Source organism: Zea mays, chromosome 2 (genome assembly GCF_902167145.1).
Source record: "Zea mays cultivar B73 chromosome 2, Zm-B73-REFERENCE-NAM-5.0, whole genome shotgun sequence".
Lineage (NCBI taxonomy): Eukaryota > Viridiplantae > Streptophyta > Magnoliopsida > Poales > Poaceae > Zea > Zea mays.
This window is the reverse complement of record NC_050097.1, coordinates 171,685,415-171,757,503: the sequence shown is the minus strand read 5'-3', so window position 1 is coordinate 171,757,503 and position 72,089 is coordinate 171,685,415. Positions and strand designations below refer to the sequence as shown.

Below are 72,089 nucleotides of genomic sequence, written 5' to 3'. Positions count from 1 at the left end.
CCCCCTACTGCAAGCGCACCCGACCTGGGCGCAGGACAACACAAAGGTCGCGGGTTTCCCCTTTACGCCTGTCTCCTTTTTCCCCCCTTTGTGCTCCGTCTCGCGCCGACCCATCTGGGCTGGGACACGCGGCGACAATTTACTCGTCGGTCCAGGGACCCCCCGGGGTCGAAACGCCGACAATAATTTTATACGAAGTTGTACTCTAGTCCGTCACTATAAATAAGGGTACAATATTATACATATGAAAGGTCTCCTCTGGATGAGAATTGGATTGCTCTGTCTACGATGATGTATTATCTTCTTGCCTTCGAGTTGTTTTTCTTTACTTCCGAAGGTATAGTTGTAATCGTTATTGATAAGAAAAGATGATTAGATGAAGGAGAATAACTTATCTAAGATGAGTTATTTGGAATATCCTTATGCTTTAATTTATTTATCTATTATTTGTCTCTCAAGCCTTATCCCTTTAATTAATATTTTTAAAAAGTTAATTAAAGGACGAAAGAATGATTAATTTATTTATTTTTAATGCATTTTTCTTTACCATAGTGAGCCTCAAATTCAGTCTCTTGATGTGGGACCCTTGAGTGTGTCTTGGTGGCAACAAGAGTATGACCTTCCCCTAGTGTTGACACTATGTTTGATGCATATACAACGATGGAGTATGTGTTCGAGGAGGTTGAGCAACAAGAGTTTTGTGGCAAGTGCCATTTGACCATGTTCTTTACCTAATCAAATGAAATTTAATTCATATGCATATGTCTAATTTTGCAAACCATAAAAATTACCTAGCTAGACTTGTTTATCATTCATTATACCTTGGTTTCATATGGGTAGTTGTAGTTTGCTTAGCTTCTTTAACCCACAAACCATACATGATTCATGACCTCTAATGTTGACTAATGGCTTGTCCACTTGCAATTAAAATGTTGGCCTTTAGCAACATGGATTATGTTAATGGAGGTGAGCACTTGGGCTCTTCCGTTTGTGGTACTCATGTCTACCCTCCTTATGGAATGGTTCATGGAGGGATTAGGGGTGAAAATAGGATGGATATAGGCGGATAATGTCGGCGTTTCGAGACCGGGGGGTCCCTCGGGCCGACGAGTGAGTGTCGCCGTGTGCCGCAGCCTAGATGGGTCGAGCGAGAGGGCGAGCGCGAAGGGGGGAGAAGCGAGGCGGCCGGAGACCGGCGTGAGAGAGGTGGGAATCCCGCGGCCTTCGTGTTTGTCCCGCGCCCAGGTCGGGTGCGCTTGCAGTAGGGGGTTACAAGCGTCCACGCGGGAGAGGGAAGCGAGCGGCCCCCAAGAGAGCGCCTGTCTCGTCCTCGTCCCCGCGCGGCCAACCCTCTCTAAGAGGGCCCTGGTCCTTCCTTTTATAGGCGTAAGGAGAGGATCCAGGTGTACAATGGGGGGTGTAGCAGAGTGCTACGTGTCTAGCGGAGGAGAGCTAGCGCCCTAAGTACATGCCGTCGTGGCAGCCGGAGAGATTTTGGCACCCAGCTGGTGTGATGTCGTGGCCGTCGGAGGAGCGATGGAGCCTGGCGGAGGGACATCTGTCGAAGCGGTTGAGTCCTTGCTGACGTCCTCTTGCTTCCGTAAGGGGGCTGGTAGCCGCCGTCGTCACAGAGTATGCGGGGCGCCATCATTGCCTATCTGGCGGTGCTAGCCAGATGGGACGCCGGTCTTGTTCCCTGCGGCCCGAGTCAGCTCGGGGTAGGGTGATGATGGTGCCTCCTTGTTGACGTAGCTGGCCCGCGCCCTAGGTTGGGCGATGTGGAGGCTCCTCTGAAGCCGAGGTCGAGTCTGTCTTCCATGGCCGAGGCCGAGTCCAAGCCCCTGGGTCGGGCGAGGCGGAGGTCGTCGGCAGAGGCCAGGGCGGAGTCCGAGCCCTGGGGTCGGGCGAAGCGGAGTTCGTCGTCTTCTGGGGCTGAGCCCGAGTCCGAGCCCTGGGTCGGGCGGAGCGGAGTTCGCCGTCTTCCGGGACTTAGCCCGAGTCCGAGCCCTGGGTCGGGCGGAGCGGAGTTCGCCGTCTTCCGGGACTTAGCCCGAGTCCGAGCCCTAGGTCGGGCGGAGCGGAGTTCGCCGTCTTCCGGGACTTAGCCCGAGTCCGAGCCCTGGGTCGGGCGGAGCGGAGTTCGCCATCTTCCAGGACTTAGCCCGAGTCCGAGCCCTGGGTCGGGCAAAGCGGAGCTTCCTATGGTGCCTTTGGCAGGGCCTGACTGCCTGTCAGTTTCACTCTGTCAAGTGGCACTGCAGTCGGAGTGGCACAGGCGGCGCTGTCCTTCTGTCAGGCCGGTCAGTGGAGCGGCAAAGTGACGGCGGTCACTTCGGCTCTGCCGGGGGGGGGGCGCGTTAGGATAAAGGTGTCAGGCCACCTTTGCGTTAAATGCTCCTGCGACTTGGTCGGTCGGTGCGGCGATTTAGTCAGGGTTGCTTCTTAGCGAAGGCAGGGCCTCGGGCGAGCCGGAAATATGTCCGCCGTTGGAGGGGGGCCTCGGGCGAGACGGAAACCCTCCGGGGTCGGCTGCCCTTGTCCGAGGCTAGGCTCGGGCGAGGCGCGATCGAGTCGCTCGAATGGACTGATCCCTGACTTAATCGCACCCATCAGGCCTTTGCAGCTTTGTGCTGATGGGGGTTACCAGCTGAGAATTAGGAGTCTTGAGGGTACCCCTAATTATGGTCCCCGACAGTAGCCCCCGAGCCTCGAAGGGAGTGTTAGCACTCGCTTGGAGGCTTTCGTCGCACTTTTTTGCAAGGGGACCAACCTTTCTCAGTTGCATTTTGTTCCGGTGGGTGCGCGCGAGCGCACCCGCCGGGTGTAGTCCCTGAGGCCTCGGAGGAGTGGTTTCACTCCTTCGAGGTCTTAATGCCTCGCGTAATGCTTCGGCTGGTCTGGTTGTTCCCTCTTGCGAGCTGGCCGTAGCCCGGGTGTACGGTCGGGTCCCAAGTTCTCGGGCTGGTATGTTGACGCTGTCAACGGTTCGGCCAGAGCCGGGTTTGCGAGAGCAGCCCCCGAGCCTCCGCACAGGGCGAGAGGGCGATCAGGGACAGACTCGGCTTTTTTATATACGCCCCTGTGTCGCCTTTCCGCAAGGAGGAGGGGGGGAAAGCGCCATGTTGCCCTCGATGGGCGCCGAACATGGTGTCTCCGGTGAGCTGCAAGCGGGTAATCCGAGTGGACGTCCGTGCCCCATTCGTTAGGGGTCGGCTAGGGGCCCAGAGGCACGCCCAAAAGTACCTGCGGGTGATCTGCCGGACCCGGTCCCCTGGCGACGGGGTCCGAGGGCTTGATGCCTCCCTCTGATGGGATTCCGTTACAAGATCGCTCCCGCTGGTCTCGGAAATGTCCTAGGGTACCTCGGGAGCGCAGCCCGAGCCTTGGTTATGTATCGAACGTACCCATGGTCATCCCTCGCTCGGCGTCTGAGGCGGCTGTGAACCCTTCGGGGGCCAGCCTTCGAACCCCTGATCAGTAATGGGCGTGGAGCCCGAGTAGCCTGAGGCGGCCGTGGAACCCTTCGGGGGACCGGCCTTCGAACCTCTGACCAGTAGTGGGTGTAGGGCCCACGCGATCTGAGGCGGCTGTCGAACCCTTCGGGGGGCCAGCCTTCGAACCTCTGATCAGTAGGGAGGCTCAGAGCCTAGTTCCTTCCTGGGGAAGGATCCTTTTCGGGGTATCCCCCTTTCCCGGTCCCTGTTGCAAGAGAGAGAGAAAGAGGAAAAAAGGAAAAGGATACGAAATCGAACGACGCGGCGTACCTTTACTGACGCGGTCATTATGGCGAAGGCGAAGCGTCGCCCGCTTCTCCTGCCAGAGGCGCCGCCTGTCTCACCGCGGAGTTAATGCGACGGGGCGAGTAGTTGGCGGGGCGGCCGTTGCGCGTGCGCGAGCCGTTCGAGGAACGGATCACGGGCGCGTTGTCTTCACGCCGTGAGAGGGGGTTCTCTTGCTGCCCCCGGATGGGACGTGAGCTTGGCCGACGACGTGACCGCTGCTCCCGCCCGCCTGCCACCGTCATTACTACCGGCCCATTTTTGGCCGCATTGACCGCCGCGCCATGCTGGCGCTGCTGGGTCGTGCGCTGGGTCGCCTCGAGTCGTGGTATTGGTTCCGCAATCGAGGAGGCGCGGTGGTGCAGTTGTATGCACGAAGCAGTCGACACGCCGGTTGCATGACGCGTGGGCCTGGGCCTCCAGGCTGGGCGTGTCGGGAGTCGAAGAAGCGCGCCCACTTGGCGCGGTTGCATGCCGCCTGCATGGCTGCCCGCCCCTTTCGCCCGTTGGTCTGGTCAAAAGTGGAGGGTCACTTGTAACCGCTGGGCGGTCGTGTGCACCGCGCGCGGCGGTTTGGCTTCTTCTGCTCTGAGCCGGCTTGCATGACATGCGGGACCCAGCCCCCGCGCCGCAGGGGAGGGCCTTGGAGCGTGTTGGAGAAGACTCAGCCCGTGACGGCTGGGGGCGCAAGTAGGGAGAGTTGCCTTTAAAAGGAGGGTGACCCCCTTCGGAAGGCGACCATGTCTTCGCGCTCCCTTATGCATCGTGTCTTTCCACCTTCCAAGCCCCCGGATGGGGGATACCCGCCGTCTTTTTGCCTCATCGCTGGAGGAACACAACTCCGTGGGAGTTGGTACCTTTCAGCCATCGTTCGGCTTCAAGGATTTTCATCACACAGCCCAGTTGCACCCCTCCGCCGGTGGTCACCCAAGACGGTGACCTCCAGCTCCTGGATGGGGAGAGGCAAGCCGGGCTGTGATCTCGATCCCGCCCTCAGCGTCGAGGGTGTTCGTCATCCTCGCTGTGGCGGGGAGCGAGGCGAGCTGGGGCTCTACCTCCTATGCGGGTCGGCGGGCCACCTCTTCTTCCAGCTTCTGGTGGTGGCAATCGCCCTCCAGCCCTGCGGCGGAGACATCCTCCAACCATGCCGGGGAAGGTGAACTGTTGCTGCCCAGCTAGGATGCAACATTCCGCCCTCTTCCTCGCATTCGCGGCGAGGTCGGCAGCGAGGACCTGCCGGTGCGTTTGGGAGCGGCCCGCTCTTTGGCTTTAATAGCTGGTTCGCGTCCCTTGAACGGGAACGCGAACGAGAGCCCTCCGGCGGCCGCGTCCACCCGGGACCATGGCTGCTGCTGCAGAGGTCGCTGGCGGGTCTCCCGATGTTCGTCGCCCCGCAGGCTCGAGGTTGCTCATACCCGCGGGGACGGAACCAGAGTTCCGTTTGTAATGGCACCTTGAATGCCAGTGTTTTTGTTCATTATGGCTGTCGAGGCCTGAACATGTATGTAATTTTGGCACGGAGCCATGTCTTTTCCTCATTTTCGAGCACTAAGACTCGCCTGTTGGTTGTCTGAACCGCTTCACCAAGCGTGAGTCGCCCCGTGTCAAGGTGACGAGTGAGGTATCCGTATCCCGGAGGCATAGGAATCCCTCGGCTCGGTCGGCCTTGTCGTCTGAGGCTTCTCTAGCTTAGTTAAAGGGACCCCTTGGCCGCTCTTCGATGAACCGAGGCCAGGGGTAGCGATATCAGCATGAACAGGGACAGAGTTGGCTCAAAAATGAAACCTAGTTGGCCGGAGCCTAGCCGGGTCGTCCGCTGGCGGGACCGATGCTGGAGTTGACCAGCCGAAGCCTCGGGTCGGGTTGGCGCCCTCTGAGGACGGCTGGCCGAGGCCCTGGGGCGACCGGCCGAGCTGCCTGCTCGGGCCGGATTCCCGGAGAAGACCCTGGCAGCGATTGCCCGGGCGTGGCGATGACGTCGTCCTTCGGAGTGGAAAGCCTCGGACCGCGTCGCCGTCCGAGGCTAGGTCGGACCTCGCCGAAGGTGTCATCGATGCCGAGGGTGCTGCTACCCCCTTCCAGCGTCAAGACCCGAGCCTGCAGGATCAGATTGTCTTGTAGCGTGTGCCTTCTGCGGCCGCCGAGGCCAGAACACACACCCTCGCTGTGTTGTAAAGCTGCGTCTCTTTTCCTCTTGTTTCAAGTATCTGGACTTTTTTGTCGGTAACAGGGATGTTTGTGCGAGCAAGAGTTGCTTCTCGCGGAAGGTGATGAGTGAGGTATCCGTATCCCGGAGGCGTAGGAGTCCCTCGACTCGGTCGGCCTTGCCGCTTACGCGCACTTTTACCCGTCCATGAGGCTCCGTCACCGACTCAGTCGAGAAGGCTCGAAGGATCACTTCGGCAGAAGAACTTCCGAACGTGAAGACTTGTCCGGTCCGCGGAATCACTTATCCGAACGTGAGTTACTTATCGCAGAAGGTGATGAGTGAGGTATCCGTATCCCGGAGGCGTAGGAGTCCCTCGGCTCGGTCAGCCTTGGCTGCTTACGTGTACTCCGTCGTTTTCAGGATCCACTTTTCGAAGTAGTCCAAAAGCACGAAAGATATTCTGGCAGAAGAGATCTTTTTTCGAGGAAAATTTCGACGCAGAGGGGGTTGCCCCCCTTTTAGCCCCCGAGGGAGGGTCGGGCTTTGCCGAGGCGAGGCCGACCCTTCCTTGATGACTAAACTTTGCGTGGGTGCGAGGTATATGAACAACTTGAAAACATCTTAAGGGTAGAAGCGACGTAGCTGTTGGATGTTCCAAGCGTTGCCGTAGATCTCGCCTTGACTGTTGGCCAGCTTGTACGTTCCGGGCTTCAGAACTTTGGCGATGACGAATGGTCCCTCCCAGGGGGGCGTGAGCTTGTGCCTCCCTCGGGCGTCTTGTCGTAGCCGAAGCACCAGGTCGCCCACCTGGAGGTCTCAGGACCGGACCCCTCGGGCGTGGTAGCGTCGCAGGGACTGCTGGTACCGCGCCGAGTGTAGTAAGGCCTTGTCCCGAGCCTCTTCCAGCTGGTCCAGCGAGTCTTCTCGGCTAGCTTGGTTGCTTTGATCGTTGTAGGCCCTCGTCCTCGGGGAGCCGTATTCCAGGTCTGTGGGCAAGACGGCCTCGGCCCCGTAGACTAGGAAGAACGGCGTGAAACCCATGGCTCGGCTCGACGTTGTCCTCAGGCTCCAGACCACCGAGGGGAGTTCCTTCATCCATCGCTTGCCGAACTTGTTGAGGTCGTTGTAAATCCGAGGCTTGAGCCCTTGTAGAATCATGCCGTTGGCACGCTCTTCTTGCCCATTTGACATGGGATGAGCCACGGCGGCCCAGTCCACCCGGATGTGGTGATCCTCGCAGAAGTCCAAGAACTTTCTGCCGGTGAACTGGGTGCCGTTGTCGGTGATGATGGAGTTCGGGACCCCGAAGCGATGGATGATGTTGGTGAAGAATGGCACCGCCTGCTCGGACCTGATGCTGTTCAGAGGTCGGACCTCGATCCACTTGGAGAATTTGTCGATGGCGACCAGCAGGTGCGTGTAGCCTCCGGGTGCCTTCTGCAAGGGGTCGACGAGGTCCAGACCCCACATAGCAAAGGGCCAGGTGATGGGTATCGTCTGCAGAGCCTGGGCAGGCAGGTGGGTCTGCTTCGCATAGAATTGGCACCCTTCGCAGGTGCGGACAATTCTAGTGGCGTCGGCCACCGCCGTTGGCCAGTAGAAGCCCTGTTGGAAGGCATTCCCGACAAGGGCTCGAGGCGCTGCGTGGTGGCCGCAAGCCCCCGAGTGTATCTCCCGCAGGAGTTCCTGACCTTCGGTGACGGAGATGCATCGCTGGAGGATTCCTGAGGGGCTGCAGTGGTAGAGCTCCTTCTCATCGCCCAGCAAGACGAACGACTTGGCACGCCGCGCCACCCGCTGAGCCTCGGCTCGGTCGAGGGGTAGCTCTCCTTGGTGGAGATATTGCAGGTACGGGGTCTGCCAGTTTCGATCAGGCGTGGCCCCGCTTCGCTCCTCCTCGAGGCGCAGTGCCTCACCCTCGGATGCCGAGGATACCTCGGGCTGAGCCGAGGGCGCCTCGGGCCGAGCTGAGGGTGCCTCGGGCTGTGCCGAGGGTACCTCGGGCTGGACCGAGGGTACCTCGGACTGGGCCGAGGGCGCCTCAGACTCGGGCGTGTCGTCGATCTTGACGGAGGGTTGATGAAGATCCCGGGAGAAGACGTCCTAGGGAACCGTTGTTCGCCCCGAGGCTATTTTAGCCAGCTCGTCCGCAGTCTCGTTGTAGCGCCGAGCGATGTGGTTAAGCTCGAGCCCATAGAACTTGTCTTCCAGGCGCCGAACTTCATCGCAGTAGGCCTCCATCTTCGGGTCGCGGCAGTGGGAGTTCTTCATGACTTGGTCGATGACGAGCTGCGAGTCACCGCGGGCGTCGAGGCGCCGGACCCCTAACTCGATGGTGATCCACAACCCGTTGACCAGAGCCTCATACTCAGCCACATTGTTGGACGCTGGGAAATGGAGGCGCAGCACATGGCGTAGGTGTTTCCCGAGGGGCGAGATGAAAAGTAGGCCTGCGCTGGCTCCCGTCTTCATCAGCGACCCGTCGAAAAACATGGTCCAGAGCTCCGGTTGGATCGGAGCCGTCGGTAGCTGGGTATCGACCCATTCGGCCACGAAGTCCGCCAAGACCTGGGACTTGATGGCCTTCCGAGGGGCGAACGAGATTGTCTCGCCCATGATTTCCACCGTCCACTTTGCAATCCTACCCGAGGCCTCTCGGCACTGGATGATCTCCCCTAGGGGGAAAGATGACACCACAGTTACCGGATGAGACTCGAAGTAGTGTCGCAGCTTCCGCCGCGTCAGGATCACTGCGTACAGCAGCTTCTGAACTTGTGGGTAGCGGATCTTGGTTTCGGACAGTACTTCGCTGACGAAGTAAACTGGCCTCTGAACGGGCAATGCATGCCCCTCTTCTTGCCTCTCGACCACAATCGCGGCGCTGACCACCTGAGTGGTCGCGGCGACGTAGACCAAGAGGGCTTCTCCAGCAGCTGGAGGCACCAAGATAGGCGCCTTTGTGAGGAGCGCCTTCAGGTTCCCGAGAGCTTCCTCGGCCTCAGGGGTCCAAGTGAAGCACTCGGCCTTCCTTAAGAGGCGGTACAGAGGCAGACCTCTTTCGCCGAGGCGTGAGATGAAGCGGCTCAGAGCCACGAGACATCCCATGACCCTTTGTATGCCTTTCAAGTCCTTGATGGGCCCCACGCTGGTGATGGCTGCGATCTTCTCCGGGTTGGCTTCGATGCCCCGCTCGGAGACGATGAACCCCAAGAGCATGCCTCGGGGCACCCCGAAGACACACTTCTCGGGATTGAGCTTGACGCCTTTCGCCTTGAGACATCGGAATGTCACTTCAAGGTCGGAAAGGAGGTCGGAAGCTTTCCTCGTCTTGACTATGATGTCATCGACGTAGGCCTCGACCGTGCGACCGATGTGTTCGCCGAACACATGGTTCATGCACCGCTGGTACGTCGTGCCCGCATTCCTCAATTCGAACGGCATGGTGACATAGCAGTACATGCCGAAGGGCGTGATGAAAGAAGTCGCGAGCTGGTCGGACTCTTTCATCCTGATTTGATGATACCCTGAGTAGGCATCGAGGAAAGACAGGGTTTCGCACCCAGCAGTGGAATCCACGATTTGATCGATGCGAGGCAGAGGGTAGGGAACCTTTGGACATGCTTTGTTGAGACCAGTGTAGTCTACACACATCCGCCATTTCCCCCCTTTCTTTCTCACAAGCACAGGGTTGGCAAGCCATTCGGGATGGAATACCTCTTTGATGTACCCTGCCGCCATTAGCTTGTGGATCTCCTCGCCTATGGCTCTGCGCTTCTCCTCGTCGAATCGACGCAGAGGCTGCTTGACGGGTCGGGCTCCGGCCCGAATATCCAGCGAGTGCTCGGCGACATCCCTCGGTATGTCGGGCATGTCCAAGGGACTCCACGCGAAAACGTCGGCGTTTGCGTGGAGAAAGTCGACGAGCACTGCTTCCTATTTGGGATCGAGCCTGGAGCCGATCCGGACTTGCTTGGAGACATCGCCACTGGGGTCGAGGGGGACGACCTTAGCCGTCTCCACTGGCTCGAAGTTGCCGGCATGACGCTTCACGTCTGGCACCTCTTTGGAGAGGCTTTCCAGGTCGGCGATGAGGGCCTCGGACTCGGCGAGGGCCTCGGCATACTCCACGCACTCCACGTCGCATTCGAACGCGTGTTTGTACGTGGGGCCAACGGTGATGACCCCGTTGGGGCCCGGCATCTTGAGCTTCAGGTAGGTGTAGTTGGGGACGGCCATGAACTTCGCGTAGCATGGCCTTCCCAGTACCGCGTGGTAGGTTCCTCGGAACCCGACCACCTCGAACGTCAGAGTCTCCCTTCGGAAGTTGGAGGGCGTTCCGAAGCAGACGGGAAGGTCGAGTCGTCCGAGGGGCTGGACGCGCTTCCCGGGAATGATCCCGTGGAAGGGCGCAACGCCTGCTCGGACGGAGGACGGATCGACGCGCAGGAGCCTGAGGGTCTCGGCGCAGATGATGTTGAGGCTGCTGCCCCCGTCCATAAGGACCTTGGTGAGCCTGACGTCGCCGATGACGGGGTCGACGACGAGCGGGTATTTCCCCGGGCTCGGCACGTGGTCGGGGTGGTCAGCTTGGTCGAAGGTGATGGGCTTGTCGGACCAGTCTAGGTAGACTGGCGCTGCCACCTTTACCGAGCAGACCTCCCGGCGCTCTTGCTTACGATGCCGAGCCGAGGCATTCGCCGCATGCCCACCGTAGATCATGAAGCAGTCGCGGACCTCGGGGAACTCTCCTGCTTGGTGATCTTCCTTCTTGTCGTCGTCGCGGGCCCTGCCACCCTCCGCGGGGTGGCCCGACCCTGTGGAAGTGGAGCCGAAGCATGACGCACTCCTCAAGGGTGTGCTTGACGGGCCCCTGGTGATAGGGGCACGGCTCCTTGAGCATCTTGTCGAAGAGGTTGGCACCTCCGGGGGGCTTCCGAGGGTTCTTGTACTCAGCGGCGGCGACAAGGTCCGCGTCGGCGGCGTCGCGTTTTGCTTGCGACTTCTTCTTGCCTTTCTTCTTGGCGCCGCGCTGAGTCGACGCCTCGGGAGCATCTTCCGATGGGCGGCCCTGGGGCTGCTTGTCCTTTCGGAAGATAGCCTCTACCGCCTCCTGGCCGGAGGCGAACTTGGTAGCGATGTCCATCAGCTCGCTCGCCCTGGTGGGGGTCTTGCGACCCAACTTGCTCACCAGGTCGCGGCAGGTGGTGCCGGCGAGGAACGCGCCGATGACATCCGAGTCGGTGATGTTGGGCAGCTCGGTGCGCTGCTTCGAGAATCGCCGAATGTAGTCCCGGAGAGACTCTCCCGGCTGCTGCCGGCAGCTTCGGAGGTCCCAGGAATTCCCGGGGCGCACGTATGTGCCCTGGAAATTGCCGGCGAAAGCTTGGACCAGGTCGTCCCAGTTGGAGATCTGCCCCGGAGGCAGGTGCTCCAACCAGGCGCGAGCGGTGTCGGAGAGGAACAGGGGGAGGTTGCGGATGATGAGGTTGTCGTCGTCCGTTCCACCCAGTTGGTAGGCCAGACAGTAGTCCGCGAGCCACAGTTCCGGTCTCGTCTCCCCCGAGTACTTTGTGATAGTAGTCGGGGGTCGGAACCGGGTCGGGAATGGTGCCCGTCGAATGGCCCGGCTGAAGGCCTGCGGTCCGGGTGGCTCGGGCGAGGGACTCTGATCTTCCCCGCTGTCATAGCATCCCCCACGCCTGGGGTGATAGCCTCGGCGCACCCTCTCGTCGAGGTGGGCCCGACGGTCGCGATGATGGTGCTCGTCGCCGAGGCGGCCCGGGGCCGCAGGCGCGGTGTTGCGCGTGCGCCCGGTGTAGACCGAGGCTTCCCGCATGAATCGGGAAGTCGCGACATGAGGTTCCGAGGGGTATCCCTGCCTTCGGGAGGCAGAGCTCTCGGCCCGTCGGACCGCGGCGCCTTCCAGGAGATTCTTGAGCTCCCCCTGGATTCGCCGACCCTCGGTGGTTGATGGCTCCGGCATCGCACGGAGAAGCATCGCTGCTGCAGCCAGTTTCTGGCCGACCCCACTAGATGCGGGTGGCGGCCTGATCCTGACGTCGTCGGCGACGCGGTGCTGGAAACCCTGGGGCAGGTGACGTATTTCTCCGGCCGGGGGTTGGCCCGCCCATGCCTGCCCGACGTCCCGGCGGATCGGCTCAAGCGCTCCTGTTCCCTCATCGAGCCTGGCCTGCACCCCGCGGCTTTGCTCGAGCTGTGGGTCACGGCCCCCCGCCTGCACGGGGACCACAGCTAGCTCCCGTGGGATGTCAACGCGAGGCACCGGCCTAGGGAGATCACCGTCCTCCGGCATGCCGAGATGATTGCCTTCGGAGGGGCCCCCTAGATCGACGTGGAAACATTCGCGGCTTGGGCCGCAGTCCTCGTCGTCGAGGCTGCGGCTATCGTCGGAACAGTCGGAGAGGCAGTAGTCACATGCGGTCATGAAGTCCCGCATGGCACTAGGGTTGCCAAGTCCAGAGAAATCCCAACAGATGCTGGGCTCGTCGCCTTCCTCGGACCCAGAGGGCCCGTAGGTCGAGACGTCTGTCAGCCGGTCCCAAGGCGACCGCATGCGAAACCCCAGAGGGTTTGGACTCGCCTCTACGAGAGCGTCCGCCAGAGCGAGGTCGCTAGGCGGGTTGAGGCTGAATCCAAATGACGTAGGATGGGAATCGGTCGGTACCTCTTGGTCGACGAGCGGCGATGAAGTCACGTCGGGGACTGACTGCACCGTCGTCTCAGGTACGAGGGTGACGTCCAGCAAGCTCTCCGCGAGCGCGCTGGCGTCGTCCGCTTGCTCGGGATCGGCGTGTCGCGGGGAGACGGCGCTCGCCTTCGTCTCAAACGCGAGGTCGATGCCCGACGCTCCCCCCGTTGGGGCGCTGGGGCCGTCGACTCGCTCGACAGCCAACGAGGCGCTGCCTCCCGCTTGGCCTTGGTTGCCCCGCCTCCTCCTCCGTTGGCGGGGGAGAGGACGGGGCGAGCTCGAATGTTGTTCTTCCACCACGCGGGGAAGACGTCGTCGATTCCGCCGCCGGCGGGCGTGCTGTCGGCCGCCATTGTCGTTGTCGCGCGGCGGTGGAAGGAGTATCATGTCGTAGCTGCCGTCGAAGGACATGAACTCAAGACTCCCAAAACGGAGCACCGTCCCGGGCCGGAGAGGTCGCTGGAGACTGCCCATCTGGAGCTTGACGGGAAGCTGTTCGTCAACACGCAGCAGGCCCCTACCTGGCGCGCCAACTGTCGGCGTTTCGAGACCGGGGGGTCCCTCGGGCTGACGAGTGAGTGTCGCCGCGTGCCCCAGCCCAGATGGGTCAAGCGCGAGGGCGAGCGCGAAGGGGGGAGAAGCGAGGCGGCCGGAGACCGGCGTGAGAGAGGTGGGAATCCCGCGGCCTTCGTGTTCGTCCCGCGCCCAGGTCGGGTGCGCTTGCAGTAGGGGGTTACAAGCGTCCACGCGGGAGAGGGAAGCGAGCGGCCCCCAAGAGAGCGCCTGTCTCGTCCTCGTCCCCGCGCAGCCAACCCTCTCTAAGAGGGCCCTGGTCCTTCCTTTTATAGGCGTAAGGAGAGGATCCAGGTGTACAATGGGGGGTGTAGCAGAGTGCTACGTGTCTAACGGAGGAGAGCTAGCGCCCTAAGTACATGCCGTCGTGGCAGCCAGAGAGATTTTGGCACCCAGCTGGTGTGATGTCGTGGCCGTCGGAGGAGCGATGGAGCCTGGCAGAGGGACAGCTGTCGGAGCGGTTGAGTCCTTGCTGACATCCTCTTGCTTCCGTAAGGGGGCTGGTAGCCGCCGTCGTCACAGAGTATGCAGGGCGCCATCATTGCCTATCTGGCGGTGCTAGCCAGATGGGACGCCGGTCTTGTTCCCTGCGGCCCGAGTCAGCTCGGGGTAGGGTGATGATGGTGCCTCCTTGTTGACGTAGCTGGCCCGCGCCCTAGGTTGGGCGATGTGGAGGCTCCTCCGAAGCCGAGGACGAGTCTGTCTTCTATGGCCGAGGCCGAGTCTGAGCCCCTGGGTCGGGCGAGGCGGAGGTCGTCGGCAGAGGCCAGGGCGGAGTCCGAGCCCTGGGGTCGGGCGAAGCGGAGTTCGTCGTCTTCTGGGGCTGAGCCCGAGTCCGAGCCCTGGGTTGGGCGGAGCGGAGTTCGCCGTCTTCCGGGACTTAGCCCGAGTCCGAGCCCTGGGTCGGGCGGAGCGGAGTTCGCCGTCTTCCGGGACTTAGCCCGAGTCCGAGCCCTGGGTCGGGCGGAGCGGAGTTCGCCGTCTTCCGAGACTTAGCCCGAGTCCGAGCCCTGGGTCGGGCGAAGCGGAGCTTCCTATGGTGCCTTTGGCAGGGCCTGACTGCCTGTCAGTTTCACTCTGTCAAGTGGCACTGCAGTCGGAGTGGCGCAGGCGGCGCTGTCCTTCTGTCAGGCCGGTCAGTGGAGCGGCGAAGTGACGACGGTCACTTCGACTCTGCCGGGGGGCGCGCGTCAGGATAAAGGTGTCAGGCCACCTTTGCGTTAAATGCTCCTGCGACTTGGTCGGTCGGTGCGGCGATTTAGTCAGGGTTGCTTCTTAGCGAAGGCAGGGCCTCGGGCGAGCCGGAAATATGTCCGCCGTTGGAGGGGGGCCTCGGGCGAGACGGAAACCCTCCGGGGTCGGCTGCCCTTGTCCGAGGCTAGGCTCGGGCGAGGCGCGATCGAGTCGCTCGAATGGACTGATCCCTGACTTAATCGCACCCATCAGGCCTTTGCAGCTTTGTGTTGATGGGGGTTACCAGCTGAGAATTAGGAGTCTTGAGGGTACCCCTAATTATGGTCCCCGACAGATACATGATCATTTCGTATCCTACCCTAATATATCTCTCTCTGATACAGGACTGTGTACGAGTAGTTCGGGACGGATATAGGATGACACCGGGTAATAACTCGGGCGGGTAAGAAATGGATAACAAATATTACTCGGGTAGATGACGGATATTTGTCGGATAGTTTGTCCTGATAATAATAGTTATCGAATCGTCCAACAAACAAATAAAATAAAGAAAATAAACCGGTAAAATTGACATCATACAATTCAAAGTTACTAATCACAAGGATATTATAGAACCAACAACACAATTTTTTTTAAAAAATAGCAGCATATCCTTTTTTAGGCATAATCTTAAAATTCACAAGTATATAACATATAGTAGATATATAGTTGACACGTACGGTTTTTAAATTTTTATAATAGTTGACATTACTTTTTAATAACTCCCCGTCTATGTCGACGAGCACTTACAGTAGGTGCTACATTGTTCGTCTTTCGTTAACTTCTCTAGTAATTTTGATCTTGTCAGCGTGGTCGGATTCACGGCTTCAGCTTCACTATTTCATTTTTTTCAGTTTTGCTTTATCGTGTCGTATATACCAGGGAGGAAACGAAACCCTAGAACCTAATATTTTTGGCCTTTTGCAGTTTTGCTTTGGGTTGGCCACTTGGAGCCTTGGACACGTATCGGTAATGGGCCATTGCGCCAGCAGGGAGCATCGGAGCAGGCTAAGCCGCAAGGCAGACAGACACGACTGCACTGCACTGCTAGCACGAGTACCCATATCCGACCAAGGTATCCGGATAGTTATGGAGTAACACTGATTTCGTATTTTACTTGTATCCACGAGTTTAATATCGTATGGTACTCGTATTCGCCCCGATAAAAAAATACTTGTGTCCGTATCCAAAAATTCAAATAATTTTAATATCTGTTTCGGATATCTGTCTATTTTCATCCCTAGGAGAGATTACCTGCAACCTCAAGCTACATGGCTCTGGTTTGTCATAGAAGCAAATCTTTTGTTAGTAGCACTGTTCATTTAAATGGTCGTTTAGCTTGTTTAAACATCATGTAAACGCTACACTACAGTGTGTTGTTTCCATTTAATGTATTTTATCCCTTTTTATTTGGCGGTGTAGCCCATTTAATGATATGTTTAGTTCGAATAACGACTAAACCGATAGGTGACTGACTGTTTACCGTTTAGCATTTAAGAAAATATTTGTTAGTAGTGCGGTAGCTTACTAGGTAGGCGTAAAAGGGAGGCTAGGTTATGAAGTGTCGTAATTTGGGTCTCGTTAGGGAGGTTTTGGGTCTATTGTTTGTGCTATATAAGGGGCATTTACCTTGCACCTAGATTGAAGCATAGCGCCCTAAAGTGTTGTTGCCTAGTAGCAATTGTGAAAAGTGATGAACCCTGCCCTAGGAAGGTGTACACCTTTTCAGAGTTTGATTAAGCTGTTATCACAGGTGTGCACCCTCACATGATCAGAATGGATCTCATTTGAAGATGATTTATGAGGTTGATGTTAACCTGCTCATGAAATTTATTTAATGGTTTAAGATCTTTTACTTAGTATAGTAAACATGTTATTCTAAAAAAACCTTGGCAACTAAAAATGCTAACTGCATTAGCCCTATGTTAGTTATTACCTCTTGTTATCAACCTTGCATATTAAATTACTTATGCACTTGTTGAGTATGACATATACACATAACCCTTGTAATCTCTAAATAAAAAAAGGGTTGGATGCTAGTTAGATGTTGTGTCGTGTCGTAGACCTTCCTATGGCTTGGTGGAATCGCTCTATCGTTTTCATCTGACGCCCGTTTGGATCTTGGAATTGAATTTCATTCTAATAATAGTAATTTATGCATATATCAATTAAGCTAATTCAGTTTTATACAAAATATATTTGTATACTATTATTAACAAGATATCGGAGATATTTATGTGCTGTATTTTTATTATAGAGAAGTGATCCGAAAAGTGTCCTATAAGTTGTAGATTAGAAATAAATTCTACTGATACATAAAATAATTTCACATCCTCCATCTCATGAATTTGAGATAGTCCTATATCTGAACTTTGAAAGTAGTGGAATGTTAAATTCCAAGCTAAATAGTTTACTTTATTAAGTAAATTCTAATTCCTGCAAAATGAATGGATTCAAACGCCCCGTGATAGTAATGTCGAACACTACATTTTATGTTTCCAATGAACGTTGAGGCTTCTAATAATATATTGTCACTTATTTATTTCATATATTGTATTACCTCTGTTCTTAAATATATTGACATTATTATTATTTTTTTTAAAAAAATTTGACCACTCGTCTTATTCAACAAAAAAATGTGAAATGTTATTTATTTTATTATAATTTGTTTTATCACTTATGGTAGTCTGAGTGTGATTTAAATTTTGGATTTTCGAATAAGACAAGAATAAGACGAATGGTCAAAGTTTTTTTTAAAAAGTCAACGACGTCGTATATTTAAAAACGGAGGGAGTATTTGGTTTATAGTAAACATGTTTTTTTGGGCATCACAAGTTTGAACTGGTGTGTCTCTGCTAGTTTTGTCAGCACTGCTGCTGCTGGGAAGGTAGGGTCGATCGAGGTGCAGCAGCACTTGACTTGTCCGTCCCCTCTCCAATCACAGTTCTGTACGTATATCCATCTCAGCACCACTCGTTTATATATGCACCTGGATCAATAATCATTTGTCTCTTCCATAAGCGTAGACCTACCACAGGGCTGGGCCAACCAGTCCCGATCGATCAGCCAGCATGGCGTCCTCCTCCAAAGGGTCGCTGCCATGCGTGCTCCTCCTCCTCGCTGTCTTCCACCACGGCTGCTCGTCGGCGAGGGCCCACAGACGTGCCGGCGACATGGAGAGGAGCATGAGCACCGACGACAGCTCGATGATAGAGCGGTTCCAGCGGTGGAAGGCGGCGTACAACAAGTCCTACGCCACGGTCGCCGAGGAGCGGCGGCGGTTCCGGGTGTGCGCGCGCAACATGGCGTACATCGAGGCCACCAACGCCGAGGCCGAGGCGGCGGGGCTCACGTACGAGCTCGGCGAGACGGCCTACACCGACCTCACCAACCAGGAGTTCATGGCCATGTACACGGCGCCCGCGCCGGCGCAGCTGCCCGCGGACGAGTCGGTGATCACCACGCGCGCGGGGCCGGTTGACGCCGTCGGGGGCGCGCCGGGCCAGCTGCCGGTGTACGTGAACCTGTCCACCTCCGCGCCGGCGAGCGTGGACTGGCGAGCCAGCGGCGCCGTGACGCCGGTGAAGAACCAAGGCCGATGTGGTACGCACAATCCGTTACCGACACCATCATCATTCCGCGCGTCCTTCCTGGCACCTGTCATTTGCCACCAGCTGTTGCTCTTGCCTGTCCCACATGCATGCATGCTTGTCACTGCGCAAAACGCACATGCTTTTGTCCTGGATGGACGGGTGACGGGATCGGATCGTGCACGCAGGGTCATGCTGGGCCTTCTCGACGGTGGCGGTGGTCGAAGGCATCTACCAGATCCGGACGGGGAAGCTGGTGTCCCTGTCGGAGCAGGAGCTGGTGGACTGCGACACGCTGGACGACGGCTGCGACGGCGGCATCAGCTACCGCGCTCTGCGGTGGATCGCCTCCAACGGCGGCATCACCACGGAGACCGACTACCCGTACACGGGCACCACGGACGCTTGCAACAGGGCCAAGCTCTCCCACAACGCGGTCAGCATCGCCGGGCTCCGGCGCGTTGCCACCCGGAGCGAGGCGTCGCTGGCCAACGCCGTGGCGGGGCAGCCCGTGGCCGTGTCCATCGAGGCCGGCGGCGACAACTTCCAGCACTACAAGAAGGGAGTGTACAACGGGCCCTGCGGGACCAACCTCAACCACGGCGTCACCGTCGTCGGCTACGGCCAGGAGGCGGCCGGCGGCGACAGGTACTGGATCGTCAAGAACTCGTGGGGGCAGGGGTGGGGCGACGACGGATACATCAGGATGAAGAAAGACGTCGCCGGCAAGCCGGAGGGGCTCTGCGGCATCGCCATCCGCCCGTCCTATCCACTAATGTGACATGGTGTGGTGTACATCTGTTTTCGTTTTAATTATCATTTTATTTTATTAAACAATAAATAAGTAGTCAACATATGGATCGACTCAAACTTTTGCAGTTACGTGTACCAGTACACTTGTTGTAAATAATAATCCATGGCATCTCGCGTGTAAACTTTATTCTGGTGCGAAAACGACTTCTTCAAATGAAGGTTTGTACGTGTAAAATTTTGTGGTCACTATCAAGCAAAACAATCGTCATTTACTCACCTCACTCCGTCTCAAATTAAAATTTATTTTACCTTTTTACTGAATTCATGCAATAATATATATATATATATATATATATATATATATATATATATATATATATATATATATATATATATATATATATATATATATATATATATTCATAATCATCGTATGAATATAGACATGAGCTAAAACGACTACTATTTTGAAACGGAGGGAGTAAAAGTCATCCTCGGGCTGGCATTGCAGACCTAGGAACCCTCCGCGCGGTCGTCCGCACGTTGGCGACACATGTGCAACGGCGGGCACATTAGGATTATGTTTGAGATTGGAAAGGAAAATAAATAATGGGAAGGAAAATAAATAATGATATTAAAAATAGTAGGATTCTTATTCACATTAGGATTATGTTTGAGATTGGGAATCTGAAATTCAAAACTGAAATTTGAATTTACTTTGAATTATGAAAATTGGAAGAAGGAAACAAATAAAATAAAAAAGAAAGGAGCAAGGCAGCCTCAGCTAGGCCGAATTTCCTCCCCTCGGCCCACTACCTCGCGCTCTCAGCCCTGACTCCCCCGTGCCCCCACTCACTGGCGGACGGGACCCGCTCGTCAGCCAACCACACCGCTCGCGCGCTCGGGGGGTGCTTTCACCGTCACGTGGGTCCCACCCACCAGACTCTCATGCACTTAGACTGTCTCCAACAACGTCCTCTATATTCATCCTCTATATCTGTCCTTTACAGTCTCCTCTAAAAGATTTTATCCTCTATATCTCATTTCTCTCCAACAACGTCCTCTAAATCACGTCCTCTATACTCAAATACCAATATTAAAGACATTTTTTAATTTTATTTTTTGTACATACGTATTTATCATACTCTCAAATGTATTGTACATATTTTAGTTTTGCTAAACCGGTTATTTAAAGTAGTCAAATGGATAGAGGACCGTTTAGAGAAACTCTATATATAGAGAATCCAGCAGCGTCCTCTAAATTTAAAGAACCGTTTAGAGGATGTTGCTGGAGAGCGTAGAGGACCGTTTGGTCCTCTATATTTAGGGTAGAGAACCCTTTAGAGGGCCTTGTTGGAGCCAGCCTTACGCAATAACCCGCGCTCGCTGCTTGGTGGGGCCACCCTATCGGATCTTCCTTCACCAAGGACGGATGCAACAGAACACCGGTCGCCGTCGTGGTCCTGCACCTGCACCACTGATTGGTGGGTGTCGTGCGGTCGGGGACAAACTACAGAGCGCAAGGGATCTATCACAGTGTCGCTGCGGGCCATATCAACTTCGTCGCAGGTGAATTGCTCACCGGAGGGACTACGTCCGCCCATATTGTGGCCGAGATATTTCCGTACTTCCCTTGGGTAAGTGCACTCCTTCGCACGTCTCTCCTTCAGCTCGATACCAGTACAATATTGGGCTCAGGTCACCCAGGGCGTCTGGGGAGTGGGCGGCGGCAATGGCGCCGCCGTGGGCGGTATCTGCCGGCGTGGGGCACGGTCGGGCGAGGGAGACGTGTCCCTAGCCGTCCATCAGACCGTCAACGGCCGAGATTAGAAGATTGTGTACCGTTTCATCCAGGTGATCGTGGACCATTAGATCGAGATCGTATGGTCTAAGGCGTGTGCAGATTGGGTGGAGTCGGCTTCTGATCTGAAACATGGATCAGTGATCCGGTGGTCGGTGTGTACCGGTTCACATATGGTTAAAATCTAATCTGGACCGTTAGATTTAGATCGAATAGCTTAGTATCGCCCGTAACCCTTCGCCAGGTTTGTTTTCCTAAAGAGACCCCAACAAATTAGCAAATCAACCCGCAGTCCACACCAACAGGATGAGTACCACAACTAGGTCCTGTTTTTAGCACTTTAGTCCCTGGTTTCTTCGGAAATTGTATTAGTAGTCTGAGTTCTCGATTTATTTATAAACTAAATACAGAAAATGAATTTTCAGCATAAAAATAAATCCAGAAACTTGGATAATTCATAACTTTGTTGTTTTAACTCCAGATTGACTCATTCCAGTTGCATTAAACTCATATTAATATTGTTTATCATCTAGTAACCTTATTTTTTTATGAAACAAATATTACAATTATGCACTTAATTTGTTTTATATCTAACACTTAATTCTTCAGAAAATCATAACTCTTTAACCGTAACTCCGAATTTAGTGTTTCTCGAACCTAGGATCTCGTTATGATGCGGGAATCATCATTATGCAATATGTTCTCATGATTGGTGTGATGTTAATTTTACCATACCATGTTTGTTTGTATTGCTACAAGTAGCAGCGAGGTTACGAGTCACTTGAAGACCAAGTTGTTGGTACCTAGGAATCTTGAGCCTAAGGCAAGTTGTGCCCTTGATCACTTTTCTTTACCTAATAATGTTCCTGTTAATCATGGTGACATGCTTAGGTTAATTTGATGGGACCCAATATGTTTCCCTAGTATTATTTATCCCACACCTTGCAAACAAAAGAACTATTGGGTAGATTTGCTACTTCTCTACCTGGTTTTGGGAAATTAATGTTATATTATGATCATGTTCCAATTTTGTTGATGTTTTAATTACTGTTCATGATAAGATTATTATGTTAATTGGAACATGGAGAACCACCCAGAAAATCAGTGCTACTACAAGGGTGGTATGGGACGCCCTTGGCTGACTAATTAGGAAAGCTAGCGGAGGACTACCTTACCCGAAACATGCAAGGGCAGTAGAGGAGCTGCGTATAGGGAGGTTCTCGAGTCAATCATGCTGTGATGGCTTTTCAAACGAGGGATTCCTATATTGCCCTTCTCAGAAACCGTAGCGGATTTTCTGAAGCTAGTGGAACTTTGTAAAGGTCTCGTAGTGCTACCCTGCCTCGTCTCCTTAGCAGAGATGAATGGGAAGTCGTGATCCCTTGGCAAATGGGTAACACAACTTGTGGGTAAAGATGTGCAACCTCTGCAGAGTGTAAAAATGGTATATCAGTCGTGCTCACGGTCATGAGCAGCTCGGACACTCACATGATTAACTTATGGAATTAAACTCAATTTGTCATTCACATTGCATTGTGGGTTTTATTATTAATTGTGATATCTTATTTATATGGGTTGGTATCTACTTATACTTAGTAACTACTAATAAAATTTTGACCAACTTTAAAAGCAATGCTCAGCTTTAACCATCTCTTTTGGTAAGCCTTACACTTCACATGAGCCCCCCGTAAGTGAGCTCATGCACATTATTCCCCACAACTTGTTGAGTGATGAACGTATGTGAGCTCACCCTTACTTTACTCACATCCCTCAGGTCAAGGACAGGTACTCAAGATGACGAACATGAAGGATGCCGCAATGAGTTCGTGAGATATCTAGGTCATCGTCTCCCAGTCAACTATGGTTGCTGGATCGTCGTCTTCGTATGATGTAATTATATAGCTATTTTGTACAGAACTCTTATTATATAGTAAAATGTGGCATTCGTTTCTGTACCATGAGTCATCATATGTGTGAGACTTGATCCTAGCACACATTTGATTCACGTCCGGGTTTGCCCCCTAAATCCGGGTGTGACATGGGTTCAAGACCGATTCTCGTCCAATGAAAAGAAAAAGGTAGGACACGGAAGCCATCACCTTTCATGCAGTAGTTGTCATATCGTCTATCCTATTTATATCAATGCATTATCAATAGTGCAAGGTCTCAGGTTCTCTACTACTATAATGCACCACTTTCAACAGTCGATTATCGTCAGTTTCGTGTGTCCCGCTTCTTCCTCCGCGCCAAAACTCCCCTCCCCCGACATCGCGCAACAACCCTGCCCTAGCCGCATCCCCTCGCGAACAGACTCCCCAAACTCCTCCCTCCCATTCTTGAGGCGCACAGGTGATAAGAAGCAACGATGCTCCCTTGCCCTCGGCAACTCGGTTGGTCCTCGGCGCCTCTGCCCCTCCCCGGTGCCGCCATGTCGTTGCTCGCTACACGCCTCAAGTAGCGGGTCGCGCCATAAATTTTTATGTGACTATGACCTTATTTGTTTACCCTCCAGATTATATAATCTAGCTTAAATAAGTTGAGAGGTAAACAAACAACGCAAATTATTAGGTGGATTACATAATCTAGATACCTAGATTATGATAATCCATAAGCAGGTCAATAGGTTTTTATATAATCCATAAGTGGGTAGCGTCGTACATTTTTATGTGACTATGGACTAAATTTGCTATGTTCATCTAGAGTTTTTGGGTACATTGATAGACTACAAAAACACATGAATGTTGATATGTATGAATACCTGTTGTGGAGGAGGCCAAGTAAATTGTGGAGGCGGTGGAGGCGGCGGTTCCAAAGGTTAGTATTAGGATACCCATTTGTCGTGTCACTTACTACAAATTAGATGCAAGTCACTATTTAGGAAATACAAAACAACACAAGTTTCTAGTTGCTGTGAATAATATATTAGTTCAACTTACTGAAAGGAAAGCCTGCTGCGTGAATAGATTCACATAATACTAGGTTTGCTGAGCTTGGTGCTCACCTTGCAGCCTTTGATAATCTATTTGTTGCCTCATCGCTTCCTGCATCCTAGCAATCTCCATATCCCGCACTGACGTGCGTGTGGGGGACAGATATCCCCTGGGTCCAGTAGAAGGCAAGAAGGCCTCGCGAAAGGCCTTGGGCCCATTATTTTGTAGGACCATCCCTTCGTGGGCCAGGGGAGGAATGTCTGGCAGAATGGATCGACATAAGATCGGATCGACTCGAGCCCGTGCGGCTCACTGAATTCAAACGTTATCCATAGCAGTGATTCGATTCTCCCGCGCAGCGCCCTCAGACGTCGGAACTAAATGATGATAAGTCGGCAGGATTATAGGAAGATAAGCTCAGTCGGTTCACTATTACTTAGGCGTACGTTGTTATCATATCCACATGTAACGCCCCACGGTCGAGTATATAAGGCCTAGGGGCACCCCATCAAACAACAACTCACTCATTAGCCGTCTACTCAGCTCTCTAGCGTCCCTCATACTAGAGAACTCCCCTGTAACCCACCACATAAAAGATCCACACCATGAAGTAGGGTGTTACGCCTCTCAAAGCGGCCTGAACCTGTATAAAATTGTCCAGTCTCTCGTGCATCTAGCACGAACCATCGAGCTACAGTCAATAACACCGTCCTACTCCAAAAAGCACCTCGAGGGGCAACCCCAGGTGCGTGGTCGGACCCAAAACATCGACAGTTGGCGCGCCAGGTAGGGGGGTGTCACTGATTCAAGCTAGCTTAATGCCTCAATGGCCATCACTTTCCAGCACAAGATCGCTCTCCACCCTGGATCCGTGTTCTGCTTCGGAACCATCTCATCCGTGGCAGACGAAGAAGGGACTCTACATCGCATAGCGGATCCGCCGGAGAGAAAACCTTCCTCGATAATCTCCGGGAAAGCCGGAACGAAGCAGGAAATAGCGCAACCTCCAGCGCTCCGAGCAAAGACTACCTCCTGCAAGCCAGGAGCGGGAAATTCATTTACCCGAAGAACCCCGTTGTCCACCTCATCCACAGAAGAATGGACACGTATTATAAGGAAAAAAGAAACAAAGACCCATCAAGCTGCCCTTCTGGTACCTTCGCCCTCAAAGGAGAACAGAAAGAAGCTTGTCGTCACGACCACTCCATTTTACCCCGACGTCCTCTTCATCGGAGGAAGAGTGGAGTCATCCCCCATCTCCGACGATGAACCAACTATGTCTGGGGAAGAACCTCCTCAGTGGGAAGCTCGCCGACGAAGGAACCGACGCCGTAACACCCGGCGACATCATGAAGCTAGAGAACGAGACCCGGCGCAGCCTGTGTCATGAGATGAGATCTCGGAGGTAGGAGAAACTCTACATGAACGAGTCTTCAGGGAGAGGAGGCATTCCCACCGACGTGATCGTCGGCAAGCTTAAGAGCAAGCCAAGCAGGAGGCGAGACAGCGTCGAGAGAATCCTCTCTTTGGACGAAACCTAAACCCTGACTTCGCCCGAGCCATGAACACACCGAGCGAGGTCGGTGGAGTGGTTGCTCGGATAGCCGATGGCCTCTCCTGGACTTCAGACGCCGAGGGCTATCGACGGCTGCTCACTCGGGCAGCTAACCATCTTCTGCCTCTCGCTCATCCTCCGAGCGATCTACGACACGCCATCAATAGTCGACGGGACGCGCGGAGCTCCATCAATGCTTCGCGTGAACGACGACATGAGAACAAGATTCGACACCAAGAAGAGTATGATCGGGATCACGGCATCCCTGCACGAAGTCAGGCCACCTGGGTTGAATCGGCAACAGCTTCAACTGGCGGCACGACCCAGGGACGGTCGAGGCAGCACATCGACAACTCCCCTCCCCGGGACCGACACCACAATCGCCGACAGGAGGACACGTGTGGAGTATCGGCGCTCACTTCGTGTCTCAGGGCCATTCAGTGGCCCCCTAACTTCAAGGTCTCCAACGTCGACAAGTACGAGCCTAAGCAGGACCCGGGAGGCTGGTTGGCCGTCTATACCACCGCTGTCCGGGCCGCTGGGGCAACTGAAGATGTGATGACTACATATTTTCCCATCGTCCTTGGGCAAGATGCGATGCAATGGCTATGACACCTATCCCGACACTGCATCGATGATTGGAGCAACTTCAGTCGGTGTTTTATCGCCAATTTCCAATCCCTCTCCGACAAGCCAGCGCAGCCATGGGACCTCAAATCCATCAGGCATCGAGGGGATGAAACTCTCCGGTCATACCTCAAAAGATTTCAGACCATGAGAAATCGTATCCCCGAGGTTGCAAAAGCAGCGGTGATCGAGGACTTCTACTGGGGATCTAATGACCCAGCCTTCATCCGAGCCATACTGCAAAAGGCGCCGACTACCTCCGAGCAGCTATTCAGGGAAGCGGACCTCTACATCACCGCCGACGAATGGGCTCAGAACCTCATCGGAGGAACGAAGCCTACACCGTCGTCACCACGACGTGATGCGAACCAACAAACCGACAAGCGTTGGGAAAAGAGGCCTCGCGAAGAAGTCCACGCCACCGGACCACCCGTCTCTCGTGCCCGAGGGGCACCCCGCAGAGGCGACCGAACATTGGACGACATCCTCGATGCCCAATGTCCATACCACAAGGACATGCACCACACCCTCCGGAACTGCAGAGACTTCAAGCACTCCGTCGGGAATGGCCAACCCTTCCAACCTCTGCCACCTCCCCCACCACGAGAAGGACCCAGAGAACCTCGACAACCCCAGCAGCAAGAAGGAGGAGGAGGTGGAGCATTCCCGCGCATCGACGGAGAAGTCAACGTCATCTTCGGCGGACATGGGTCGCAAGAGAGCAAGAGGCAGCAGAAGCTCAACGACTGTCAGATACTGGTGGCGGCCACCAGTCCTCCCGCCCTGTATCGATGGTCCGAACATCCGATCACCTTCACTCGGGCGGGTCAGTGGCTCAACTTTGATCATCTGGGCAAATACCCGCTCCTCGTCGATCTGGTTATCCGAGAGAGCAGGGTAAAGAAGGTGTTAGTGGACGGGGGAAGCAACATCAACGTCACCTTCCCCCAGACACTCCTAGGCTTGGGAGTCGCACTCAAAGAGCTCCATGAGTCAGACACTCCTTTCTTCGGCATTGTGCCGACTGAAGGAGAGTACCCACTCAGACACATCTACATGCCGGTCACCTTCAGAACTCCGGAAAACTACAGAACCGAGTTCCTGAGGTTCGAGGTAGCAAGCTTCGACTGCGGATACAACGCTATCATCGGCAGGCCGGGATTGGCGAAATTCATGGCCATTCCGCACTATACATATATGATATTGAAGATGCCGGGACCACAAGGGATCATCACTGTGCGCGCTGACTTCCAAGGCGCCGCAGAATGCTTCCGAGTGGCCATTCAAGCGGCTCTCACCACCAAACCACCAATGACTTCCTCCATGCAGGCGAACTCAAAGCCTGAGGAAGACCTCGCGATACCCGCGAATGAAGCTCAAGCCATGACCTCTATGCGACCGACTGAGGAAACGAAGAGAATAAATCTCGGGTTTGCTGACGAACGCAAGACTGCCATCATCAGCTCCAGCCTGGATGACAAATAGGAAGGCGCGCTCATCCAGTTTCTGCAAGATAATCGAGACGTATTCGCTTGGCAGCCTGCGGATATGCGGGGAGTCCCGAGAGAGCTGGCCGAGCACAAACTGAAGGTCTATCCCCAGGCGAGACCGATCCGACAAAAGTTGCGTCGTTTCACACCAGACAAGAGAGAAGCTATCCGTGCCGAGCGAGCTCGCTTAGTCGCAGTAGGGTTCATTAGAGAAGTACTACACCCTGAGTGGTTAGCAAATCCTGTTCTTGTACTCAAAAAGAATAAAGTGGATTGGCGCATGTGCGTCGACTATACAGATCTCAACAAACACTATCCGAAGGATCCCTTCAGACTTCCTAGAATAGATCAGGTGGTAGATTCAACCGCCGGATGCTCTATATTGTCATTCTTGGATTGCTACTCGGGATACCATCAAATCAGCTTGGCAAAAGAAGACGAGGAAAAAACAGCATTCATTACCCTGTTTGGAGCCTTCTGCTATACCTCCATGTCGTTCGGTCTCAAGAACGCTGAGCAACTTACCAGAGAGCCATTCAAACATGCTTAGCTGATCACTGGGGCAAGCGGGTAGAAGCTTATGTTGATGATGTAGTGATTAAGACAGAAAACTCAGAAAACTTCATTGAAGATTTGTAGCTAGTCTTCAACAGTCTTAGGCGATATCGGTGGAAGCTCAATCCAGAAAAATGTGTCTTTGGAGTGCCAACAGAGAAATTGCTCGTATTCATTGTCAGCCACCGAGGAATAGAAGCTATCCCGGAAAAGATCGAGGCTATCATGAGGATGGAAGCACCACGGTCACAGAAGAAAGTGCAAAGGCTTACTGGATGCATGGCAGCTTTAAGCAGGTTCATATCAAGGTTAGGAGAAAAAGGCCTACCATTCTACAAATTGCTCGAGAAGGTGGACAAGTTCCAGTGGACCTCAGAAGCTTAGGAAGCCCTTGATGCACTGAAGAAGTTCCTGACCACACCGCCAGTACTAAAGCCGCCACGTCGAGCCACGCCAAACCAGCCGGCAGAAGATCTGCTGTTGTACATCTCTTGCACGACTCACGTGGTGAGCATCGCGTTGGTAGTCGAGCGGGCAGAGGAAGGACACGTATATCCAGTACAACATCCCATCTACTTCATCAGCGAAGTTCTGGGACCATCTAAGAAGAAGTATCCTCACGTTCAAAAACTATTGTACGCAGTACTTCTAACTACACGCAAGCTCCGTCACTACTTCGACGACCACAAAGTCATAGTAGTCACCGGGTTTCCAATAGGGGATATTCTCCACAACAAAGAAGCCATTGGAAGAATAGCCAAGTGGGCCTACGAGCTGGGAGCTCACGACATTGAGTTTCGGCCTCGTACTGCAATAAAGACTCAAGCACTAGTTGACTTCGTATCAGAGTGGACCGAGCAACAAGTACGAGATAACCCGGAGACTGCAGAAGTATAGCGGATGTATTTCGATGGCTCGCTGAAGCTGTAGGGAGCAGGCGCGGGGATCCTCTTCATTGCCCCTGGAGGTGAACAACTCAAATATGCTCTTCAGTTGTTATTCTCAGCATCCAATAATGCAGCAGAATATGAAGCTTTGATCCACGGATTGAACATTGCCATATCACTGGGCATTAAGAGGTTGATGTTATACAGAGATTCAGTGGTGGTCATAAGTCAGATAAATAAAGAATGGGATTGCTCGAATGACTCTATGGGAAAGTACTACACAGCCGTCCGAAAACTAGAAGACAAATTTGAAGGGCTGGAATTTCATCATGTGGAAAGAGATCGTAACGCTGCAGCAGACGCGTTGTCGAAGCTAGGATCCAGTCGGACTCAGGTCCCACCTAGAGTTTTTGTCCAAGAGGTGCCACGCCCAAGCATTTCCCCAAATCAAGCAGAAGAGTGTAATGTTTTGAGCCAGCCAGAGTCAGACTCTAATGACTGGAGGGAGCCCATCATCAGATATATAAAGAATGAAGAGGGACCGGATGATAAAGTCGCAGCAGAACGCATCGCAAGGCAGTCAGCCCACTACACCCTCATTGGGGATGCACTGTACAGAAGGGGCGCAACAGGAGTCCTCATGAAGTGCATTCCTTCGGTTACTGGGAAGCAACTGCTAGATGAGATCCACGCCGGACAGTGCGGGATACACGTAGTATCTAGGACTCTGGTTGGGAAGGTCTTCAGGTCTGGTTTCTACTGGCCGACAGCAAAGAGGGACGCAGCCGAGTTAGTCCAGAGGTGTGAAGCTTGCCAATTCTTATCAAAGCAGCAACATTTACCAGCACAGCAACTGCAGACTATACCCGTAACATGGCCATTTGCGTGCTGGGGACTGGACATGATTGGACCCTTCAAGAAAGCTCAGGGAGGATACACTCACGTGTTGGTCACCATTGACAAATTCACCAAATGGATAGAATACAAACCCATTGCTTCTCTAACTTCAACCAAGGCAGTGGAATTCATACAAGATATAATATTCAGGTTTGGGATACCGAATAGCATCATAACCGACCTGGGATCCAATTTCACTAGCTCTGAATTCTTTGATTTCTGCGAACAACGGAGCATTCAGATCAAATATGCGTCAGTAGCACACCCAAGAGCCAACGGTCAGGTGGAAAGGGCTAATGGAATGATACTGGAAGCACTCAGGAAGAAAGTCTTCGACAAGAATGAAAAGTTCGCAGGGAAGTGGATCGGAGAATTACCTTATGTGGTTTGGAGCCTAAGAACTCAACCCAGTCGAGCTCTGCATGGAAACACCCCCTTCTTCATGGTCTATGGTTCGGAGGCAGTGCTACCTGCTGACCTCAGGTTTGGGGCACCAAGGCTGGTCTTTGAAAACATAGCTGAGGCAGAGGCTATACGACATTGATCCTTTGTAGTGGGAGACTTGGTCATTCACCGAATTACAACAGGGGAAGGACGGCACAAATTTTCACCACTATGGGAAGGGTCATTTGTAGTAGCGGAGGTCACTCGGCCAGGATCATATCGACTTACTCAAATGGATGGCACGGAAATAGGGAATTCATGGAATATAGAGCATCTTAGAAAGTTTTACCCTTATCAAGATTTCAAAAGCTATTGGGGCAGCATTGTATTCTGTAATTGGAAAATACATCATCAATAAAAAGATTTCATTCTCAAGGGCACTCGAATTATTTATTATCAATCAGCACGCTTACTCGGCATAGGGTGACCACTATACCCTACTAACAGAGCAATCGGCTTAAGTCGGCAGTGACTTAAGATGGTGCAACATGCTCACACTTACATGACTTAGGGTGACCACTATACCCTACTAACGGAGCAATCAGCTTAAGTCGGCAGTGACTTAAGACGGTGCAACATGCTCACGCTTACTCGACTTAGGGTGACCACTATACCCTACTAATGGAGCAACCGGCTTAAGTCGGCAGTGACTTAAGACGGTGCAACATGCTCACGCTTACTCGACTTAGGGTGACCACTATACCCTACTAACGGAGCAATCGACTTAAGTCGGCAGTGACTTAAGACGGTGCAACATGCTCACGCTTACTCGACTTAGGGTGACCACTATACCCTACTAACGGAGCAATCATCTTAAGTCAACAATGACTTAAGACGGTGCAACATGCTCACACTTACTCGACTTAGTGTAACATGCTCGCGTTTACTCATCTTAGGGCGATCTCTATGCCTTACCAGCTGATCAATTAGCATAAGTTAGGAAAAGATTCCAAAACCGGCACACATCACTTACTTCTACAATCATTCATGACAACTGTTGAATTCTAACAACAGAAACAAAACGTTATAGTTTTCAGCGCCAAGAACACATTCTAATATCCTACCGAATATTCAAGCGCACTGATCACACAACATATAGTTCACAAATGCATTCAATATCTTCTAAACACAGAAAAACATCTCTACTTGGCAATGTCTTTCGCAGGAGCAATCAAGGAGGAAGGGCGACTCGAAGCATCAGGTGTAGCCCTGACGTCCGCAACAATATCATCAGGGACAACTACACCAGGCCTTCTCATCAGGATTCACCCCGCGCGAATGGCTTTGTCCATAGCCTTGTCATGCTGGGCCTTCAGAACGGCGCAGTTGTCCTCTGCAACCTTGGCAGCCAGTTGAGCGGCCTCTAGCTCCTGAGCGACTGATCTCTTGGAGGCACGCAGATCTTTAATGACAGAGTCCTTGCTTGACACCAGCTGCCTGAGCCGCAGGATCTCATCCTGGGATACTTGCAGTTCATGGCGATTATGATCCAGATCTGTCATGGTAAAGCGGTGGCTCCTCTCCAAGATGGTTAGAGAATTGCTGGCGTCACGATATAACCTATTCAGACTGTCGCGAGAAGCTGTAAGTTCTCGTTTCTCCTCCTACAGACAAGAATCAGCTCTCAAAAATCCAGAAATCAGTAAAAGCACAGTAGATCCAATTAAGTAAGCTTACCTCGTTAGCCACCCTTTCAGAGTCAAGCTAAGCATTAAGAGAGGAATTCAAAGAATTTGCGTCGTCTAAAGAAGCAGAAACCCGAGCCAGGTCGATCTGAACTTGGGAATACCTCTCCTCGAGCTTAGAGTACTGCCAGGTCGAGTTGGCTTGGTGCTGGAGATGTTTCTCCTCAAGTTCAGAATAACGCCGAGTCATATCTAGAAAAAAACAGTCGAAGAAGGATACATGGTTAAAAACAAATTATCAATCAGCCAAGGAAGAAACAAAGATACCAACCAGCATTTGATGCTTTCAAATCAGCTATTTGTTTTTAAAGCAGCAATGGATTCCACTTCGTTAGGGACAGGGCTCCTTCTGGGATAGTAGCGCCGTGCGATTTCAATTGAGCAGACATCCCATCAACCAAAGCCTATTATTAAAAACAAATGAGTACGAAGAAAGTGGTTTACTAGGAGGAATGACAGAAGCTAATTTACCTGAAGATTAGAAAAGAATGAAGGCAACCCCAAGTCATGAGAAGTTGTGTTATAACTCGACGAAGGAAGATCAACTGGAACAATCTGAAGAGCATAGTCGGGGGTTGATTCAGCTCCACTAGCAGATATCAGAATTCTGGCATCCGGTGTGCCGACCTCTAAGGCGACTCCCTCACTTGAAGCTAAAGAAGTATGCATTGCTATCATTCCATCAGAACGTGGTGGAGACGACTCGACGTGGACATCCATGGAGGTATGGGAAGGAGAGCTTGCTCGGACACCCTCGGGGGCTGGGTTGCAGCTCGCACTGCCCATCAGAGCCGGATCACTACCGGCAACACCCTCGAGGGCTGAGTTGCAGCTTGCGCTACCCACCCGAGTCGGATCATTACCGGCAACACTCTCGGGGGCTGGGTAACCGCCAGCACCACCCTTGGGGGCTGGGTTTTCTACAACAGCCACCTCAAAGGCTGAAGGATCCTCAGTCACCTCCATGGGAGTCGGGCAATCCTGACCAACCTCTTGACATCGAAGACCGCCTTCTAAGGTCGACGACGCGCGAGATGCTGCTCGGGATACCTCTAATCCCACATTTGGAATGTCAGAGCAAACATCCATCATATCACCATCAGTCGGCTCTGATAGCATATCCTCAGGAACGACATCCTCAAGGGCCTGATCAAAATCTGTTATGGATAATTCTTGCAGGCTAACAAGAGCAGACAGAGCTGGAGAAGGAATATCACTATCCCCTCTACTACCTCTGTAATGTTGGCTATTCTTGCGAATTAGTGGAACTTCTTCTTCTTTTTCGTCCTCATCAAAAATGCGGACAAAGGATGGTGCAGGATCACACCCATTGGGTTTAGCTGCAACATGATTACACCCATTGGGGTCAGCTTCAGCCGGATCGCACCCATTGGGGTCAGCTAGTGCATGGATACATTCGTTGGGGTCAGTAGGTGCACGGTCACACCCATTGGTGTCAACTTCAGCAGGTACACCACCAGCGGGATCAACTCCAGTAAAGACCTCTGCTGGTACTTCTTCACAAGCAGGAGCAGAAGGTACAACATCCTGGTCCAAGCATGACAACCGCCAAAGCCGTCTCTTTTTCTTCTTCTTCCCTTCAGCAGGTGCAGTTGGGCGGCTGACCTGGTGAAGACGCTTTGGGTGAGTACCCTCAGGCTTTCGGGTGTCCATTATTCTGTCAAGCTCTGGTATAACTGCAACGACCATTGTTTCAGCAGGGGTTGAGTCAGAAGATTCTCCAGCCAACATATCGAGCACAACATTCATCTCTGCATCATCTGGACTCGCTGGCATCTCAAATTGAACTTGCCTCTCATCATTGGGAAGATCACAAAGAGAAGCAACCAAGACCTCAATATCTTCGGGAGAGGGTCGCACTCTAAGACCCAGACCACTATCACCAGCAAGAGGATTGGACACGAAATTGAAAAAGGACTTAGGAGGTGGCAGATTCCAAGCAGAGTAGGCAACAGGAGCACCAACATTTGATCTGTCCTTCAGGGGCTGGATGTTCTTAAAAACAAAATCAGCGACCACAGCTTCGGCGGTCAGACCTCTTTCCTTCAGCAGACAGACTTCAGCAAGCAGAACCCTAGTCTCTATTACTTCCAAGGCAGTAGGAGATTCAATCCAACTTGGAGTGCGCACATCTGACTGTCTTCCCGACCGAGGGGGAGGGACTTGCCGTGGTTTTCCACAATAAACCACTCAAGACGCCACCCCTTGATGCTGTCCTTAAGCGGAATATCAAGATATTTCCTTTTCCTTCCGCGCCGCATCTCCAGACTCGCACCACCCACGAGTTGGTGCTAACCCTAGCCATCCCAGGTCGACAGTGGTACAGATACTTCCATAAACCAAAGTGGGGAAGAATTCCGAGGTAGGCCTCGCACAGATGAACAAAGATAGAGATTTGCAGAATGGAATTGGGATTCAGATGAGTCAGGTTTAGATTATAAAAGTCAAGGAGACCGCGGAAAAAGGGAGAAATGGGAAGAGCAAGGCCGCAGATAAGAAAAGGAACATAAACAACGGACCCGTGGGTATCTTCTGTCGGAACAGTGACCCCAAGGCAAATCCACCAAGAACAAAGCTCTTTCGGGAGAAGAATTCCAACATCGACAAGGTGGAGGAGATCCGATTCCGAAACAACAGACATATGGTTACCTGCGAAAGGCAACTGGCTGTTGGGGTCGATGGGAGGAATGGCCACCGCAGCAGTATTTTGGTTCTTCCGCTTGGGCGCCATCGCAATCTCATCGGCGGATTGAAAGGAAGCGAAATCAGAGGGAAGCAGAGTAATGTTTGGAGGCAGGAAGGTGAAGTTAGGGCTCAGAACGCAGAGGCGTGCGGCGACGTGATATAAATGGGGTTTTCTCGGGTCAGACACCGTTTCTAAAAAGTGCTAAGTCATCACTCGGAAAAAGCAAGATGTCCTAGCATAACTCGGCAGCTACTTCTAAAGCGCCGACGTGGCCCAGCATAACTCGGCAGCTACCTCTAAAGCGCCGACGTGGCCTAGCATAACTCGGCAGGTACCTCTAAGGCGCCGACGTGGCCCAGCATAACTCGACAGTTACCTTTAAAGCGCCGACGTGGCCTAACATAACTCGGCTGTTACTTCTAAAATGCCGACGTGACCCAGAATAACTCGGCTGTTACCTCTAAAGCACCGACGTAATCTAGCCTAGCTCGGCTATTACCTCTAAAGACACCAGCAGTAACTCAGCCATTTTCTCTACGTAAATGCTGGTAGAATAAAATTTGGCTCAACAATTACCAGTCGTTACTCGGGCGTTATCTATAAGAACAACGACAACGTTGGGCATGAATACAAGCCGTCGATTGACTATAAAAGGATGATGGAAAAGTGAAAGATATGCTCAGAACAAGCCGAAATTTTCTTCATTATATAAAAGGGAAGTTCTTCCACAAACTCAAAGACCAACTCATTATGAGTCGACCTTCTTCCCCTTTTTCGCTACATTACACTACTACATCACTACACTACTAACACTACTCTATACTACTAACTACTACTACATTATTTCACTATTACTAATACTACTTCTACTACTACTTATCTATACTAATATTTAAGCCAGTGGCGCTTTGCCACTGGCCTTGCCGCTACCGCCGTCGCCCTTGCCGCCGCCGCCGTCGCCCCTGCCGCCGTCGCCATCGCCCGTGCCGTCGCCTCCATCATCGTCGTCGCCGTCACCACCGCTCCCCTCCTCGGACGAGTCCGAGGAGATCTCCGACTCATCCGAGCCCTCAAGCCTGGAGCGCTCGACGGCCTGGATGTACGTCCACACCTCGGCAGCGATTCCCTAGGAATCGTCCGAGTCATCGGACGACACCGGGGGAGAGGCGTAGGCCGGCGACCCCTCAGACTCAGAGGAAAACTCCTCCTCCGAGTACTCGGAGTCACCGAAGTCCTCCGAGGGGGGACTCGGCTCGCGCTTCCGTTTGTCGCCGGAGTGGTGCGACAAACTTCCGCCTTTCTTGTTCTTGCCCATGGTTGAGTGGAAGAGAAGAGAAAAGAGGAGAATAGGCAACAAACGGTCGGGAGATGTGTGAAGACACCAGCAAAGCAAGCACTCTATTTATAGAGACGGGAGGCAACCACTCATCTCCTACCATGGTCACTGAACAGTCGCAAATATTCAATAAGCTATTCAAATCGTCTGGAAGCAAGTCAGGCAGCAGACGCTGTTTCACGTAACACGACACCAATTGGGACTGAAGTCAACTACTTGGACGATATGATTACACCCCGCGGTCATGTCAAGTTACTATTCATGGGCAGTTTGCTAAATGCTTAGCGCACCAAGCCGTCCCCTGGCTACACCCATTGGGGGGGACATCCAGGAATTTTCAATAGATTTTCCCAAGCAGTCACATCCATACAGTATACACAATGAATGTATCAAGACAGAAGGAAGATATTGATAGAGATCGGAGGAAAGCCAAAAATAGCTGCTGAAGTACAAGTCTAATCAACAGAAGCATTGAAGCACGAAGCGAAATGAAGACCAGCCAAGAGTCATCTACCAGACGTCCAATCTGTCACCGATCAAATAAATTTCAAACCTAACAGGGCATGGGTAGACCGCGTTGCTGATCTCAAAGGCAAAGTCGTATGCTGATCTCTAAAGCATAAAGCTAATGATATAATGCTGAATTCTAAGGCCTTCGACAAAGATAAAAGGATGATTTCTAAAAGTATGAGATGAAGACCTTTGAGTGGATTATTTTCAGTAATCCACTCAAAGCTCGGGGGCTACACCAGTGCACCCAATGAATCATTAACCCCAAAAGACAGAATGCTGATCTCTAAAGCATGAACTAATGATAAAATGTTGATTTCTAAAGCATGAGATGAAGATAAAACAATGATTTCTAAAAAAGCATGAGATGAAGACCTTTGAGTGGATTATTTTCAGTAATCCACTCAAAGCTCGGGGGCTACATGCACCCAATGAATCCTGAACCCCAGAGAACAGAATGCTGATCTCCAAAGCATAAGCCAGAGACAGAGCACCGATTTCTGAAGAATAAAGCGAAGACTGATGAATAATGACAGGAGAGGATAACAAAAGATCGTTTTAGCCGAGTTACTTAGAGTTTAGAGGCAACAGCTCGATAGGCACGTTTTCAAAGCATTCCTTACCAAAATCAAAAACTGCAAGCTGGACCTAGAACCTTTGGGCTGATTCTTTCAAAATCAACTCAAAGATTGGGGGCTTGTGGGGGACAGATATCCCCTGGATCCACTAGAAGGCAAGAAGGCCTCGCGAAAGGCCTTGGGCCCATTATTTAGCAGGACCATCCCTTTGTGGTCCAGGGGAGGAATGTCTGGCAGAATGGATCGACATAAGATCGAATCGACTCGAGCCCGTGCGGCTCACTGAATTCAAACGTTATCCACAGCAGTGATCCGATTCTCCCGTGCAGCGCCCTCAGACGTCGGAACTGAATGATGATAAGTCGACATGATTATAGGAAGATAAGCTCAGTCGGTTCACTATTACTTAGGCGCACGTTGTTATCATATCCACATGTAATGCCCCACGGTCGAGTATATAAGGCCTAGGGGGCACCCCATCAAACAACAACTCACTCATTAGCCGTCTACTCAGCTCTCTAGCATCCCTCATACTAGAGAACTCCCCTGTAACCCACCACATAAAAGATCCACACCAGGAAGTAGGGTGTTACGCCTCTCAAAGCGGCCCGAACCTGTATAAAATTGTCCACTGTCTCTCGTGCATCTAGCACGAACCATCAAGCTACAGTCGGTAACACCGTCCTACTCCAAAAAGCACCTCGAGGGGCAACCCCAGGCGCACAAGTCGGACCCAAAACACCGAAAGTGCGAGACTGCGACATTTGCGATGATAATGATACATATGCTTGGCCTCTACGTCTCGGCTGCCTAAAATCAATAGATGAATCAAATATATCCAACCTACAAGAGTGTATCATAGACTCAGGACAATCGCTACCACGAGCAAAACTTGAAAATTAAAATGAACTATTCTCACCGTCCATGGGCTTGACCTCCTACTAGCATATGACGCCTTAGGGTCAATTAGGCTTGTCCTCTAGCCATAGTCCTAGCTATGATGTTCAATCATTTTCTCCCATATGTCGCTTGTAGAAAAAGCATACTACATAAGAAGACAACTTTCAGGTGATGCAAAAACATACAGATGAGTATATAAAGTTCACAAATGCATATGCAGTGGTGTCTAATGTTGTTTCATCACACCATTGTTAATGTTGCCACGTTAACAAGAGAAAATGGAATAAAGAATGAAATATGATCTCTCACTGAAGAGTTTCATGACACAATTTCATAGACTAACATGTGATTTAAATTCTAATCTAAATAACCAATATGGATAGATGAAATAGAAGGAGACGAAATAAATTGCTCTCAATGATGGTTTTCATGCGATTTTCAATAACTTGGAAACAGACTGACATATTTTCATAGTGATGAAACTAGTTTAATATATTTCATAATAAATATAGTGTCGTGTTGTCAAAAAAATTATATGACATACTAATCAATGTCACGAAATATCTAATGAAACTCCACTTGGGAATGTCCTAATGCTTCATTTGGACGTCGATATTGAAGGGCATAGAATTGAATTGGGTTAAATACCAAATCAGTCATATATAGTACTGAAATAGGATGTAATTCCGGTGCTATTGCTTGGATGTCATGGAATTGGAGTTTAGAATTGTGTGGTCTAATTCCACATAATTCAAAGGGGGTGATGCTCTATATTGGGGGCGGGAGTTTCTAGTTATAGACCAATTTACTAGAATTGGATCTCTGATTCCAAATCTCTATTTCATGTGCAACCAAGCAACATAATTCAGAAAAGCTGATTCTGATTCCCAATTCACTACTGGAATCGCGTTCTTTGCCGAGTGTCTAAAACACTCGGCAAAGGCCATTTTACACTCGGCAAAGCCTTTGCTGAGTGTAAAACTCGACAAAGAATATTCGACAAACATTTTATTGGTAAAGGGTTCTTTGCCGAGTACTTTTTCGGACACTCGGCAAAGAAAAGCACTCGGCAAATTAAGAATCGGAAAAAACCCAAAAAACAGCAAAATATTTTTTAAATTATAGGAACAACTCTCCCCAAACACTACCTATTACCATCATACACATCACCCTAATCATTTTCACTATTATTTTGAATCAAATTTACATGTTTTGTGCCATCGCCCTAATCATTTTCACTATTATTTTGAATCAAATTTACATGTTTTGTGAATGGTGAATGGTGAGATTCGAACCCGCAACCTCTCTCTCGCGCATACCCTCCTCTACCACTACATTACTACATCAATTATGTCTATATTACGTTTTCATTCCTCATGTACTATAACCAACCGAGAGTAATTTGATTATTTATGTCACTAAATGAGTTCATTTGAAAATGTGACCAACTATAAAGTTGCATAACTTTTCTAGATCTACAAGTTCTATTTTGATAGTTTCTACATCCGAGGCCGTTTATAAAATTTGAATTTCAAATTTGAAAATTTCACACAAAATTTTCAATGATAAGATGATTTCAAATCAAAAAAATGTCAATTACAAAGTTTTATTACATTTCAAGATCTGCAACTTTTAATTTGGTGGTTTTTCCATCCGAGGTAGTTTGAAAAATTCAAATTTTAAAATTCAAACATAATTTTGCATGACAAGATGATTTCAACCCAAAACATTGTCAACCATAAAGTTTCATAACTCTTCAATACCTACAACTTTCATGTTGGTGGTTTTTTCTTTCGAGGTCATTTTCAAAATTCAAATTTTTAATTTTTTAAATTCAAACGTAGTTTTCATTGACAAGATGACTTCAAATAAAAAAGTTGCCAACTACAAAATTCTATAACTTCACAAAATCTACAAAGTTTCTTTTGGTTGTTTGGTCATTTGTTCATCTCACATGATGGATCTAACAATATGCACAAATCTTATACATCTCTCTCATAGTTTCATAACTACGAGAGAGATATAGATTTTATGAACAAATTTATTTTTATTTTGTCATATGAAGAAATGTTCAAAATATAACATGTATATCATGATGAGTTATACAAATTGGTAGTTGAAAACTTTTCATTTGAATTAATTTACTGCTTTAAAATGTGATTTTTAAATTGACTTTGCCTAGTGTCAAAAAAACACTCGGCAAAGGGCCTCTTCGCCAAGTGTTTTCTTTTACCGAGGGTTTTTTGCGTCTTTCCCAAGTGCCTAAAAAACACTCGGTAAAATATTTAGCACTCGGCAAAGAGCCAAATTCCGGTAGTGATTCTATGCTTCAATATCTACCTCCGATTTGGCTATAAGAAACGTGCAATCAATAGAATTAGATGTGTAATTACTTAATTACTAGGTGAGCGCCCGTGCGTTGCAATGGGAACATATAATACTATGATAACTTATATATATAATATGTGTTATACTGTTATGAGAAAAGGTTTTATAATCCATTTGGTGATCCTAGCCATACATAAATTTGTTATTCTAATCTAGCCATTTCACCACTACATTGCAACCATCACTATCATGCAGACTTCGATATATGTCACGGTCTCATCATTTAACAGCACGTCCCACACCTACCGGAAGAAGTTCTCTCGTACATCGTCAGTCATCAAGCACTCACCACCATATGCGCTTGCTTAAACAAAAAGGCAAGTGTGTGTGTTTGCAAAGAAAATTAAAGGCAGGCCGGCACAAAAGCTACCCCGACGGTGGTGAAGATGATGAGCTGGTCATTGCTGTCGGTACTCCTCTGCGTCACCTCCGGTGCCGAGATGATGCCACAGTCCTTGATATAGTAGTCGTCGAACGCGCGCGACATAGCGAGTACCAATGACTCTTGGCTGGGCTGCCAGACGAAGTGCACCCCAGACTCATCAGCGAGGTAGTACACCTAGCCGTTGCACCACCGGATGCGCTACTCCTCTACATACATCATGTTCGAGAACACTCACAATGTCAGCAACGGCTGTCGTCCCAGCGCACAAGAATTCATGGCCGGTCAGTAGCGACTTACGTGACATGTTAGGCTTTAGGTGGACGATGAGCTGGACGACGTGATGGCGTCGTCGTCAGATGCAGTGCTCAGAACAACACGAGAGTCGCTGACGTTGGCGACAACCATGAGGTCCCCCTGCTTGACGATGGACAACGCGGTGCAGCCGCTCAGGACCACGTCCAAGCGGCGGCTACGCCGGAGCTTGTCGTACACAGCGGTGCATGCGGCCACGTAGCACTGCTTCCAGAGGTCGAACTGGCAGTCGCCAAGCTTCTTCTCATCAGCGATGAGCGACGCCAACGCGAGCGCCTCTTGATAGTGGTGTTTGTTTGGGGTTTCCAAGTAAGAAACATGGATTCATTCTTGGCGTTGATTTGTGAAAATGACTCACACGTCAGATCCATGGAAAAAATATTACGGAGAATAAATGTCACGCAGGCAAAAAAGGAATTTAAGTTGAAAACATTAATCAAACAAAAGAAATTGTATGTAACGCTCTTCTTTAAATACTAATATCTCCGTACAAAAATATAATTCAAGAATCTCGGTGATACTTATCTACTACTACGCATTGTGCAAAGGTAGCAGTTGGGCTTGAGGAGAGATGTAATAGATGTTTTCCTGTCATAAATATAGACATAAACACACATGTGGTGTAGCGGTAGCTACTTCTCGTATTTGTCTAAGGGGTCGTGGGTTCTAATCCCCTTGGGGCTATGTTTATTCTTATTTTAGCTAGTTGTGGGCTTTACGGGGAATGGGAATGAGCTTTGGGGAGAGGGGAATGGAAATGGACTTTGCGAGATAGGGGAATGGGAAAGACAGGACAAGGAATGGGAATGACAGATTAGGGTATTGTGACAGAACATGGGAATGACCTATGCGGGGAGGGGGAAATGGAAAAGACAGAACAAGGATGGGAATGGCAAAACTGAGGATTGTGCTAGAACACGGAATGACAGGCTACCCTTACAGCCTTAACTAGGTGAGTGCCCGTGCGTTGCAACGGGGATCTATAATATCACGATAACTTATGTACAAATAGGTTTATGCCCGTGGGATGCTACGAGGAAACACATGGAACCGTTATCTAGGTGGTACCACAAATCAAACAAAGCATAAAATTTATAAGCATGACACGACAATGTAAATCAAACAATGTATAAAAATAAGTGAAGGTGAGTTGGGAGCCCGTGCGATGTTACATTTATCCTTCGTAAACTGATGTACAATTCACTCATATTATATTCCAAGAATATGAAATAGCACTATCCTTGCTAGCCTAGCCAATCAGCATTCCACCTAACGCCTGATCACAGTCCTTTTCAGCCAATGGCAACTGATAAAGCGCATGCCGCACACGTGTAGCAAGCATCATCTTTCACAATAGCATTTCCCTCTGGCATCCAGCCCTGCTCCTCACCAAATCCCAACATTGCAAGCTACCAGCCACCCCAACCTCTTGCCGCCATCGATAACAGTACTGAGGCTGCCTCCAACGATCCACTCTCAGCTCCCCCTCGCGACGGTGTACAACAACTCCCTGGCACCGTCCATCCTCTCCCTCCCCCTCACACCGATGAGAGAAAATTTTGCCCCCATGGATCTCCCCCTCTCCACTAATCAACGATATTAATTATGAAATTATTTATTTTCGAGTTTAATTAGCAGATAACAATGTGTATTACGGCACTACAAATATGATAATGTTTTTAAAACTCCAAAAACTGATGTATAAAAGTCCAATAGCTCAGTTAAAGGGTAAAGGGGGAGCTGAATAGGGGGAATGGTTGGAGAGGAGGAGAAATAGGGGGGAATAATAGTTGAGAGGGTATTTAAATATAAATAGAAAATGCGAATGGGGGGATTTAGGAGGGAGGATGGTTGGAGATAGCCTGATGCTCCCACCACTGATTGTCCCTCTAGTAGTTCAGTGTGTGCCTACCTGAGACTGAGGTGCGCCTACACTTGTTACTGCCTCTCATGGGCTATAAAACTGCCATGACTCTTGCTGACAGGCATCATTGCCACCTACTGGGAGTCATGATCCGTGCATTCCACCCTTGCCCAACAGACTCCAGTTCTCTCCAACTACCACAAAGCTGCCTCTAGATTTAAGATTTGTTCTTGGTATTTGAATTTCAAAACATTGCATTAAGTTTGATGGAATCAAGTGGGGCTTTTGTAATCATTCTGGATAAGATTGCAGTAAAAGATTTGTTTGAGCAAGCCAATCACAACAGTGCAACACTTCTGGATAGTTTTTTTTAGATAAAGGAACAGTGTTCTAGCCTCTACAGTACTGAATAAGTGTATAGAGCCAAAACACTTCTGGATACTTGATCATGGTAAAATAAGGTGTTGAAAAATGGCAGAGCAAATGCTACACAAGCAGGTGCCTCTCTTTCCTGGATATTTTAGAGCATCGAATTCAATTAAATGAAAACAAGAACTAAACAAGATTTGGCATCATAAATTCTAAAATCAAATGACCATCCTACCATATTGAAAGGGAAATGTGCCCTTGGGCCATTTCTAAAGTATTTTGGTGATTGAGTGCCAACACAAGTGCTTAAATGTGAATCTATGCCCATGGATGAACAAAGTGCAAATCAAGAGCAAAGGTATGTTTCTAAGTCTTAGTACATTGGTTTTGTGTACTAATATACTTGTCTAAGTATCTGAAACAGAAAGAAGAAGGAAAGAGAAGAGTTGGCTGTATACAGCCAAGAGGCTGTTTCGGTCTGGGGCACCGGACTGTCCGGTGGTGCACCGGACAGTGTCCGGTGCGCCAGGCTGCCTCGGGCGAAGAAGCCGCTCTCGGGAATTTGCGACAGCGTACGGCTAAAATTCACCGGACTGTCCGGTGTGCACCGGACTGTCCGGTGAGGCAACGGTCGGCCGGGCCAACGGTCGGCCGCGCGATCTGCGCGGGACACGTGGCCGAGCCAACGGCTAGAAGGGGGCACCGGACTGTCCGGTGTGCACCGGACATGTCCGGTGCGCCAACGGCTCCCGCATCTGCAACGGTCGGCTGCGCTGTTTAAGGAAGGAAATTGGGCACCGGACAGTGTCCGGTGTGCACCGGACAGTGTCCGGTGTGCACCGGACTGTCCGGTGCGCCCGACGACAAAAGGCAAGGATGGCCTTCCAGAATTGTTCTCAACGGCTCCTAGCTGCCTTGGGGCTATAAAAGGGACCCCTAGGCGCATGGAGGAGTACACCAAGTATTCCTACAACATTCCTAAGCACCAAGACATCGATTCCACGCATTTGGTTCATTGTGATAGCATCTAGAGCTCTTGTTGAGTTGTGAACTCATTGAGTTGTGTTGCGAGCTCTTGTTGCAACTTGTGTGCGTGTTGTTGCTCTGATTTTGAGTCTAGTGTGCGTTGCTAGTTTCTCCCTTACTCCGTATTTCTTTGTGAATCTTAAGTGTAAGGGCGAGAGGCTCCAAGTTGTGGAGATTCCTCGCAAACGGGATATTGAAAGGCAAAGCAAAACACCGTGGTATTCAAGTTGGTCTTTGGACCGCTTGAGAGGGGTTGATTGCAACCCTTGTCCATTGGGACGCCACAACGTGGAGTAGGCAAGCGTTGGTCTTGGCCGAACCACGGGATAAACCACTGTGTCATCTCTGTGTTTGATCTCTTGTGGTATTGTGTTTTGTTGAGACTCCTTTCTAGCCACTTGGCAATTATTGTGCTAACACTTAACAAGTTTTTGTGGCTATAAGGTTAAGTTTTCACAGGATCACCTATTCACCCCCCCTCTAGGTGCTCTCAATTGGTATCAGAGCCGTTCTCTTCAAGAAAGGGACTAACCGCCCGAAGAGATGGATCCTAAGGGCAAGGGGATGGTGATCAACGACAAGGAGAAGGAGACCTTCGTCAACGAGCTCAATAATGACAAGCCCACCGACTCAGGCTCGGGCCACAAAAGAAAAGACGGGAGGAAGAAGAAGACAAGGCGCATCAAGGAAATTGTCTACTACGACAGCGACGAATCTTCCTCCTCCCAAAAGGACGACGACAACGACTACAGGAAGACGGTCAATTCGAATTTTTCATTTGATTATTCTCGTATTCCACATAGTTCGAATTCGCATTTGCTTTCCATTCCTCTTGGCAAACCTCCACACTTTGATGGGGAGGACTACGGATTTTGGAGTCACAAAATGCGTAGTCATCTATTCTCTCTCCATCCAAGCATATGGGAGATTATAGAGAATGGAATGAAGTTTGATAGCTCGGATAGCCCTATGTTTATTAATGAACAGATTCATAAAAATGCACAAGCTACTACTGTGTTGCTAGCCTCTTTGTGCAGGGACGAGTACAACAAGGTGAGTGGATTGGACAACGCCAAGCAAATATGGGACACCCTCAAGATTTCTCACGAGGGAAACGACATCACCATGCTCACTAAAATGGAGTTGGTGGAGGGCGAACTTGGAAGGTTTGCAATGATAAGGGGCGAGGAGCCAACCCAAACATACAACCGGCTCAAGACCCTCATCAACAAAATAAGGAGCTATGGAAGCACGCGATGGACGGACCATGATGTCGTCCGACTATTACTAAGGTCCTTTACCATTCTTGATCCTCATTTGGTGAATAATATTCGTGAGAATCCCAGGTACACCAAAATGTCGCCCGAAGAAGTCCTAGGAAAATTCGTCAGCGGGCGAATGATGATTAAGGAAGCAAGGTACGTGGACGACGCCTTGAATGGACCGATCAATGAGCCGCAACCTCTTGCTCTCAAAGCAACAAGAAGCAAGGAGGCGCTACCTAGCAAGGTGGCACAAATTGAGGCGGCCGGACTTAATGATGAAGAGATGGCTCTCATCATCAAACGCTTCAAGTCGGTGCTTAAGGGTCACACGGGGCAGCCAAGCAAGACCAAGACAAAAGGGAAGCGCTCATGCTTCAAATGTGGTAAGATTGGTCATTTTATTGCTAACTGTCCCGAAAATGAAAGTGACCAGGAACACGGGAGCAAGAGGGAAAAGAAGAAAAATTACAAGAAGGCCAAGGGCGAGGCACATCTAGGAAAGGAGTGGGACTCGGATTGTTCCTCCTCCGACTCTGACAATGAAGGACTCGCCGCCACCGCCTTCAACAAGTCATCCCTCTTCCCGAACGAGCGTCACACATGCCTCATGGCAAAGGAAAAGAAGGTATGTACTCGAGACGGTACTACTTATGATTCCTCTAGTGATGATGAATCTAGTGATGATGATGAGATAGATTACTCATGCTTATTCAAGGGATTGGATAGAAATAAAATTGATAAAATCAATGAATTGATTGATGCATTGAATGAGAAGGATAAACTCTTAGAGAAACAAGAGGATTTATTGTATGAAGAGCATGATAAATTTGTAGAAGCTCAAAGATCTCATGCTCTAGAAGTTAAAAGAAATGAAATGCTTTCTTGTGAATTATCTTCTTGCCATGAGACAATTTCTAAATTAAGGAGCATTAATGATGATATGAACGCTAAGTTAGAGATTGCTAGTAAATCTACCTCTTGTGTAGAAAATGCTATAACGTGCACTAGGTGTAAAGATATTAACTTTGATGCTTATAGTGAACACCTAGCGTGCATTTCTAAACTAAATGAAGAGGTAGCTAGTCTTAATGCCCAACTTAAGACTAGCAAAAGTGATTTTGAAAAACTAAAATTTGCTAGGGATGCCTACACGGTTGGTAGACACCCCTCAATTAAGGATGGACTTGGCTTCAAGAGAGAAGCCAAGAACTTAACAAGCCATAAGGCTCCCATTCCCGCCAAGGAGAAAGGGAAGGCCCCTATGGCTAGTAGTGTGCAAAAGAACCATGCTTTTATGTATCATGATAGGAGACAAACTAGAAATGCTTATAGGAACTATAATGCTTATGATGATTTTGACTCTCATGCCATGTTTGCGTCTAGTTCTTCCTATATGCATGGTAGAAATATGTCTAGGAGAAATGCTACTCATCATGTGCCTAGAAAGAATATTATTCATGCTCCTAGGAAAGTAGTGAATGAACATTCTACAATTTATTGTGCTTTAAATGCTTCCTTTGCTATTTGTAGAAAGGATAGGAAAATAGTTGCTAGGAAGTTAGGGGCAAAATGCAAGGGAGACAAAACTTGCATTTGGGTCCCTAAGACAATTGTGACTAACCTTGTAGGACCCAACAAGAGTTGGGTACCTAAGTCCCAAGCCTAAATTTGCCTTGCAGGTTTATGCATCCGGGGGTTCAAGCTGGATTATTGACAGCGGATGCACAAACCATATGACGAGGGAGAAGAAGATGTTCACCTCCTACGTCAAGAATAAGGATTCCCAAGATTCAATTATATTCGGTGATGGAAATCAAGGCAAGGTAAAAGGGTTAGGTAAAATTGCAATTTCTAATGAGCACTCTATCTCTAATGTGTTTTTAGTAGAGTCTCTTGGATATAATTTGCTATCGGTTAGTCAATTATGCAATATGGGATATAACTGTCTATTCACAAATGTAGATGTGTCTGTCTTTAGAAGAAGTGATGGTTCACTAGCTTTTAAGGGTGTATTAGATGACAAACTTTATTTAGTTGATTTTGCAAAAGAGGAGGCCGGTCTAGATGCATGCTTAATAGCTAAGACTAGCATGGGCTGGCTGTGGCATCGCCGCTTAGCACATGTGGGGATGAAGAACCTTCACAAGCTTCTAAAGGGAGAACACGTGATAGGTTTGACTAATGTGCAATTCGAAAAAGATAGACCTTGTGCAGCATGTCAAGCAGGTAAACAGGTGGGAGGAGCACATCACAGCAAGAATGTGATGACCACATCAAGGCCCCTGGAGCTGCTACATATGGATCTCTTCGGACCCGTCGCCTATCTAAGCATAGGAGGAAGTAAGTATGGTTTAGTTATTGTTGATGACTTTTCCTGCTTCACTTGTGTGTTCTTTTTGCAGGATAAGTCTGAAACCCAAGGGACCCTCAAGCGCTTCCTCAGGAGAGCTCAAAATGAGTTTGAGCTCAAGGTGAAGAAGATAAGGAGCGACAACGGGTCCGAATTCAAGAACCTTCAAGTGGAGGAGTTCCTTGAGGAAGAAGGAATCAAGCACGAGTTCTCCGCTCCCTACACACCACAACAAAATGGTGTGGTAGAAAGGAAGAACAGGACGCTCATCGATATGGCGAGGACGATGCTAGGAGAGTTCAAGACCCCCGAGTGCTTTTGGACGGAAGCCGTGAACACGGCTTGCCACGCCATCAACAGGGTCTACCTTCATCGCCTCCTCAAGAAGACCTCATATGAGCTACTAACCGGTAACAAACCCAATGTATCTTACTTTCGTGTATTTGGGAGCAAGTGCTACATTCTAGTGAAGAAGGGTAGAAATTCTAAGTTCGCTCCCAAAGCTGTAGAAGGGTTTTTGTTAGGTTATGACTCAAATACAAAGGCGTATAGAGTCTTCAACAAATCATCGGGTCTGGTTGAAGTCTCTAGCGACGTTGTATTTGATGAGACTAATGGCTCTCCAAGAGAGCAAGTTGTTGATTGTGATGATGTAGATGAAGAAGATGTTCCGACAGCCGCTATACGAACCATGGCGATTGGAGAAGTGCGGCCACAGGAACAAGATGAACGAGATCAACCTTCTTCCTCAACAATGGTGCATCCCTCACCTCAAGATGATGAACAGGTTCATCAAAAGGAGGCGTGTGATCAAGGGGGAGCACAAGATGTTCACGTGATGGAGGAAGAAGCGCAACCGGCACCTCCAACCCAAGTTCGAGCGATGATTCAAAGGGATCATCCCGTCGACCAAATTCTAGGTGATATTAGCAAGGGAGTAACTACTCGATCTCGATTAGTTAATTTTTGTGAGCATTACTCCTTTGTCTCTTCTATTGAGCCTTTCAGGGTAGAAGAGGCCTTGCTAGATCCGGACTGGGTGTTGGCCATGCAGGAGGAACTCAACAACTTCAAGCGCAATGAAGTTTGGACACTGGTGCCTCGTCCTAAGCAAAATGTTGTGGGAACCAAGTGGGTGTTTCACAACAAACAAGACGAGCACGGAGTGGTGACAAGGAACAAGGCTCGACTTGTGGCAAAAGGTTATGCCCAAGTCGCAGGTTTGGACTTTGAGGAGACCTTTGCTCCTGTAGCTAGGCTAGAGTCCATTCGTATCTTGCTAGCATATGCCACTCACCATTCTTTCAGGTTGTACCAAATGGATGTGAAGAGCGCTTTCCTCAATGGGCCAATCAAGGAGGAGGTGTACGTGGAGCAACCCCCTGGCTTCGAGGATGAACGGTACCCCGACCACGTGTGTAAGCTCTCTAAGGCGCTCTATGGACTTAAGCAAGCCCCAAGAGCATGGTATGAATGCCTTAGAGACTTTTTAATTGCTAATGCTTTCAAGGTTGGGAAAGCCGATCCAACTCTGTTTACTAAGACATGTGATGGTGATTTGTTTGTGTGCCAAATTTATGTCGATGACATAATATTTGGTTCTACTAACCAAAAGTCTTGTGAAGAGTTTAGCAGGGTGATGACGCAGAAATTCGAGATGTCGATGATGGGCGAGTTGAACTACTTCCTTGGGTTCCAAGTGAAGCAACTCAAGGACGGCACCTTCATCTCCCAAACGAAGTACACGCAAGACTTGCTGAAGCGGTTTGGGATGAAGGACGCCAAGCCCACAAAGACTCCGATGGGGACCGACGGACACACCGACCTCAACAAAGGAGGTAAGTCCGTTGATCAAAAAGCATACCGGTCAATGATAGGGTCTTTACTTTATTTATGTGCTAGTAGACCGGATATTATGCTTAGCGTATGCATGTGTGCTAGATTTCAATCCGATCCTAAGGAGTGTCACTTAGTGGCGGTGAAGCGAATTCTTAGATATTTGGTTGCTACGCCTTGCTTCGGGCTCTGGTATCCAAAGGGGTCTACCTTTGACTTGGTTGGATACTCAGATTCCGACTATGCTGGATGTAAGGTCGATAGGAAGAGTACATCGGGGACGTGCCAATTCTTAGGAAGGTCCCTGGTGTCGTGGAACTCTAAGAAACAAACTTCCGTTGCCCTATCCACCGCTGAGGCCGAGTATGTTGCCGCAGGACAGTGTTGCGCGCAACTACTTTGGATGAGGCAAACCCTCCGGGACTTTGGCTACAATCTGAGCAAAGTCCCACTCCTATGTGATAATGAGAGTGCTATCCGCATGGCGGAGAATCCTGTTGAGCACAGCCGCACAAAGCACATAGACATCCGGCATCACTTTTTGAGAGACCACCAGCAAAAGGGAGATATCGAAGTGTTTCATGTTAGCACCAAGAACCAGCTAGCCGATATCTTTACCAAGCCTCTAGATGAGAAGACCTTTTGCAGGCTGCGTAGTGAGCTAAATGTCTTAGATTCGCGGAACTTGGATTGAAGTGTAGCATACATGTGTTTATGCCTTATGATCATGTTCCTTTTTGCATTTTGTTGCTTATTGTGGTGCTCAAGTTGTACAAACATTCCCTGGACCTCACAAGTCCTTGTGTAAGTGATGCACATATTTAGGGGGAGTTGTGTTACAACTTGACCCTTTTGAGACTAACCATATGCTTGAGTTTGCGTTATTTAGTCTCGAAGGAGAATTGAAAGGGAAAAGGTGGACTTGGACCATGAAAGACTTCCACTGCACTCCGATGAGAGGGTAACTTATTCCAAGTTCATCTTTAGACTCTTATTGCCTATTTGCTCTTAATTGAAGATTTTGGTGAGGCAATGGGGTTAAAGGGCCAAGATTGATCCCGTTTTGGTGCTTGATGCCAAAGGGGGAGAAAATAAAGGCCAAAGCAATAGATGGATCAGCTACCACTTGAGAGATTTGAAAATAGTAGAGTAGAGCTTTTGCAATAGATGGATCAGCTACCACTTGAGAGATTTGAAAATAGTAGAGTAGAGCTTTTGGTTTGTCAAAACTCTTTTGTTGTCTCTTTTGTCAAAAGTTGGCCTCTTGTGGGGAGAAGTAGTTATTATGGGAAAAAGGGGTTTGTCAAAACTCTTTTGTTGTCTCTTTTGTCAAAAGTTGGCCTCTTGTGGGGAGAAGTAGTTATTATGGGAAAAAGGGGGAGTTTTTGAAATCTTTGATCAATCTCTTTTGGAATGACTCTCTTTGTGCTTCAACATGTGTGTTTGACTTAGAGATAGAGATTTGAGTTTGATTTGCAAAAACAAACCAAGTGGTGGCAAAGGATGATCCATATATGCCAAAATTGAATAAAACTCAAATTCATTTTCATTTGAAGTGATATTGCACTTGTTCTAGTTGCTTTATGTTGTGTTGGCATAAATCACCAAAAAGGGGGAGATTGAAAGGGAAATGTGCCCTTGGGCCATTTCTAAAGTATTTTGGTGATTGAGTGCCAACACAAGTGCTTAAATGTGAATCTATGCCCATGGATGAACAAAGTGCAAATCAAGAGCAAAGGTATGTTTCTAAGTCTTAGTACATTGGTTTTGTGTACTAATATACTTGTCTAAGTATCTGAAACAGAAAGAAGAAGGAAAGAGAAGAGTTGGCTGTATACAGCCAAGAGGCTGTTTCGGTCTGGGGCACCGGACTGTCCGGTGGTGCACCGGACAGTGTCCGGTGCGCCAGGCTGCCTCGGGCGAAGAAGCCGCTCTCGGGAATTTGCCAAAAGCGTACGGCTAAAATTCACCGGACTGTCCGGTGTGCACCGGACTGTCCGGTGAGGCAACGGTCGGCCGGGCCAACGGTCGGCCGCGCGATCTGCGCGGGACACGTGGCCGAGCCAACGGCTAGAAGGGGGCACCTGAGAGCACCTAGAGGGGGGGGGGTGAATAGGTGATCCTGTGAAAACTTAAACTTATAGCCACAAAAACTTGTTAAGTGTTAGCACAATTATTGCCAAGTGGCTAGAAAGGAGTCTCAACAAGACACAATACCACAAGAGATCAATCACAGAGATGACACAGTGGTTTATCCCGTGGTTCGGCCAAGACAAACGCTTGCCTACTCCACGTTGTGGCGTCCCAACGGACGAGGGTTGCAATCAACCCCTCTCAAGCGGTCCGAAGACCCACTTGAATACCACGGTGTTTTGCTTGCTTTTTCTCAATCCCGTTTGCGAGGAATCTCCACAACTTGGAGCCTCTCGCCCTTACAATTGAAGTTCACAAAGAAACACAGAGCAAGGGGAAATGAGCAACGCACACAAGACTTCAAAAGATCAAAGCAACAACACGCACACAAGTCGCAACAAGAGCCCTCAACACAACTCAAAGAGTTCACAACTCCACAAGAGCTCTATATGCTATCACAATGAAACGAATGCGCGAGATCGATGTCTTGGTGCTTAGAAATGTTGTAGGAGTGCTTGGTATTACTCCTCCATGCGCCTAGGGGTCCCTTTTATAGCCCCAAGGCAGCTAGGAGCCGTTGAGAACAAACCAGGAAGGCTGTCCTTGCCTTCTGTCGTCGGGCGCACCGGACAGTCCGGTGCACACCGGACACTGTCCGGTGCCCGATTTCCTTCCTTAAACAGCGCAGTTGACCGTTGCAGATCTAGGAGCCGTTGGCGCACCGGACATGTCCGGTGCACACCGGACAGTCCGGTGCCCCCTTCCGACCGTTGGCCCGGCCACGTGTCGCGCGCAGATTCCGCGGCCGACCGTTGGCCCGGCCGACCGTTGGCTCACCGGACAGTCCGGTGCACACCGGACAGTTCGGTGAATTTTAGCCGTACGTCGTTGGTGAATTCCCGAGAGCGGCCACTTCGCTCGAGGCTGCCTGGCGCACCGGACACTGTCCGGTGCACCACCGGACAGTCCGGTGCCCCAGACCGAAACAGCCTCTTGGCTGTACACAGCCAACTCTCCTCTTTTCTTCTTCTTCCTGTTTCTGATACTTAGACAAGTATATTAGTACATAAAACCAATGTACTAAGACTTAGAAACATACCTTAGCTCTTGATTTGCACTTTGTTCATCCATGGGCATAGATTCACATTTAAGTACTTGTGTTGGCACTCAATCACCAAAATACTTAGAAATGGCCCAAAGACACATTTCCCTTTCAATCTCCCCCTTTTTGGTGATTTATGCCAACACAACATAAAGCAACTAGAACAAGTGCAATATCACTTCAAATAAAAACTCAAATTCATTTTGATTCAATTTGGCATATATGGATCATCCTTTGCCACCACTTGGTTTGTTTTTGCAAATCAAACTCAAAATCCTATCTCTAAGTCAAATCCACTTGTAGAGACATAAAGAGAGGTTTTCCAAAGAAAATTAATTCAAGATTCCAAAAACTCCCCCTTTTTCCCATGATCAACACTTCTCCCCGCAAGAGGCCAACTTTTGACAAAAGAGACAATGCAAGAGTTTTGACAAAACAAAAAGCTCTATTCTACTATTTTCAAAATATCTCAAGTGGTAGTTGATCCATTTATCGCTTTGGCCTTTATTTTGTCCCCCTTTGGCATCAAGCACCAAAACGGGATCAATCTTGGCCCTCTTAACCCCATTGCCTCACCAAATTCTTCAATTAAGAGCAAATAGGCAATAAGAGTTCATGAGATGGACTTGGAATAAGTTACCCTCTCATCGGAGTGCAGTGGAAGTCTTTCATGGTCCAAGTCCACCTTTTCCCTTTCAATTCTCCTTCGAGACTAAATAACGCAAACTCAAGCATATGGTTAGTCTCAGAGGGTCAAGTTGTAACACAACTCCCCCTAAATATGTGCATCACTTACACAAGGACTTGTGAGGTCCAGGGAATGTTTGTACAACTTGAGCACCACAATAAGCAACAAAATGCAAACAGGAACATGATCATAAGGCATAAACACATGTATGCTACAATTCAATCCAAGTTCCGCGAATCTAAGACATTTAGCTCACTACGCAGCCTGCAAAAGGTCTTCTCATCTAGAGGCTTGGTAAAGATATCGGCTAGCTGGTTCTCGGTGCTAACATGAAACACTTCGATATCTCCCTTTTGCTGGTGGTCTCTCAAAAAGTGATGCCGGATGTCTATGTGCTTTGTGCGGCTGTGCTCAACAGGATTTTCCGCCATGCGGATAGCACTCTCATTATCACATAGGAGTGGGACTTTGCTCAGATTGTAGCCAAAGTCCCTGAGGGTTTGCCTCATCCAAAGTAGTTGCGCGCAACACTGTCCTGCGACAACATACTCGGCCTCAGCGGTGGATAGGGCAACGGAAGTTTGTTTCTTAGAGTTCCATGACACCAGGGACCTTCCTAAGAATTGGCACGTCCCCGATGTACTCTTCCTATCGACCTTACATCCAGCATAGTCAGAGTCTGAATATCCAATCAAGTCAAAGGTAGACCCCTTTGGATACCAGAGCCCGAAGCAAGGCGTAGCAACCAAATATCTAAGGATTCGCTTCACCGCCACTAAGTGACACTCCTTAGGATCGGATTGAAATCTAGCACACATGCATACGCTAAGCATAATGTCCGGTCTACTAGCACATAAATAAAGTAATGAACCTATCATTGACCGGTATGCCTTTTGATCAACGGACTTACCTCCTTTGTTGAGGTCGATGTGCCCGTCGGTTCCCATCGGAGTCTTTGCGGGCTTGGCGTCCTTCATCCCAAACCGCTTCAGCAGGTCTTGCGTGTACTTCGTTTGAGAGATGAAGGTGCCGTCCTTGAGTTGCTTCACTTGGAACCCAAGGAAGTAGTTCAACTCGCCCATCATTGACATCTCGAATTTCTGCGTCATCACCCTGCTAAACTCTTCACAAGACCTTTTATTAGTAGAACCAAATATGATGTCATCTACATAAATTTGGCACACAAAGAGATCACCGTCACAAGTCTTAGTGAAAAGAGTTGGATCGGCTTTCCCAACCTCGAAAGCATTAGCAATTAAGAAATCTCTAAGGCATTCATACCATGCTCTTGGGGCTTGCTTAAGTCCATAGAGCGCCTTAGAGAGCTTACACACGTGGTCGGGGTACCGTTCATCCTCGAAGCCAGGGGGTTGCTCCACGTACACCTCCTCCTTGATTGGCCCGTTGAGGAAAGCGCTCTTCACATCCATTTGGAACAACCTGAAAGAATGGTGAGTGACATATGCTAGCAAGATACGAATGGACTCTAGCCTTGCCACAGGAGCAAAAGTCTCCTCAAAGTCCAAACCTGCGACTTGGGCATAACCTTTTGCCACAAGTCGAGCCTTGTTCCGTGTCACCACTCCGTGCTCGTCTTGTTTGTTGCGGAACACCCACTTGGTTCCCACAACATTCTGCTTGGGACGAGGCACCAGAGTCCAAACTTCATTGCGCTTGAAGTTGTTGAGTTCCTCCTGCATGGCCAACACCCAGTCCGGATCTAGCAAGGCCTCTTCTACCCTGAAAGGCTCAATAGAAGAGACAAAGGAGTAATGCTCACAAAAATTAACTAATCGAGATCGAGTAGTTACTCCCTTGCTAATGTCACCCAGAATTTGGTCGACGAGATGATCCCTTTGAATCATCGCTCGAACTTGGGTTGGAGGTGCCGGTTGCGCTTCTTCCTCCATCACGTGAACATCTTGTTCTCCCCCTTGATCACACGCCTCCTTTTGATGAACCTGTTCATCATCTTGAGGTGGGGGATGCACCGTTGTTGAGGAAGAAGGTTTATCTCGTTCATATTGTTCCTGTGGCCGCACTTCTCCAATCGCCATGGTTCGTATAGCGGCCGTCGGAACATCTTCTTCATCTACATCATCACAATCAACAACTTGCTCTCTTGGAGAGCCATTAGTCTCATCAAATACAACGTCGCTAGAGACTTCAACCAAACCCGATGATTTGTTGAAGACTCTATACGCCTTTGTATTTGAGTCATAACCTAACAAAAACCCTTATACAGCTTTGGGAGCAAACTTAGAATTTCTACCCTTCTTTACTAGAATGTAGCACTTGCTCCCAAATACACGAAAGTAAGATACATTGGGTTTGTTACCGGTTAGTAGCTCATACGAAGTCTTCTTGAGGAGACGATGAAGGTAGACCCTGTTGATGGCGTGGCAAGCCGTGTTCACGGCTTCCGACCAGAAACACTCGGGGGTCTTGAATTCTCCAAGCATCGTCCTCGCCATATCGATTAGCGTCCTGTTCTTCCTCTCTACCACACCATTTTGCTGTGGTGTGTAGGGAGTGGAGAACTCGTGCTTGATCCCTTCCTCCTCAAGGAACTCCTCCACTTGAAGGTTCTTGAACTCGGACCCGTTGTCGCTCCTTATCTTCTTCACCTTGAGCTCAAACTCATTTTGAGCTCTCCTGAGGAAGCGCTTGAGGGTCCCTTGGGTTTCAGACTTATCCTGCAAAAAGAACACCCAAGTGAAGCGGGAAAAGTCATCAACAATAACTAGACCATACTTACTTCCTCCTATGCTCAGATAGGCGACGGGTCCGAAGAGGTCCATATGCAGCAGCTCCAGGGGTCTTGAAGTGGTCATCACATTCTTGCTGTGATGCGCTCCTCCCACTTGTTTACCTGCTTGACAAGCTGCACAAGGTCTATCTTTTTCGAATTGCATGTTAGTCAAACCTATCACGTGTTCTCCCTTTAGAAGCTTGTGAAGGTTCCTCATCCCCACATGTGCTAAGCGGCGATGCCACAGCCAGCCCATGCTAGTCTTAGCTATTAAGCATGCATCTAGACCGGCCTCTTCTTTTGCAAAATCAACTAAATAAAGTTTGCCGTCTAATACACCCTTAAAAGCTAGTGAACCATCACTTCTTCTAAAGACAAACACATCTACATTTGTAAATAGACAGTTATATCCCATATTGCATAATTGACTAACAGATAGCAAATTATATCCAAGAGACTCTACTAAAAACACATTAGATATGGAGTGCTCATTAGAAATTGCAATTTTACCTAACCCTTTTACCTTGCCTTGATTCCCATCACCGAATATAATTGAATCTTGGGAATCCTTATTCTTGACGTAGGAGGTGAACATCTTCTTCTCCCCCGTCATATGGTTTGTGCATCCGCTATCAATAATCCAGCTTGAACCCCCGGATGCATAAACCTGCAAGGCAAATTTAGGCTTGGGTCTTAGGTACCCAACTCATGTTGGGTCCTACAAGGTTAGTGCAAATATCCTTAGGGACCCAAATGCAAGTTTTGTCTCCCTTGCATTTTGCCCCTAACTTCCTAGCAACTATTTTCCTATCCTTTCTACAAATTGCAAAGGAAGCATTCAAAGCATGATATATTGTAGAAGGTTCATTTACTTTCCTAGGAACATCAACAACATTTCTCCTAGGCATATTATGAACATCATTTCTCCTACCAACATTTCTATCATGCACATAAGAAGAGCTAGAAGCAAACATGGCATGAGAATCAAAGGCATTATATGCATTACAACTCCTATAAGCATTTCTAGGTTGTGTTCTATCATAGTACATAAAAGCATGGTTCTTTTGCACACTACTAGCCATAGGGGCCTTCCCTTTCTCCTTGGCGGAGATGGGAGCCTTATGGCTTGTCAAGTTCTTGGCTTCCCTTTTGTAGCCAAGTCCATCCTTAATTGAGGGGTGTCTACCGATCGTGTAGGCATCCCTTGCAAATTTTAGTTTATCAAATTCATTCTTGCTAGTCTTAAGTTGGGCATTAAGACTAGCCAATTCCTCAGTTAATTTGGAAATTGAAACTAAATGATCACTACAAGCATCAACATCGAAATCTTTACACCTAGTGCAAATCTCAACATGTTCTACACAAGATTTAGATTCACTAGCTACTTCTAGTTTAGCATTTAAGTCATCATTAACACTCTTTAAAGTAGCAATGGTTTCATGACAAGAAGATAATTCACTAGAAAGCACTTCATTTCTTTTAACTTCTAAAGCATAAGATTTTTGAGCCTCTACAAATTTGTCATGCTCTTCATATAAAAGATCCTCTTGTTTTTCTAAGAGTCTATCCTTTTCATTCAAGGCATCGATCAATTCATTAATCTTATCTACTTTAGTTCTATCCATTCCCTTGAACAAACTAGAGTAATCTATTTCTTCATCACTAGACTCATCATCACTAGAAGAATCATAAGTGACATTGTTTTGATTACTTACCTTCTTCTCCCTTGCCATAAGGCATGTGTGACGCTCGTTGGGGAAGAGAGATGACTTGTTGAAGGCAGTGGCGGCGAGTCCTTCATTGTCGGAGTCGGAGGAGGAGCAATCCGAATCCCACTCCTTTCCGATATGTGCCTCGCCCTTGGCCTTCTTGTAATGCTTCTTCTTTTCTCTCTTGCTCCCGTGTTCCTGGTCACTATCATTGTCGGGACAGTTAGCAATAAAATGACCAATCTTACCGCATTTGAAGCACGAGCGCTTCCCCTTGGCTTTGGTCTTGCTTGGCTGTCCCTTGCGTCCTTTAAGCGCCGTCTTGAAGCGCTTAATGATGAGGGCCATCTCCTCATTATTTAGCCCAGCCGCCTCAACTTGCGCCACCTTGCTCGGTAGCGCCTCCTTGCTCCTTGTTGCCTTGAGAGCAAGGGGTTGCGGCTCGTTGATCGGACCATTCAAGGCGTCGTCCACGTATCTTGCCTCCTTGATCATCATTCGCCCGCTAACGAATTTCCCAAGTACTTCTTCGGGCGACATCTTGGTGTACCTAGGATTTTCACGAATATTGTTCACCAAATGAGGATCAAGAACAGTAAAGGACCTTAGCATTAGGCGGACGACGTTGTGATCCGTCCATCGCGTGCTTCCATAGCTCCTTATTTTGTTGATAAGGGTCTTGAGCCGGTTGTATGTTTGAGTTGGCTCCTCGCCCCTTATCATTGCGAACCGTCCAAGCTCGCCCTCCACCAACTCCATCTTGGTGAGTAAGGTGATATCGTTCCCCTCATGAGAGATCTTGAGGGTGTCCCAGATCTGCTTGGCATTGTCCAAGCCGCTCACCTTATGGTACTCGTCCCTGCACAAAGAGGCTAGCAACACAGTAGTAGCTTGTGCATTTTTATGAATCTGTTCATTAATAAACATGGAACTATCCGTACTATCAAAGTGCATTCCATTTTCTACAATCTCCCATATGCTAGGATGGAGAGAGAACAAGTGACTACGCATTTTGTGACTCCAAAATCCGTAGTCCTCTCCATCAAAATGAGGAGGTTTACCAAGTGGAATAGATAATAAATGAGCATTAGTACTTTGAGGAATATGAGAGTAATCAAAAGAAAAGTTCGAATTGACCGGTTTCTTTCTCTCGTATTCGTTGTGGTCGTCGTCCTTTTGGGAGGAAGTAGACTCATCGCTGTCGTAGTAGACGATCTCCTTGATGCGTCTTGTCTTCTTCTTCTTCCCATCTTTGCGTCTGTGGCCCGAGCCCGAGTCGTTGGACTTGTCATCCCTTGGCTCGTTGACGAAGGACTCCTTTTCCTTGTCGTTGATCACTATTCCCTTCCCTTTAGGATCCATCTCTTCGGGCGGTTAGTCCCTTCGTGAAGAGAACGGCTCCGATACCAATTGAGAGCACCTAGAGGGGGGGGTGAATAGGTGATCCTATGAAAACTTAAACTTATAGCCACAAAAACTTGTTAAGTGTTAGCACAATTATTGCCAAGTGGCTAGAAAGGAGTCTCAACAAGACACAATACCACAAGAGATCAATCACAGAGATGACACAGTGGTTTATCCCGTGGTTCGGCCAAGACCAACGCTTGCCTACTCCACGTTGTGGCGTCCCAACGGACGAGGGTTGCAATCAACCCCTCTCAAGCGGTCCGAAGACCCACTTGAATACCACGGTGTTTTGCTTGCTTTTTCTCAATCCCGTTTGCGAGGAATCTCCACAACTTGGAGCCTCTCGCCCTTACAATTGAAGTTCACAAAGAAACACAGAGCAAGGGGAAATGAGCAACGCACATAAGACTTCAAAAGATCAGAGCAACAACACGCACACAAGTCGCAACAAGAGCCCGCAACACAACTCAAAGAGTTCACAACTCCACAAGAGCTCTATATGCTATCACAATGAAACGAATGCGCGAGATCGATGTCTTGGTGCTTAGAAATGTTGTAGGAGTGCTTGGTATTACTCCTCCATGCGCCTAGGGGTCCCTTTTATAGCCCCAAGGCAGCTAGGAGCCGTTGAGAACAAACCAGGAAGGCTGTCCTTGCCTTCTGTCGTCGGGCGCACCGGACAGTCCGGTGCACACCGGACACTGTCCGGTGCCCGATTTCCTTCCTTAAACAGTGCAGTTGACCGTTGCAGATCTAGGAGCCGTTGGCGCACCGGACATGTCCGGTGCCCCCTTCCGACCGTTGGCCCGGCCACGTGTTGCGCGCAGATTCCGCGGCCGACCGTTGGCCCGGCCGACCGTTGGCTCACCGGACAGTCCGGTGCACACCGGACAGTCCGGTGAATTTTAGCCGTACGTCGTTGGCAAATTCCCGAGAGCGGCCACTTCGCTCGAGGCTGCCTGGCGCACCGGACACTGTCCGGTGCACCACCGGACAGTCCAGTGCCCCAGACCGAAACAACCTCTTGGCTGTACACAGCCAACTCTCCTCTTTTCTTCTTCTTCCTGTTTCTGATACTTAGACAAGTATATTAGTACATAAAACCAATGTACTAAGACTTAGAAACATACCTTAGCTCTTGATTTGCACTTTGTTCATCCATGGGCATAGATTCACATTTAAGTACTTGTGTTGGCACTCAATCACCAAAATACTTAGAAATGGCCCAAAGACACATTTCCCTTTCAGCACCGGACTGTCCGGTGTGCACCGGACATGTCCGGTGCGCCAACAGCTCCCGCATCTGCAACGGTCGGCTGCGCTGTTTAAGGAAGGAAATCGGGCACCGGACAGTGTCCGGTGTGCACCGGACTGTCCGGTGCGCCCGACGACAGAAGGCAAGGATGGCCTTCCAGAATTGTTCTCAACGGCTCCTAGCTGCCTTGGGGCTATAAAAGGGACCCCTAGGCGCATGGAGGAGTACACCAAGTATTCCTACAACATTCCTAAGCACCAAGACATCGATTCCACGCATTTGGTTCATTGTGATAGCATCTAGAGCTCTTGTTGAGTTGTGAACTCATTGAGTTGTGTTGCGAGCTCTTGTTGCGACTTGTGTGCGTGTTGTTGCTCTGATTTTGAGTCTAGTGTGCGTTGCTAGTTTCTCCCTTACTCCGTATTTCTTTGTGAATCTTAAGTGTAAGGGCGAGAGGCTCCAAGTTGTGGAGATTCCTCGCAAACGGAATATTGAAAGGCAAAGCAAAACACCGTGGTATTCAAGTTGGTCTTTGGACCGCTTGAGAGGGGTTGATTGCAACCCTTGTCCATTGGGACGCCACAACGTGGAGTAGGCAAGCGTTGGTCTTGGCCGAACCACGGGATAAACCACTGTGTCATCTCTGTGTTTGATCTCTTGTGGTATTGTGTTTTGTTGAGACTCCTTTCTAGCCACTTGGCAATTATTGTGCTAACACTTAACAAGTTTTTGTGGCTATAAGGTTAAGTTTTCACAGGATCACCTATTCACCCCCCCCTCTAGGTGCTCTCACATATGCTTTCCAAACAAGTGATACCTTGGCTAATGCAGAGGCCTCACATAAAGTTTCCTTGGTCAAGTTGGGATCGGGTTCAAGCTCCAGTTCTAGGTCACTGTCATCGTCCTACCATTGTCAAAGAAGTTGAACATAAAAAATGTAGCACCAATTACCGAAGGAGCACCCAACACAAGAAAAACTAAATTCCTGTGCGTGCAACCCTAAGATCCAAACAATCACCACTATAGGAATCCAGATAATTAACGCCTTGCAAGCCGATACGAAAGGGGCAGCAAGATCTAGGTTTTGAGTAGTAGGTAGGATTACAAACCAGAGGCTGGTCATCGGCATCGACGCTCTCGTCTATGTCGTGATGATAGGCGAAGTGGCGCTAGAGCATCTGGTACTTGCGGACGGAGGTGATCCCCATGGTCGAGTTCGCCACCACCGCCCTCCAGTCGATGCGCCGGCCATCCGCGTGCCGCGCCACCTTTTGCAGCGCTGTCAGGATCGTCCCTGGATGGTACCTGCAGGGGGAGAAGGGCTGCAAGTGATGCGGTGAAGTAAAACCCTAGATGAAAGCCAGCCGCCCAGGGAGAGAACAGGAGGACGGGCTGGGGGAGGACGGGGGCACCTGTGGAGGAGGAGCCAGACGTCGTCCTCGGAGAGGTGCCGCTTTCGTTTTCCCTTGCAAGCCGCCGGAGCCACAGCTGCCATATTCGACCAGGTACACGTGCCGCCCCATCGCCACGGCGCGCGCGTGCGCGAACGTGGCGCCGCCGCAGCGCGTGGGTAGGGGCAGCGCGACGACCTCGAGCGAGGACGCGGAGGCGGAGGCGTGGAGGTGGAGGAGCAGCACGCGGGCGGAGGAGGAGGAGGAGACGGTGAGGAGCCATGGGCAGAGGCGGCCACTCGCGCGATGGAGCTACAGGAATGCCTGGGACGCGAGGAGCGAGGCGAAGCGGCGGCAGACGGCGGGGAGCGGCGGGAGCGAGGCGCGGGGCACGTAGGTGAGGATATCTAATAGGAGCTCGTCGGGGAGTCTCGCGATGGGGGTTCGGGCTCAGGATCCTCGGCGTCGGGGGGGCGTGAAGGGGACAGGGACCGAGAGCTTCATCGTGGCGGGCGGGGTCGGCGGGATGCAGGACCGCGCGAAACACGAGAGGCCGCACAGGTGGCAACTCTCCGCGGCCATGGCTGCGTGGCTGACGCAGGGCCGCCGAAGGATGGGATTGCCGTCCATTTTCGTCTCGGCACCGAAGATGGAAGGGCGGATTTGGATCGACGTAGATGGTGGTGTCGGATTTGGCGCTCTCTCCATAGAAGGCGCCGCATGGATATTATGGAAGGCAGGAGCAGGAGGCAGCAGGGGAAGGCACTGCAGCCTCATTTTATGCACAAGGGGCGCGGTTGTGAGCACGGGAGGCAGAACGTGCGCTATGGACAGCTGTGGACGTCTACGTTATGTACTTAAGAAGTAGTATAGATAAGTAGTAGAGATTAAACTGCACCGAGCAAAAGCACAAACGTAGGCATGGCCCACCTTGGCTTTCACTGTCCTCCGCCACTGCTGAGTGGGTGGGACCACCGAACGGACAAAGATCTATACTACTCAATCCGCAGCAGAACGCCCTCCATCGCCCACCACGTCACAGCTCCTGAATCCGGATAAGCTCACCGTTATTAACTGCAACAATGGACTACTACTGCTGTAGGGAATCCATACAATACAACGAGACCTCGCTTTTTTGAAAGAAAGAAGAGGCAGAGCAGAGGTGTGAGAGAACAGTAATAAAGGAAGCGAGGAAGGTCAGTCAGACCTCAGCCAGTGTATACTCGCAGAAGTCAAGACAGACAGACACCGTCGTGTTGTTGCCGCGCCATCCTGAGGAGAGATGATACTCGTGGCGATCATGGCGGAGCTACTGGAGGAGTACACGACGGCGGTGGCACGCGCCGTGGAGCGCCTGCTCTCATCCGCGGCGCCGCGGCGCATCCTGCCGCGCCGTGTTCGCTTCCTCGTCCTCCGGAGCCTCCCCTTCGCGTCCCCACCACCACCACCGATGGCTGCTGCGCCACCGCCGTCGCCCCACGCCGCCGTGGCTGCTGCGCCACCGCCGTCGCCCCACGCCGCCGTCCTTACCAGCTGATCTGCTGTCTAGCGCTGTACTTGAGCTCTACATCTCTTCTTCTGCGTCTCTCTCAAGTGTTCTGCTGGATCAGCGCTTCCATTCGCTGCTGGCCGGGTGGATGTGGTGTGGTGGATATAGTAGATAGCTAGGGAACCGATTGCTGTGTGTGTAACAAAACGCAGGATGGAAATTATATTGACTGCTATACGTATATGTATGCTTATACAGATATGTATTTGTTTGCAGGTTGGAAATTACTAGACACTATTGTTAACAGACCTCGAGCAAATTTAGTCTTCTTTCCCCGTAATTAAATTTTGACAAAAACAAAATAACCATATGTCTGTGTTAGTGTGTATGTGTTCCATATAGTCAGTGCCCGTGAGTTGCAACGGGAACATATAATATCTCGATAACTTATATATATATATGTTATACAGTTATGGGATGGATGACAACATCCACGAGCCGTCTCGGATGACATCAAAGTGAAACTCGGCCCTGCAGCACACGGGCAGTGACCTAGCAGTGTATTATATAAGATTTAATAAGACCATTTAATGGTAAAAATTCAAGAATGATCTTTCATAGAATGTCATAGTTTAGATATTTAAATCAATAAATATAAAATAAACATAATCATAACTGTCTATTTAATCTAGTTTTTTTCCATAATATGATTAAGGTACTCTTGTATATTTCTAGGAATGTTAAATCAATATGTGTTCCCCTCGTATATCAACAGATCAATAAATAAATTCCTACGCAGAGTCGCACCATCATGTAAAAAATGTTATCAGCAATATTATCCTCAACTACAAATTACATATATGCTATTATTCTCACTATGCTAAGTTGCGCTTTTAAACCACTGTCCCACCACTCTATAATGTGTAGAGCAAAATGACCAAAAAAAGTTATCAACTTTTTTATATTATGAAATTATAAACATAACATCTATATATATATGACATAATATTTGTAAGTAATTACCCTTTTAAGTCGATTGGAGCATCAGGTCGAATTGAATGTCGCCACATATAAATATCATGTGACCATCCGGTACGTTTGACACAATATGCGGCCTTATATTTTTTTTCGAAATAAGAGGAATAGCTTCCCAAAATCTTTTTAGTGGTATATCGTTGCACCATTATGGAGTAGGTGTAAAATTAAACACAGACACATATTTGTTTGCATGATTAATAACGAAAAACACATAGCATGTAGAGTATCTTCATGGCATAAGAACCTGCAAACCATGAGACATTAGCATTCTATGTTCGTACAATTTAACTATATAGATCAAAGGAGTCTGACTTACAAATTTGCAAAGTGTGATGTAATAATTCATTTAAGGCCAATTATTTAATGTTTCTGCCAACTCTATCGCGCTAGGATCCTTATAAGAATTCGCTTCTTCGTGAAAACCACACATTTCCTAGAGAAAATATAACAATATAATAAATAAAGAAATAAATATAAGATAATATCATACATGCATTAACAATATTTAAATAACAAACTTACACAGAAATGCAGGTCCATATAGTGTTTTGTAATCTTTCATTTTACAATAGACAACCTCTTCGGTTCATTATGGGCAAGAATTCGAACAACCATGTTAAAACAATCTATAGGCACATCTTTATTCACATTTAACAATTCATGTAGTGTCTTGACAGCCAAATCTATAAAGTATGGTTTGAAGCTTCGGACCCATTTAGCCCTGTATAGCAACTTTATATAACAAATATTCAATTATATCTGAATAATACACTTAACTTTACTATTAAATAAATAAATAAAATATGAGGAACTTACTCTAAAATTGTGCCATCTTGAATTGCCATGATATAATCGTATAGAAACTCTATCGTATCAGCTTTTGTCACAGACATATCCTTGGTGGAAAGACCAATCATTAAAGAGTCATTGCCACACCCATCAATAGAGGTTGGAGTAGGGGTGACATCATTCTCTTCTTTGGCACATATTTCTTCAAAATATAATATTATAGGATCATCTTCGGGGCTAATCTGAGGGCTTCGTTTCCTCTTGTTAGGATTTGATGACGGTTCTAAAACCTCAACATCACTGGAGTCAGTCTCATTGTCTTATGTAATTTTGTTTGTATTACTTTTATATAACAGACATCCCTTTCTCTTGTTCAAATCCGAAGACAATAAAATAGCGGCCAATTTTGGCCTAAAGTTTTTTATATCGTCCTGCAAAGTATAGGTGTACATTTTGGTCGGGCCTGATGGGCCGGCCTGAAGCACGAAAAAAAGCACGGCCCAGGCACGGCATGACACGAAATATTTTAGTGTCGGGCCGACACGACACGATATATCGGGCCGGGTTTGGGCCGAGGTCGCGGCCCATGGGCGGGCACGAGCACGGCCCGTTTAAGACAGATACGAAATGGCCCATATAGAGGCACGAAAAGGCTCATATATTTATTAAAATCACACTTCATTCGACACTTTCATGTACTTGATAAAGAACACAAAGCTAGAGATAATGTTAGTTAGATGTTTTTTGTAGCTTTAAATTAGAGTATGTGATGTAATTTTATTTTTGTTATGAATATTAGATAATGAACTGAACTTACGAACTTTATATAGAGCTGATTCTAACAAAATGATTTGTAAACGAGGTAGTCATTGCATAGCTCGGGTAACTTAATACAAATATTAAGTTTGCTTTTGATCAAATTTATTTGTCTTACCTTTTTATTTGTTTTATTAAATTTGTTTTGAATTTCGGGCTCTGATGTGAATTTCGGGCCCTGATGTGAATTTCGGGCCAAAAATTGAATTTCGGGCCCTAATGTGAATTTCGGGCCGCCCGAAATGAGCCCGACACGTTTAAGCAATTACGGGCCGGGTCGTGGGCCGGCCTGACACGGCCCGAAATTCAAACGGGCCGGGCTGGCCCGAAATTTAAACAATACGGGCTTTTTCGGGCTTGGGCCGGGCGGCCCGAATGTACACCTATACTGCAAAGTAAGAAAATACATGGTGTTATTTTTCAGATAACTGTAGGTATGTATATGATAACTGTTTCTAATATACCTGTGTTAAATTGTCTGGTAGTTCGACTCTTGTCCAGTACTCCATATAGTTAAGTAGGAAAAGTGCACACCAGGAACTACATTAAAAAATCAAATTAAATATGTTTCCAATTTAAATGAAACATTTTTAAAACGATCGAATATATATATATATATGTCTGCTTGGCATCTTTAAACTCTATAAGTTTCCAATGTCAAGAGACAACTTGAAGGTCTAGCCAATTATGGTCTTTAAGTTTCATGTAATGCGACACACCATCTATTTGCTTTTGCAAACCCTTTAGCTACAAAACAAAATTAGTAAATCACATCAACAAATTACTCATAACCACAAACAAAATTAGTAACGAGTTTTATTTACTCACAACACAATCGAGATCTTTATGACCTAATGAAGAACCCAATGAATCGAGTATTTGTATCTCTCGTCTTTTGGCGTTAAGCACAACAAGATACCAGTGAAGTTCACAAATGTTTATAGGTATGAACACCTACAAAATACTTATATATATTATGTTTCATAAGTATCATACGATGATTTTATAACTAAACTCATATATAGTAAATTATTTTGTTACCATGTCATGTTGAAGATATAATAATACCCTTCGCTCAACTTGAGATCTTTCGCTAGTTTCACGGTATATATCATCAAATTCTGGATCATCACCAGCATCTCATTTAAAAAATTTACCGACAAATGTAATCTCTATGTGGACTGTACCACTTGGATGCTGCTTCATATGTCCTTGTGCTATCAATAAGTATATGTAAGAATTTATGACTTGCAAATACATGTACAAATACTATATTTAGTTAAAATACATAAATTTGTCTGTGCCCGCGTACCAAAAAATATATTACCTCATCCCCAAAATAAGAATCTGATTAAAATATACATTCCATAAATTTCCTGAGAGCCAACGCATACAAGTTCTACATCCATTGTCGTATAAGGAATGTTTTTAATTGATTCGATAAGGGCCAAATCACCTTGATTACACATATAATCTAGAAACCAATCATACATAGAATGGTCGAATTTTATTAGTTTAAAACATACGAAATGATCAAATAGTAATAGTAGAGATAACTAATACACAATTGTAATACCTTCTTGAACAATTACACTTGACATGTCCTTTTTTGGTTTATTGTGCTCTAATGCAAATTTGTATTCATCTATTAGCGCTAGATAATTTATCTTTGTTCTAGATATATCTTTTTCATTGGAATGTATAGGAAGTCTGGTATGCTCATATATTTTTGCATCGAGGGGTGATTCATTATCAACTTTTGAATGCTTGTCCAATTAGCTATAATCAACGGGTATTTCATTTGTCTCGTCTGAAGAATCCATCAAGATGAAATAATGCTACATATATTGCGAATAAAATAATCTAAATATACCGATCCACTGGCACGACCGAGATAGAAGAAAATATGTTCCGGTGAGCAGTGACGGAGGACGCACAAAAATTAAGGTATGGCAGATTTTATATAGAACTACATGTACAAATCTATATATGTGTGTGTATATATACGTTTTAGTTGACAACAAACAATTTAATATAAAGCAATAACTTAAAGTATTTTACAGCAAACAAATATAAAATAAGGACAAAGCTTCTCAAATAAACGTATTCAATCACACGATTTAGTTGGATTGAATGCGTGAAACCCATCAAATAAATGTTTTTAATGTTTTCTCGGCACTGGTATTCACACAACTTCATTGAATCGAACAGGCAGAGTCTCTCAAAACCTTTTTCACTCACATAATTCAGTTTAATGCTTTCTGAAAGGATATGCTACTTACTCTTGTTACTCACGCAGTAGTAGATGAGGGACTCACGCAATAGTAGATGAGGGGTCAGAGAAACTGCCAAACCGGGGAAGGCAAAGATAAGCTAGTAGATAATTGTGTTGTCGTGCCCTGTACTTTTTAGCTGTCAATAACATCTTTCTCCCCCCTGCAGTCCTGGAGGCATAGGCACGCAACGCAGAGTCAAGCAGCGGGCACAAACGTGAGTGGCGGTCCTGCAGACGGTGGAGCGGGCGAGCGGCGGCCTACGGAGAAGCGAGACAACGAGGAACTCACACAGAAGCTGCTGATATGGCTGCTTAGCCTCACGCGCAAACTGCGACCGGCAGCGAAGCGGAGAAGATGAATGCTTTGGCCAGCGTGAGCCAAGGCCATGGGCTAGAACAAGTATGGCGTGTGCCATAGCTATCTGCGTCCGTTCGATCAAGGCGGGTAGTTACTCATGATATGCATGCATGTGATTGAGGTGATTAGGTTAGCATCTCCAAAAGGCTGTTAATATGACCGCTAATATGTTTTTTAGGAAGGGAAACATAAAAACTGAGGTCCAACATATACCGTAAATCTGCCCCAAATTTTAGCGACGCTAATCCTTCGTGACGAGCTACGCATATCTTCACGGTCGTGATGCGCCCCCAATCTCCCCTTGCGTCTTCTCCTGCGCGCCATCAAACTATTCTCGTGTGTTTCCCTTTTCCACAAGCCTCTCTGTAACACCCCTGGTGTTACTGTAACTAAAACTTGAGCATGGCATCATAAGCATTGGCATTGCATATGTTTGACACACCTAGAGTGCATTCACTAGGCAAAAATTTCAAACAAGTTGTATTGTTTTAATGTTTTGCAAATAGGACCCTGGATAGGAAGCTTTAACCCTAAATAGGCATTAAAGGGGTAAAATTTAACCCAAATTGAGAAAACCTAAATACTTTAGGGTAATAGTTATAAAATATCCCCAAAGATAAATTTGAATCACATTTATACCCTCGAGATACCAGAAACCCTAATTGGAACCCTGGAAAACCCTAAAACTAAACCCTAGGGGCCTATGTGCAAAATTAGCCCACTTTTGGGCTAAAGTGCAAAAACCAAGCCAAATAAGTACTTTAAGTCATTTGGTTCACAAATATGTGGACTTGAAAGCCAAACCCTAAGTTTTGGACTCATTTGCAAAAAGGACCTCAATTTTAATTCCTATGCTAAGTCTGAAATCAGGGTTATAGGCCCAACTTTGGGGCTGTGTAGCTTTCAAGATAGTGAGAATTCATATTAGGTCACCGCATCAAAATTGTAGCCCAATTAAAGGAGAACAAGTTTGCTTAAGAGTGCAAGCCATGTTGTGGAGAAAATATTGGAGATAATTATGCTCAAAGTTTGACTGTCAGGCTAGTTTCATTCTGAAATTCAGCTTTTCAGTGTAACAGGGTCGACTTTGAGTGTGAATTAAACCTTGATCCAGTGCCCAAATGAGTTCAATCTCTATAGTCGAATTGTAGCTGGTATGTAGCACTACAACTTTGATGCAGAGCTTTGGGTGAGTTGCCATGAAACATTTGGAGAAAACCTGCCCTAAATCTTGATTGTCAAGTGCACAGAATAAAATTCTGATGGTACAGTGTCTACACTGGATCAGACCGCCAGCGCGGCTGTCCTCACCGCCGACGACCTGTCCGCGCCGCGATTTGCGCCGGGGTTGTGATGATCGGACGGCGAGCATCTCTGGGCGAAGATCTTTTTGCTCCGGGTAAGATCGTCGTGGTGGAGGGCACTAACTCCGGCTGCCACGCGACCATCTCTCCTCCCGGCCGTGTCCGGTCATCGGCGCCGCTCCCCTCCGTTCATCCACACCGCACTGATGTGACTGCGTTACTGTCGCGGCAGGGACGTGGCAAGCCCGTAAGAATGGCTATTGCTTGACGCCGCCGTTGATCGCCAGCAAAGACCGGCAATGGTTATCACCATGGCCATGGCAGTGGCTTACTGCGCCTATAAATTCATCGCCTCCTCACCCTCTCCGTTCAAATCAACTGAGCACAACTCTTCGTCTCTAAATTGCGAAGCTGTAGCACCCGCCTACACCCTCAATTAGCCACTATAGCCGGAGAATCGCTTACTTCCCCCAATCACAGTTTCCGCCGCCGTGAACCCGACCTCGCCGTGGCCTGTGCAATTGAGGTCAGTTCAAACCTTCTGCTCCCTCGTTTGAGTGATCTCACATACCCGTGATGCTCATAGACCCGCCCAATTGAAATAAACCGTCACCAATCACCAGGAACACGCTGGGTTAGCCGTAGTACGTGCTGTCCTCGTGGGCAGAGCGAAATAGATCACCAAATATGAAATTGATTGGGGGGAAATGGTCCTTAGAACTCGAATTTGGTTTAATCCAAAGCTGGGCACTAGTCCTTGTCCCAATCGGCCGGCGCAGACAGCTCGCCGGAGCTCGGCCGTGCTCCACGCCGTCAGGGACTTAGCTGTGTGAAGGAATAGAAAGTCGGGGGCTTATCTGCAAGTTGTCAGTGACTGATTCAAATAGTGTCTGAACCCATTCGCAGTTTGACAGAAACGCGGGGGCCGTTCTGCAAAACCGCCAGGGCGCGCGCAAGCGCTTTCCCCCTCCGAGCTGGGCTACTGGGCTGAAATCAGCCCAGTACTATTCATCTATTTCCTTTTTCTTTTATTTCCAGAGCCAAAACAATTATAAAAAAATGTAGAAAAATGGTAAAATTGTGAAATCAATTTTCCTAGGCTTGTTATTTTCCCTAGAATTTAATAAAAATAGTTTTGTGATTTTTAGTGGAAATAAGAAATTTTAGGGTATTTAAAGTAGTTAAAAATATTGGTTATGAATTTTTAGAAAATAATTGGAAAGTCCAAAAATGCCCAAACTTTTTGCGGGAACTTTAAACAATATTTAGAAGCCTTGGGTAGGGTTTGAGTTGATTTGGACCATGTTTGATAACTAGAACCCAAAACACCCCCCTGCCCTATGAACTCCTTTACCGACTCCGGAAACCCTAAGTTCTCGGAGTTCCGTGAAGGAAAGTTGTACTCAAGACATAGATAATAAGTTTATATTATCTTTGCATCCTCATGAGCATCCCATGGCATCCATTCTTATACCTATGTATGGTTATGATTAGAACGTGAAGAAGAAATAGAAGTCACCGAAGACAGGACACCACCACCTTCGGATTCGCAAGCAGGCAACTGCTTCTACTTCGATATTTGTGGATCCGAACCCGACTCACCTGTGAACGAAGGCAAGCCCCGGTGCATTTGCCACCTTCCTTGATGTTTTTAAAAATCTTTCTCACTTGATTGCTGCATTAGGTGATAGGAGTTGCTTGATAAAACCATTCCTGCATTACCTTCCTTGATCTTGATTACCCTCCTTGAAACCCTGTTTTTACAAAAAGGTTTTACTAAGCTTAGCCTTGCTTTAGAAAACAAAATGTTTTGTTTTTACAAAATATGATATGGCAAAGGTGGGTGGGATGTTTTCGAAAATAAAACTTGATGGTGAATCCATCACGGCCGTGATGGATTCAACATCGGAAAAGATGTACCTCTGCCAGGTACCAAGTTTTTGGGTTAAAAGATTAAGCTAAGACCGGGCGGGTGACTTGCACGAGAAAGGAGTCTCGGTGTAGTGTCTCCGTCTGAGTCGATTAAGGACCTTGTCGATGTAGGCTTGATGATCGGGGACCCTTTAACTGGTCACATGCCTCGTCATGGGTAAGCCTTGC

The 72,089-nt window shown here is 48.7% G+C and overlaps 1 protein-coding gene and 1 pseudogene across 1 annotated transcript; one reads left to right on the top strand and one right to left on the bottom strand.

Moving 5' to 3' along the window:
* The first annotated feature begins 17,443 nt into the window (after nt 1-17,443).
* Nucleotides 17,444-19,000, top strand: LOC100281886 (thiol protease SEN102). Its single transcript, NM_001369293.1, has 2 exons — nt 17,444-18,046; nt 18,222-19,000. The coding sequence occupies exons 1-2, from the start codon at nt 17,515-17,517 to the stop codon at nt 18,812-18,814; spliced, it is 1,125 nt and encodes a 374-aa protein (NP_001356222.1). The 5' UTR covers nt 17,444-17,514; the 3' UTR covers nt 18,815-19,000.
* Nucleotides 19,001-43,034: 24,034 nt separating this feature from the next.
* On the bottom strand, nt 43,035-62,024 carry LOC109944328 (uncharacterized; annotated as a pseudogene).
* Between the last annotated feature and the right edge of the window lie 10,065 nt (nt 62,025-72,089).

Coding starts and splice junctions, on each gene's coding strand:
- LOC100281886 (NM_001369293.1), top strand. CDS start 17,515: ATGGCGTCCTCCTCCAAAGGGTCGCTGCCATGCGTGCTCCTCCTCCTC. Junction 18,047..18,221: donor GAAGAACCAAGGCCGATGTG/GTACGCACAATC, acceptor TCGTGCACGCAG/GGTCATGCTGGGCCTTCTCG.